This window comes from Apodemus sylvaticus, chromosome X (assembly GCF_947179515.1).
Source record: "Apodemus sylvaticus chromosome X, mApoSyl1.1, whole genome shotgun sequence".
Lineage (NCBI taxonomy): Eukaryota > Metazoa > Chordata > Mammalia > Rodentia > Muridae > Apodemus > Apodemus sylvaticus.
In genome coordinates this window covers 57,701,035-57,773,123 of record NC_067495.1, presented here as the reverse complement: position 1 = coordinate 57,773,123, position 72,089 = coordinate 57,701,035, and the positions used below count along the sequence as shown (strand labels likewise).

Genomic DNA, 72,089 nt, shown 5'->3' with positions numbered 1-72,089 from the left:
CTTCTATCAGGTTCAGGAACTCTAATTTTATGTTAATGTCTTTGATCCATGTGGAATTGAGTTTTGTGCATGGTGATAAGTATGGATATATTTTCATTCTTATTCATGCTAAAATTCAATTACACTAACACCATTTGCCAAAGATTATTTCTTTTTCCCAGTATGTCTTTTTGGGTCTCTTTATCAAAAATTATGTGGCCACAGGTGTGTGGACTTATTCCCAGGACTTCCCTTTCATTGAACTGATCAATGTATCTGTTTTATGCCAATACTATGTGGTTTTTATTACTGTAGCCTTGTAGTACAATTTGAAATCAGGGATAATGATATCTCCAGCATGTTTTTATTCTTTAAGATTATTTTAGTCATCATGGGCTTTTTGATTTGTTTTGTGTTTCTATATAAAATTGAGAATTACCCTTTTGTGTTATGTGAAGAATTCTTTTGGGATATTGATAGGAGATTGTACTGAATCTGCAGATTACTTTTGAAAGGATGGCCATTTTCACTAAGTGAATCTGACTGGTCCATGACCATGGGAGCTCTTCCTATCTTCTCATATCTTCAATTTCTTTCTTGAAAGACTTGTAGTGAACAATATTATTTTTTAATGGGCAAAATGGCTGATGCAATGGTTCAGCAGGTAATGGCACTTGGCACCAAGCCTAACAACCTGAGTTCAATCCCCAGAAACCATATGGTAGAAGGAGGGAACCAACAATTTCATATTATTAGAGAAAAATATTTTGGAATTGTTTTTCTCAAAATGCAAACACTTTTACTATGCCATTTCCTTTTATCATATTGAGAGGCTTTCTAAGGAATAATTGTATTATACAATTTATACATACATAAACATGCATATACATATATACTTCTGTAATATATGCATATATATAAAGTATATTTATTATATATAAATTGCTTAATGAGACATTTGCAATAAATCTAAGAGCAGAACACAATGGATTTATAAACCTTTTTCTACCCAAGTCATTTTTGGCAAATATTTTTAAAACAATGTCAGAGAAGCTAATGAATATATCTTAATTTTTATTCTTTTTACAATTTCATAATATATAACATACTTTTTGATCGAAGTCTCCTCCTCATTCTCAGTTATCACATTCCTCTTCTCAGAAAATCTTCTTTCCAAGTTCCTTTTCTAATTTCCTGTTTTTGTATTTATTTATTTTTTGGTATGAGTTACTTAATTTAATTAGAGTTCCTTGACTAAGCGTAGGCAGGGAGTTGTTTGTTATTTAGCTGAGCTACAGTAACATATTAGTGATTCTAACCTTTAACTGCAGTCACTTGCTTACAGCACATTGATCAGGTCTGAGTCACTGCACTGTCGCCCACTGCAAACAGAAGCTTCTCAGACCAAAGCTGAGAGCACCACCGATTCATAAGTACTAATGTAAATATATACGGGCATTTTAACATTAAGTAAATTTAGTAATAAAACATTAGCAGGTTCCTCTCTAAGGTCTATGACTTCCCAGGACTTTCACCAGGTTTACAGTACCAGGTTTGAGTTTTTCCCATAGAGTTGGTAGGTAAAATGCCTTAATGGGTCCCAGGAAAGAGAAATTTATTTCAGGTCTATTGATTAAGGACACTATCGACCTCTTCATTACTCATTGTCTTCTTTAACAGTAACCCTGAACAAAATCAAACCAGCTAAAATCTTAGCAAAAGTTGGAAAGGGCCTTATGAAATTTGCAAACAGCTGAAGGGCTGTTGTCTATTGGTGTCTGCTGGCCCAGCAAGTGTCAGTTTTTCTGACTCTTCAGGGTTGCTGCTCCTGAGAGGTTACACATGTCCCAGTAGATTGTTCCACACATATCCATATACAGGCAGAACTAAATGGTCTCACTTGCTTTATTGTTTGTTTAATTGGTTTGCTTTGTTTTTTTTTGAAAGAACACATGAAATTGGGAGATATAGTGATAAAAGGTAAGGGATACATTGGAGGGAAGAGGTAAAGGGGTTTATAAAAATGTACCATGCCTATCCATGAGATTCTCAAACTATAAAAAGCAGCATTGGAAGAATATTATGTAAAGAATTTCTTTGCTTCAATTTAACAGCTAGCATATAATCAACATATTGTTAGGCAGATTTATGGGTAAAATTTCTTGGATGGTTCTATTTAATGGCCATAAGAAGTTATCGGTGCAACCAGACGCCCCAGGGCTCCCAGGGACTAAGCCATCAACCAAGTGGTACACATGGTTCCAACAAAAGAGTGGCAGAGGAATGCCTTGTCAGGCATCATTGGGAAGAGAGGTCCTTGGGCTTGTGAAAGCTCATAGAGGCCCCAGTATGGGGAAGTGGAGTGGGGGTCATGGGAGTGGGTTGTGTGGAGGAGCATATTCTTAGAGGCAGGGGTGGAAGGATGGGTTGGGGGTTTTGGGGGAGGGGGAAGCCAGGAAGGGGTATAACCTTTTAAATGTAAATGAAGAATAAATTCAATAAACAAAAGAAGAAAAAAAAAGAAGTTATCAGTGAAGTTCATTAGGTTAGATGACATGTGACTATTGATTGTTCACTCCAGATAATACTTTCTAATCCAAGTGCAATGGCAAGAACTGAAAGCATGCCAAGCAACAGTCATTTTGCAGAATTATGCCGCATGAACACCGTCTCTAAGAGGCTTTGCTTAGACTTAAACTGTTAGCATACTAGCAGTCAACAAAGCAAAATACATTTCACAACTGAAGTAACAGAAAATAACAACAGAATTCCTACTATGTGCCAGTCATCATTGAAGACACATCATATCCAGCAGCAGTTAATATCACAGCAAAAAAAAGTGGTGGTGCATGCTTTAATCCCAGTACTTGGGAGGCAGAGGCAGGAGGATTTCTGAGTTTGAGGCCAGCCTGGTCTACAGAGTGAGTTCCAGGACAGCCAGGACTACACAGAGAAACCCTGTCTCAAAACAAAACAAAACAAAAAACAAACAAACAAAAAACCCCAACAAAACAACATAAAACAAAACAAAACAAAAAAGAGTAGGCATTGTTTTCTCTATTTCACAAGTGAGGACTAGAAACTCAAGAAGTCAAAAGAAACTCAGAAATAGGTGACTGAAACCCAATCTGAGGGTATCTGAATTAGATAAAGAATTTTTTTAAAAGATTTATTTATTTTATGTATGAGTAAACCTTTGCTCTCTTTAGACATACCAGAGGAGGGCATCAGATCCTGTTATGGATGGTTGAGAGCCACCATGCGGTTGCTGGGAATTGAACTCAGGACCTGTAGAAGAGCAGTCAGTGCTCTTAACCACTGAACCATCTCACCAGCCCAGGTAAAAATTTTTTAAATGGTGTTATTTTATTTATTTTATTTTATTTTATTTTATTTTATTTTATTGAGGAGACAATATATAGTCCCATGTTATCTCTCTTTTTTAAATACCATAAAATACCAAAAAAAGAAAGAAAAAGAAAAGTGCAAAAACCAAAACAAGATGAAGCAAAAACTCACAGTAAACAAACAAAGAGAAAACACATGGAGTTCATTTGGTGTTAACTTACTAGTTCTGAGCATGGTGCCCATCCTGCAGTGTGATTAACATACCAGGGATACTCTATTGGAGAAAAATGATTTGCCCTTTGTTAGTAGAGATCAATTACAAATAGCTTCTTGAAAAAAAGTGGGGCACTCATGTCCACTTACTTCTCTCAGTGCTTGTACTTCTTCTGGTTTGAACCTGTATAGTTTCTGTCTGTGCTGCCAACAGTCTCTGGAAATTTGCAGGTACATCATCCCTACTATGTCTGGAAGACATTGCTTCCTTGGAGTCATCCATCACCTCTGACTGTCGGGGTCTTTTGCTACCTTTTTGGCATAGATTTCTGAGCCTTGAGGGGAGTGGTTTAGTGAAGAAATCACATTTAGGATCGAGGACTTGAAAGGTTCTCATAGTCAGACCCCTGTTCAGCTGTGGGCCTCTGTGGACTAATTCCCATCTAGTGCAAGAAGAATCTTCTCTGATGAATGCTGAGCCAACCATTGATCTTATTCCCAGTCTAATGTGGCTACTGATTAGAGAGTGTTTTTATAGGTATGTGGATAATACAAAGTAATGGAAATCGGATAGAAAGAAAGGCTGAAAAGGACAGCTGAAAGGCCTTGGGGGTTTCTGGGTCTACCTGAAATGGCAGAATTCACAGAGCAGTTTTTAAGTTTTATGAGGTCATATTTGTCAATTACTGAACTTAAATCATTGTCAAATGAAATACAATTGGTACCAAACACTAAGAAGAAACATGCTGGGAAAAAGATCATGGTTACTACTCCTCACAATAGCCCCAAAAATGTGAAGAAATTATCCTAGACTAAGAAGTGAATGACCTCTACAATAAAAATTCAAATCTCTGAAGAAAGAGATGGAGGAAGATACTAAAAGATGGAAAAATCTTCCTATGTCTGGGTTATTAGAATTAACATTGTGAAAATGATCATTTTACCAAAGGTAATTTACATATTTGATTTTTTCTTATACAAAGTAATAGACCAGTACTATAGTAATAATTAAATGACCAGAGAATATTTGAATGTTCTGTGTCATGTCACATATTTTTGTCATTGAAACAATGTATATATTCACAAAATGATATTTTTTTTGGTTTCTTTTTTTTATTCGATATAATTTATTTACATTTCAAATGATTTCCCTTTTCTAGCCCCCCCACTCCCCGAAAGTCCCGTAAGTCCCCTTCTCTTCCCCTGTCCTCCCACCCACCTCTTCCCACTTCCCCGTTCTGGTTTTGCTGAATACTGTTTCACTGAGTCTTTCCAGAACCAGGGGCCACTCCTCCTTTCTTCTTGTACCTCATTTGATGTGTGGATTATGTTTTGGGTATTCCAGTTTTCTAGGTTAATATCCACTTATTAGTGAGTGCATACCATGATTCACCTTTTGAGTCTGGGTTACCTCACTTAGTATGATATTCTCTAGCTCCATCCATTTGCCTAAGAATTTCATGAATTCATTGTTTCTAATGGCTGAATAGTACTCCATTGTGTAGATATACCACATTTTTTGCATCCACTCTTCTGTTGAGGGATACCTGGGTTCTTTCCAGCATCTGGCAATAATAAATAGGGCTGCTATGAACATAGTCGAACATGTATCCTTATTACATGGTGGGGAGTCTTCTGGGTATATGCCCAGGAGTGGTATAGCAGGATCTTCTGGAAGTGAGGTGCCCAGTTTTCAGAGGAACCGCCAGACTGATTTCCAGACTGGTTGTACCAATTTGCAACCCCACCAGCAGTGGAGGAGTGTTCCTCTTTCTCCACACCCTCTCCAACACCTGCTGTCTCCTGAATTTTTAATCTTAGCCATTCTGACTGGTGTAAGATGAAATCTTAGGGTTGTTTTGATTTGCATTTCCCTAATGACTAATGAAGTTGAGCATTTTTTAAGATGCTTCTCTGCCATCCGAAGTTCTTCAGGTGAGAATTCTTTGTTTAACTCTGTACCCCATTTTTTAATAGGGTTGTTTGGTTTTCTGGAGTCTAACTTCTTGAGTTCTTTATATATATTGGATATTAGCCCTCTATCTGATGTAGGATTGGTGAAGATCTTTTCCCAATTTGTTGGTTGCCGATTTTTCCTCTTGATGGTGTCCTTTGCCTTACAGAAACTTTGTAATTTTATGAGGTCCCATTTGTCAATTCTTGCTTTTAGAGCATATGCTATTGGTGTTCTGTTCAGAAACTTTCTCCCTGTACCGATGTCCTCAAGGGTCTTCCCCAGTTTCTTTTCTATTAGCTTCAGAGTGTCTGGCTTTATGTGGAGGTCCTTGATCCATTTGGATTTGAGCTTAGTACAAGGAGACAAGGATGGATCAATTTGCATTCTTCTGCATACTGACCTCCAGTTGAACCAGCACCATTTGTTGAAAAGGCTATCTTTTTTCCATTGGATGTTTTCAGCCTCTTTGTCGAGGATCAAGTGGCCATAGGTGTGTGGGTTCATTTCTGGATCTTCAATCCTGTTCCATTGATCCTCCTGCCTGTCACTGTACCAATACCATGCAGTTTTTAACACTATTGCTCTGTAGTATTGCTTGAGGTCAGGGATACTGATTCCCCAAGATTTTCTTTTGTTGCTGAGAATAGTTTTACCTATCCTGGGTTTTTTGTTGTTCCAGATGAATTTGATAATTGCTCTTTCTAACTCTGTGAAGAATTGAGTTGGGATTTTGATGGGTATTGCATTGAATCTTTTTTTTTAAGTTGTAAATATGCACAAACTGAACAGAACCCCAAATCAAGATGTATAGCTTCCTTACTGTGACATATTTTTAATAATTTAACTATAAAACACTTCACATATACAAGAAACTACTTTAACAGATACTCTATTCAACAATTAGTGATGAGCATTATGTGCTCTGTTTTTGCTACTGGGACAGTTTCAAAAACAGGTGAGGTATAAGCCATGCTGAGATGGTTTCTTCAGCATGGCAACATTAATAACTGGAAATCATTTAACAAAAGTTAGTTTTAGGAATTATTATTACATTGATAACAGTCTTCAATATAATGGAAAGCATAGTCTAACGTGGATAGGCATTGCAGAAGTTATCAGATGTTAATAATAACAAAAACAAGTATGAGTGTTATGTTTTATAAAAATAAAGAGAGAAGGAATATGTTAGGTGAAGGTATAATCAAGTGTGGGGGAAGAGGGTGCCTCTGTGGACCCATGCTGAGGCATCCCTTCCTCCTACAGTATAGAACAGAGTTTATTCAAGGCATGGGGGGGATTGAGAGAGTAGTAGAGACAGGGAAAAGCAGAGAGAGAGAAGTAGGGGAGTAGAGGCTGGCCATGAGCACAAGAAGAGAGAGGGGGTGGGGAATGGGGAGGGGGTAAGGGAGCAAGGAGGCAAGAGAGAGCAGAGGGGGAAAGCAGTCCCTTCTATAGTGAGTCAGGCATAACTGGCCATTGGCAGGTAACTGTGGGGCAGAGCCTAGACACAATGCTAACAAGTATTATAATACATGGTGCTAATAAATGAGTTTTCCTGTTCTTGGTAATTCTCATAGAAATAGCACTATTTTAAGAGTACTACATTCAGATTCAACCCAATCTATTGGCATTAAATTGCTTGGTATATTGAATATCTAACGTCTTTCTCTATGAGCAGTCTGGCTTAGAATAATATAGAAAACAATGTAAATGAATTAAAAACTTCAGCGTGCTAAGTATATGATTTATGCTAGAATAATAATGGAACATTCCTTTAGAACATCTTATTCTGCTCTCAAATTTGCTAATATGATGTCTACTTTTTTAGGAACAACTGTAAAGTCCCCCTGAAGAATCTCTCCCTTGGCACAGAAGTGGTCATCATATAGCTGTCCTATGACCATAAATGTAACAAATGAGAGATCCCAGATGAGTTTATCTTTTAAAACAGTTCAAAATTGACAATGAAAGTAGAAGTGGTGTGCCAAGGCAATGCCATTGAGAAAAGATATATATAAACCTGGAAAAAAAGTCAATAGTATCAATTTTACAACACTGAAATCTGGCTGAGGACAAAAAACAAAAAGTTTTTTATATCATCTCATTAAAACAATCTTAAATCATCCCATGGTAAGAATTGACAAGAACCTGTGACTGAAGTGAATCCCTTCTTGCATTTTGTAGTTTGACTGTGAAAACCAGGACATTTACTTACATGAATAATAAATGTTGATGCTGGGCCTAATCGTAGATCAAGAAAACATAAAGCATTGCACGGTCAGGGTGACATTCCAGGTCAGGTAAAAAGAAGCATACCCAGAAATTTAAAAGTAGATACTAGAAATGAAATCGTGACAAAGCTGATATTATCTTTTTACATATCATTAGCTACTTTATGTTAGTATATATGTATATATACATATAAAATATACATGTGTATACATATAATATACGTATATACTATATAGTTTTACATACATTACTATATATATGTATTATGTATGCATATATATATATAGAGAGAGAGAGAGAGAGAGATTATAATACAACTACATCATTTTCTCCTTCCTCTTCTTCCTTTCAATCCCTCTCATGTACAGCCCCTTATTAGTTTTTAAATTCGAGGACCATTTTACTCGAATTCTCTCTCTCTCTCTCTCTCTCTCTCTCTCTCTCTCTGTGTGTGTGTGTGTGTGTGTGTGTATTCCTTACTTAAGTACAGCCTTCTCTGTATGTGTAATGTTAGTGTGTGTGTTTGTGTATTTGTGTGTGTGTGTGTGTGTATATATATATATATATATATGTACATATGTGTATATATATGTATACACACACACACAAATGTATATATTTAGGGCTGACCATTTGGCACTGGATAACTAGAAGGTGTACTCTTTTCTGGGAAAGACTATTTCTCCTTCTTACAACATTCTTAAGTTGCCTGTAGTCTTTTTCTAGAGGGGCCTGGTGACACCTCCTCCTTCTATGTTTTCAAATGACTCCATTTTCTATATCTGTGTTCTCTTGAGGGTGATATTGAGTAGTGGAGAGAGGTTGTGGCACTGTTTTCTCTCACCATCACTATGCATAGAATATGTAAGACACTTGTTGAAAAATGTCTTTCTTTCTTCATGCAGTTGATTGCTGCATGTTGAAGAATAAAAATTTTGTCTGGGTTTAGTAACTAGGATAGATTACAAATCTGTAGATACCTAGGAGAGATTCAGAAAATAGCTTGAATGGAAAGCGACTGTACTCACTGTCTCTGTGCTGTGAAAGACATTGCTTGGTAATAAAAGTCAAATAACATTACCTCGCCAGCTGCCAAACAAAAGTACTTTCAACACACACACACACACACACACACACACACACACACACACACTCATGGACAAATGGTGCAGGCAGGCATGGACTCATGCAGAAACTCATATGCTCACTACCAGTGGTCAGGGTGAATATAGATATTATAACCTATCTGATAAAGAGGATGCTTTATATCATTTCCCTCAAATTCTTTATTTGGTAGAGATGCCAGTCAGTTCAAAGTTGAAGTACATTTAAAGAACAAATTACCTTCTCTTCCTGCAAGAGGCCCAAGTTTATTTGGACAAGACCGAAGCAATGTATGAGATTATAAAGGCTTGGGAATGGTCATCTTTGCCCCTGTATTCCTTTGTCAAGTCTCACACAGCTGGTAGCATTATCCTCACATCCCTCAACAGAATATGTTCAGAAGTCCCTCCCTTGAAATATTTTACTGTGGCCTATCAACATACTGTAACACAAGGGAAACCAAACTAACCCCTGAGGCCAAGACAGAAAAAGCAGACAATTTAATTACTGATTCATATTGAATCGTTTATCCCTCTTTTAAGATGGCATATTCTTAGCCAGATAATGCTATTCTATAGTATTTTAGAATCTAAAACATACAACACCCTTATGTCATTCTGTAACATTTTTGTTTCTTATCTCTCTTCTTCAAATTGGAAGTTTTTGATGATATAATCCTACCTCTATTCTTGAGGTGCCCAATTAAATTCATGATTCATACCTGCAGAAGTTCATAGTGCTCTCCTTATTAAATGATTTTAGTTGTATTTTTATTGTTCTATTTTGAACAAACTTTCCTTTCTTCTCGGATACAGATAAGCTGAAATTTTTCCACATCTTTTTGTGCTAGTTCATGTCTTAAAATAACATCTTCTCCAATTAATCTCTACTATTTTGCATCTCATTATAAGCAGTCAGGAGGGCCTATCCTAGACGTTTAGCATTTCACTTAACAATTTCCTTTGCAAAATATTGAATTTCATTTCTTATAAATTCTAAAAGATATGAAAATCCATACAATTTTAAATTAAGATGAGTATTGTAAATGGAGTAATAGAGTTTGACAACTGTTAGATACATTAGAAAGGGTAGCCAATGGCATGGTGAATATCCAGAGATTCCAGTTATAAAGACGTAGAATGTACAATAAAGCAGGGGATGGGCAGATGGTTCAGTGCTTGAGGAAATTTTCTAATTTTATAGATGACCTGAGTTTAATTCTTGGCACCTGCATGTTTGGCTCACATTCATGTGTAACTTCAGTTCCAGTGAATTCAGTGGCTACCAGGATTTCACATGGTACACATACATATTTGGCAAATACCCAAATATTGAAAAATAATTTTTAGCCAGGCAGTGGTAGTATACGCCTTTAATTCTAGCACTTGGGAGGCAGAGGCAGGCAGATTTCTGAGTTCAAGGCCAGCCTGGTCTACAGGGTGAGTTCCAGGACAGCCAGGGCTACACAGAGAAACACTTTCTTGAAGAAAAAAAAAAACAGCAACCAAAAAACAAAAAAATAAAAAAAATATTTCAAAAGTATTTAATAAGAGAACTTTTAATTTTTAAAATTTGTTTTATTTTTACAATTGTAGTGTTTTAAGATTTTCCCCCTTTGAGAATTTCATATATGAGTACAGTAATTACATCAACTTCTTCATTGTCTTGCTTTTAATTCCCCCAATTTCCCTCTGTGATAGCCATTCTTGGTTGTCCACCTGACTACATCTAGAACAACACCAAAACAATTGGATACACTTGTAAGGGATTTTGAATGGATCAGTTGAAGTGGGAAGACCTTAAATCTGGGCCTTATCTTCTGGTGGCAGCTCACATAAAGAACAAGGAAGAAAAAAGCTCTTTGCTCTTTGTGTCCTTGCCCATACTCTTACTGTCAAGTTCATTTTTTAACTGGTGTTTGATCCTCCTTCTTCAGGATTCAGGGACATACTGTATATTGAAAACTAGCTGATATATTCCCTTTATACCAAACAACTATTGGATTCTTGGACTTTTCATCATTTTAAGAGACAGCCATTATTGGAAGAGTCAGACCACATCTTGTATGCTACTCTAATAAATCCAGTAATATGCCAAAAATACATACATATATACACATGCTTATCTACATATATACATATAAACATATAGACACACATTCACATGTGAATTTATGTACACACGCACATTCACATATATTTCTGTGCAGAATCCTAATATACCCTTTCATGATCCTCACATCACATCCATGATATTATATTCTTTAGTTATTAGTTTTATATATATATATATATATATATATATATATATATATATATATATGCTTTATTTATTTATCAGTAACTTGCTGAGCTCGCTTAATGTTACTAATATGTGTATGTGCTTGGGGTTGACCATTGGGATTGGATAATATAACAGTGACATGTTCCTGGAGAAGACAGATTCTTCACATATCTGAACAACACTAAATCAGCAGGTTTTCTCTGTGTGTGGGTGTGTGTGTTTACATGAATATCACAATAATATTTAAAGGAGAAGATGGCAATAGTTTGATAGTGTGTAGAGAACACAAAAAAAAGTTACAGGAATGAGAGGGATAGGTATACTCACATGTGAAATTCGTAATTCAAAATGCTTTTATTTATTCTGTGAGAATTTCATACAGAATATTTTTATTATATATTTTATCTTCCTAACCCCTACCAGATCCGATCCCTTTCTTACACACACATTTCCATGTTATTTCTCTTTTATAAAAACAAAGAAAAATCACTCCAGTTTCTATCTGTGCCACAGAGCTAACCCTGTGGCATCTCTAACTCTAGTTGGTTGCCCATGAGTGTTGTCACTCATAAGTTCACAGGTAAAATGACCACTATTGCTCCAATAACTGGCAAAAAAGGGACCTACCAGGAAACCACAGGGCACAGGAATCGCAGAGTCGCCAGTAAGAGGATCCTTTTAGATTCCATCTGTTCCCTGGAGCCAACCCTGTACCACAGCTCTCCATACCCAGATCCCACACAGAGAGAGATTGTCTCCCAGTAGTGCTGACATGCCTAAGATCCCAAGCTCACAGGAGAGACAAGCTCCAGTCAGAAACAGTAAGACCAGCTAATACTAGAGATAACCAGATGGCAAGAGTAAGATGCAGGAACCTAAGCAATGGAAACCAAGGCTACTTGGTATCATCAGAACCCAGTTTTCCCAACACAGCAAGCCCTGGATACCCCAACACACTGGAAAAGCAAGATTTTGATTTAAAATAGCATCTCATAATGATGATAGATGATTTTAAGAAGGACATAAATAACTCCCTTAAAAAAATACAAGAGAACACAGGCAAAAAGGTAGAAGCCCTTAAAGAGGAAACACATAAATCCCTTAAAGAATTACAAGAAAAACACAACTAAACAAGTGAAGGAATTGAACAAAACCATACAGGATTTAAAAATGGGAATAGAAAAAATAAAGAAATCATAAAGGGAGACAACCTTGAAGATAGAAAGCCTAGGAAAGAGATCAGAAGTCATAGATGTAAGCATTACCAACAGAATATAAGATATAAAAGAGAGAACCTCAGGTGCAGAATATACTAGAGAAAACATTTACACAACATTCAAAGAAAATGCAAAATGTAAAAGGCTCCTAACCCAAAACATCCAGGTCTTCCAGGACACAATGAGAAGACCAAACCTAAGAATAATAGGTATAGAAGAGAGAGAAGTTTCCTATCTTTAAGGGCCATCTTCAACAAAATTGAAGAAGAAAACTTCCCTAACCTAAAGAAAGAGATGCACAGAAACATACAAGAAGCCCACAGAACTACAGATAGATTGGAACAGAAAAGAAATTCCTCCTGTCACATAATAATCAAAATACCAAATGAGCAAAACAAATAAAGAATATTAAAAGCAATAAGGGGAAAAGGTCAAGTAACATATGAAGGCAGATCTCTCAGAATTATACCAGACTTCTCAACAGAGATTCTAAAAGCCAGAAGATCCTAGTCAGATCTCATACAGACCTAAGAGAACACAAATGCCAGCCCAGGCTACAATACCCACCAAAATTCTCAATTAGTATAGATTGAGAAAGCAAGATATTCCATGAAAAAACAAATTTACACAATATCTCTCCACAAATCTAACCCTACAAAAGATAATAAATGGATAATTCCAACACAAAGGGGGAAATAACAACCTAGAAAAATCAAGAAAGCAATCTTTTTTCAGCAAACCCAAAGTAAGATAGGCACACAAACATAATTCGACCTCTAACAACAAAAATATCAGGATGCAAAAACCACTATTCCTCAATTTCTCTTAACATCAATGTACTTAATTCCCTAATAAAAGACATAGACTAACAGACTGGATGCATGAACAGGACCCAGCATTTTGCTGCATACAGGAAAGGCACCTCAGTGACAAAGACAGACACTACCTCAGAATAAAAGGCTGGAAAAAAAATCCAAGCAAATGGTCCCAAAAACAAGCTGGAGTATCCATTATAATATTGAATAAAATTGACTTTCAACCAAAAGTTCAATTCTTAATAGAGTTAGAAATAGCAATTTACAAATTCATTTGGAATAACCAAAAAACCCAGAAAGAACTTCAGGTTGAATCATCATCCCTGACCTCAAGCTGTATTACAGAGAAATTGTGATAAAAAATGCATGGTATTGGTATGGAGATAGGCAGGTAGACCATTGAAACAGCATTGAAGACCCAGAAATGAACCCACACTCCTATGGTCACTTGATCTTTGACAAAGGAGCTAAAACCATGCAGTGGAGAAAGGACAGCATTTTCTTTTCTTATTTTTTAAACATTTTTTATTAGCTATTTTCTATATTTACATTTCAAATGCTGTCCCCATTCTTAAATACCCCCAAAACCCCCTATCCCATCCCCCCATTCCCCACTCTCCACCCCTACCCCCTTGACTCCCACTCACTATCCCACCCACTCCCGACTCCCTGACCTGGCATTCCCCTTCCCTGGGGCAATGAGGTCCAAGGGCCTCTCCTCTAATTGATATCTGACCAGGCCATCCTCAGCTACCCACGTGGCTGGAGCCATGGGTCCCTCCAGCCTGATATAGCTGTTTCCAAAGAGGCCTTGCCAGGGCCTAACAAATACAGAAGGGGATGTTCTTGGCCAACCATTGAACTGAACACAGGGTCCCCAGCAGAGGAGGTAGAGAAAGGACCCAAGGAGCTGAAAGGGTTTGCAGCTCCATAGGAGGAACAAAAATATGAACCAACCAGTATACCTAGAGCTCCCAGGGACTTAACCACCAACCAAAGAGCACAGCATTTTCAACAAATGGTGTTGGTTCAACTGGAGACCAGCATGTAGAAAGAACTACAATATCAACCAACTACACCCCCCCCAGAGATCTTAGGGACTAAACCAACAACCAAAGAGTACACTTGGAGAGACCCATGGCTCCAATTGCATATGTAGCAGAGGATGGCCTTATTTGGCATCAGTGTGAGGAGAGGCCCTTGGACCTGTGGCAGCCAGATGCCCCAGTGTCAGAGAATGTCAAGGCAGTGTGGTGGGAGTGGATGGGTGGGGGAAAACCTCCATCCAGGTTGTCCAGGGAGGAGGGATGAGATAGAGGATTCCAGGGGAGGAGGGATGGGATAGGGCATTGGGGGAGGGGAAACTGGGAAAGGGTATAACGTTTGAAATGTAAATAAAGAAAATATCCAATAATAAAGAAAGGAAAGACAGAAAGACAGAAAGACAGAAAGACAGAAAGACAGAAAGAAAGAAAGAAAGAAAGAAAAAAAGAAAGAAAGAAAGAAAGAAAGGAAGGAAGGAAGGAAGGAAGGAAGGAAGGAAGGAAGGAAGGAAGGAAAGTCACCCAAAACATAGAGTTTGATTTTTGTTGAGTAACAATTGCTCATGAGATCTTTTCCCTTTTCCAGTAGCTGTCATTTTTGAATAGCATCCTGGATATGGATGTGAGTTTGTGGCAACTTCTCCATTTTGTCCTAGGATTTTCGTTGATTTGAGCTGAGTGGGCCTTATGCATGTTATTACAGCCTCTGTGTGCCCTGTTGTGTCTAGAAAACTATTTTTTATTTGTAAAAGTATCCAGCACTTCTGATTTATACAATCATTCTACCCCCTTTCCACATAGACTATCCATCCTTAAGCTTAGAGGTGTGATAGACACCCCTTTAGTGGATGAGCCTTCTAAAATCTATATCTTACTACAGAGATATTTGTGCAAGCATTTTCATTGCTGCTCTAACATAATAGCCAGAAATTAAATTCAAGCAAGGCATCTACCAACTACTAAAAGGATAATGAAAATATGATGAATTTACAAAATAGAATGCTATTTAACTCTTAAGAAAAATGAATTAATTTTTTTTCTTTCCAGGTAATTGGATAGATCTATAATCAATCATCCTGAGAGAGACAACACAGAAATAAAAAAAAATCAAACCTGGCACATTTTCTCTTATATGCCAATGATAGATTTTGTGCCTTGTATTTATGTATATTTCATTTAACATAGTCAGAGTTTAGATATCCAGTAACTTAGTGAGGAAGGATTGGTTACAGTAAGAGAAGGAGTAAAGAATTTGGTGTCATAAAGGGATAAAGGAGAAATTAGATCGGGGCACTAAATTTCATGAGAAAAATCATGTTAATGGGAAAGATTCAAAGAAAAATTTTCCTTCACTTGACAACAGGCCAAAGAAACAATAAAATATGTCCTACATGTTATGTATACAACAAAATTGGTTTACCAGCTGATAATAACCCCAGGGGTACCAAAACAAATGACATCTGACAGATGAATGTTTTCCATTTTGCAGAATTTGGCAAACAAAGATATATACACCATACCATTGACATAGTCACGGTTTTAATGGGCAATTATTTTAAGTTCTGAAAAGTCTGATTGTGTAATTACACATTTATTGGAAATAATGGCAATTATGGCATTACCTGCACAAGTTAAAACTGACAATGCTCCTGCCTATATATCTGATAAGATGAAGCAATTTTTGTATAATACAATATGAAGCATGTTTCTGGCACACCACATAATCTCACAGGGCAAACAGTTATAGAAAGAGCCAATTGTACCTTAAAACAAATGCTTATTAAACAAAAAGGGAGAGTTAAAACCCCCAGGGATGGACTAAATAATGTTTTGTTACCTTAAAATTTTCTTAGTGTTAGTGAAAAAGGAACAACAGCAGCTGAGAGACATTGGGTTATCAAAAAACTTAGGACTAAGCCAACAAATATACTGTAAGGATGTATTCACATTAGAATGGAAACCTGAGATAGTTTTAAGATGGTGAGGTGGTTATGATCACATATCTACAGGGAATGGAAAAATATGGTTACCAACAAAACATAAAAATTAGATCTGACCAGGGAAAGTCTCTTAACAGCTGAGACAGAGTGTTTTCACAAAGCAAATAGTCCAGATGATTGACTCTTGCAGACTGTGTTACTGACTTCTCCAAAATATACTTGCAAATCAACTTTAAAAGGGCTAGCCTGGCCAGGCAGTGGTGGCATACACCTTTAATCCCAGCACTTTGGAGGCAGAGGCAGGCGGGGTGAGAGGCCAGCATGTTCTACAGAGTGAGCTCCAGGACAGCCAGGGCTACTCAGAGAAACCCTGTCTCGAAACAACAACAACAACAACAACAACAACAACAACAACAACAAAAAGGTGTGTGTGTGTGGGGGCTAGCCTAAATTGGTCACACAGAGACTTGACAGACAACACAGAAACTGGTCAGACAAGACAGAAACTTGACAGACTGTACAGACAACACCGAGGCTGGATAAAGCAGAAACTGGGCAAAATATATATTACAACTAGGTCCTCCTCTTGTGCCCTAAATAGGAATTTCTCAGAAGGAAATAATTATATGAGAAGACTGTTGCCCAATCCCTTAAATTGGGATAAATGGTTTTCGTTGTTTCAAGTTTTATGGTTGTTATCATTTATGGTTGTATGTTATTTTCTTTAATTATTATCTATTGGTAGAAATTTAAGGTTATTTTAGTTAATTAGTGTATTTGTTTTGCTTAATTATTGTATATTGATAAAAATTAAAGTTATTTTGTTAGACCATTATTTAACTCTCTTGTGCATAAGCTGTTTGTTTAAGGTGCTTTTGTTTAAATTCTAGTTTTGTTCTTATAATTGTTTCTGTTGTGTATAAATTAATAGAGAAAAAGGCATTTCTTAAACAGAAAGAGGGATATGAAGTGGAAATTTCTGGATTCTTTGGAGACTCAATTGTGTCATGTCATGATTGTCTGGACGCTGTCTTGTGAAAGGATGTTTTTACTGAAGCAGACTCATGGAAAGATGTTTTTCTAAGAACAGATATGTGCTTTTTTTTTCCTGAAGCAGACTGGAAAAAAGGGCATATGATGTTTTGCTAGCATGGACGCTTGAGGGAATATATAATGTTTGGGAAGGGTATAAATATAACCCAACAGTGAATGTTGCTGTGTGCTATCGGTATGCCTTATCATTTTTCCTGGTGATCCTTGGGGTTTGCTAACACTGGGCTTCACTGACAACACTGTATAGTACTTGTTCTCCTTGTCATTCTTTGCTGGTCATTGTTTGTCTTGACTTAATAGAGAGAAACTCACCAAAGAACTTCTGGTGGTATTCTGATGACTTCTTGCTACAGGGCAATTGTCAGAGCCTTATGGTTTCTTCTGAAACAAACTGCCTTTGCTGATTTGTAAATGGTGTTTCCAAGTGAATCAAGCTGCTGTCTCATATGAACTGAACTGCTGCTATCCTAATAACTCAGATTGGATTTGCTCAGAAGAACTATTTCTAAGCAGGACCACATCCTCCTTTGCCCTGTTAATGTTTCATTTTCACTACCTCTGGTGGGTGGTGGGCTAGAAGGGGGGAGTTAAAGCATTTAAGTACCCTTATTAAAAGTAGGTTTTGAAAAATCAAAGCCTCCATGATTAAGTCAATGCGCAGAATTTCTCAATGGCTTCTGCTTCAGTTTCTGCCTTAATGTTCCTGCCATGAGTCTTAGTCCTCAATTTCCTTCATGAAGGACTGTGGTTAGAATGTGTAAGCCATCTCATCCTTTCTTCTCCAAATTGTTTTGGTCACAGGGTTTTATCACAGCACTAGGAACTTAATATAGAATTCATAGAACATGGAGAAATCCAGGTGGAAGCTTTACCCTTACTAAATGTCATTCATAGTGTTAGAAGGTTCTTTATATGCTGCTGAAAGGGAAAAAAGCAGTCACTAATAATAATACACATCCTGTGAATTATAACAATGGCCTGTTTGTAAGATATGTCCACAGCAGAAATGGGTGGGTGAATATTGCAGAAAAAGGGAAGAACAATATTAGGAGCCAGAAGGGTCCAGAACACCACAGGAAAAGCCACAGAATCAACAAGCCTGGACTCATAGGAGCTCACTGAAAATGAATCGATAATCAAGGAGTCTACATAGGTCTGGCCTAATCAATCCTCTGTGTATAGGTCATAGTGGTGTACCTTGATGTTTTTATGGGAGTACAAACAGAGGGAGTTAGGGTTATTTCTGAAAGTGTTGCATATTTTGGGGACCTTTTCCTCCTACTGTCTTGCCTTGTTCTGCCTTAATATGAGGGCAAGTGCCTAGTCTTATTGCAATTTGGTATGCCATGTTTTGTTGTTATCCCTGTGAGGCCTGGCTTTTCTGATGGGAAATGAAGGAGGAATGGATGGGACAGAGAGGGGGAGGGGTTACTAGGAGAAGAGGAGGAGGGGAAACGGTGTTTGGGATGTAATATATGAGAGAATAAATTAATAAAATATTACTTCCACTAGTGCAGTAGTGACATGGCTGTTAGATAATCCAACCATGCTTAATTGGTTTTAAGGACAACTTTATGCCTTTATGAGATTGAACTTACACCTGATATTTTTAATGAGGTCAGGGACCTAAGACAAGATAAATCATTGGCCTGGGGGAATTATTATTTTTTCTGGTAAATAAATATGACAATAAAGTGACCCCCATATCCATAGATCAGGACATCACTCAACCATCAGCAGAAAAACTTTTTTTTTTTTTTTTTGATTTTGGTTTTTTCGAGACAGGGTTTCTCTGTATAGACCTGGCTGTCCTGGAACTCACTCTGTAGACCAGGCTGGCCTCGAACTCAGAAATCCACCTGCCTCTGCCTCCCAGAGTGCTGGGATTACAGGTGTGCGCCACCACCATCTGGCAAGCAGAAAAACTTTTTGAAGTAGATTGAAATTAACAGAGATCAACCACTGAACATTGTACAGAGAATTAAAAATTTCGGAGTGTCCCACATACTGGTAATCTTATAAAATGACCCTTTACTCTTACTCAGCTCTCTCAACACCATTAATTTTTCCATTATTTAACATCAAATTTCAATTTGATGGACTATTTCTCTCCTGCTCTGTTCTCAATCCTCATTTCACTTCCCATTCTGCCCCCCCTTGCTTATTTTTCTCTATTGTCTCCTTTTCTCTTCCTTATGTTATAAAACTATAGGCTGTAATGTTGTATAAGTCTTCTATATATTCACCTTCTAAGACTTAAAATGTGCACCTTTCACATTTGGCAATACTTTTGTATCACCTCCAGTTCTTATTGGTCTCCCTTTCTGCTTACTTTTCTTTATATCATGTTTTGTTCAACCAACCAAATACTAATTACTAGCTTTATTCTATTTTTTGCCTTTCTAATACTTTACAGAGTATCAATATTACATTGAAAAAATAAAAGTGACTAAAAACTATTCCCCCAACAACCTAACTTGAGATGTTCAAATTTCAGCAGGGAAGAATAAGAAACTGGAAAACCAGGAAATGTAACTTCACCAAAAATTACTTATGCCATGCTATAGTTGTTAGCATTCTGTCTAAGCTCTGCCTCACAGTTACCTGGCAACAACCAGGTAGTCCTGACCCACTATAAAAGGGGCTGCTTGCCCCCTCCTCCTTCTCTTGGTCTCTTGTCTTCTTGCTCCCACTCAATCCCCTTTCCCCTTCCCCATTCTGTTCCCCTCTCTACATGCTCTCTACATGCTCGTGGCTGGCCTCTGCTTTTCTAATCTCTCTCTCTCTCTCTCTCTCTCTCTCTCTCTCTCTCTCTCTCTCTCTCTCTCTCTCTGCCTTTCTCTGCTTCTACTATCCTCTTGACTCCCCTCCCCATGCCCTGAATAAACTATTTTATTATATACCATCATGTGGCTGGTCCCTCAGGGGGAAGGGATGCCTCCGCATGGTCTGCCTAGGCACAAGCTTCCCTCATACCTCACCACACCTCCGTAGAACCTGTCTCCTCTTTATCTTTTTATAAACACATCAATTGCCATTTATTAGTGGAAATATATAAAATTCCATGTGAAATTTTTTATCGGATATTTTACATATTTACATTTCAAATGTTATCCCTTTCCCATTTTCCCCTCTGTAACCACTGTATCCCATTCCCCTCCTCCTGCTTCTATGAGGGTGCTCCCCCTCCCACCTCATCACCCTGGCATTCCCCTACACTGGAGAAGTGAGCCTTTACAGGACCAATGGCCTCTCCTCCCATTGATGTCTAACAAGGCCATCCTCTGCTACATATGTGGCTGGAGCAATGGGTCCATGTGTACTCTCTGGTTGGTAGTTTAGTCCCTGGGAGCTCTGGGGGTACTGGGTGGTTCATATTGTTGTTCCTCCTGTGGGGGTGCAAACCTCTTCAGCTCCTTGGGTCCTTTCTTTAGCTCCTCCATTGGAGAGACCCTGCACACAGTCCAATGGTTGACTGAGAACCCCTCTGTATCTGTCACACACTGGCAGTCTCCCAGTTGACAGCTATATCAGGCTCTGGTCAGCAAGCACTTGTTGGCATCCACAATAGTGTCTAGGTTTTATAATTGTATCTGGGATGGATCACTAGGTGGGGCAGTTTCTGGATTATGTTTCCCTCAGACTCTGCTCTACACTTTGTCTCTGTATCTCCTCCTGTGAGTATTTTGTTCCCCCTTCTAAGAAGGGCCATAGTATCCATACTTTGTTCTTCCTCCTTCTGGAGCTTCACTTGATCTGTGAGTTGTATGTTGGGTATTCCAAGTTTCTGGATTAGTATCCACTTACCAGTGAGTGCATACCATGTGTGTTTTTTTGTGATTGGGTTATCTCACTAAGGATAATATTTTCCAGTTCTACCCACTTGCCTAAGAATTTCATGAATTCATTGTTTTTAATAGCTGTGTAGTATTCCATTGTGTAAATATACCATATTTTCTGTATCCATTCCTCCATTGAGGGACATCTGGGTTCTTTGTAGCTTCTGGCTATTACAAATAAGGCAGCTATGAACATAGTGGAGCATGTGTCCTTATTACATGTTGGAGCATCTGGGTATATGCTCAGGAGTGGTATAGCAGGGTCCTCTGGTGGTATTATGCCCAATTTTCTGATGAACCGCCAAACTGATTTCCAAATTGGTTGTATTAGCTTGGAGTCCTACCAGCAGTGGAGCACTGTTCCTCTTTCTCCATATGCTTGCCATCACCTGCTGTCACCTGAGTTTTTAATCTTAGTCATTCTGACTGGTGTGAGGTGAAATCTCAGGATTGTTTTGATTTGCATTTCCCTGATGACTAAGGATGTTGAACATTTTAGTTGTTTCTTGGCCATTCCATATTCCTCAGTTGAAAATTCTTTGTTTAGATCTGTACCCCATTTTTAATAGGGTTATTTGGTTCCCTGGGGTCTAACTTCTTGAGTTCTTTATATATATTGGATATTAGCCCTCTATCAGATGTAGGTTTGGTAAATATCTTTTCCCAGTCATTTGGTTGCTGTTTTGTCCTATTGACAGTGTCCTTTGCCTTACAGTAGCTTTGCAATTTTATGAGGTCCCATTTGTTGATTCTTGATCTTAGAGCATAAGCCATTGGTGTTCTGTTTAGGAAACTTCCCCTGTGCCTATGTGTTTGAGGCTCTTTCCCACATTCTCTTTGATGAGTTCCATTGTATTTGGTTTTATGTGAAGGTCCTTGGTCCACTTGAACTTGAGCTTTGTACATTGAGATAAGAATGGTTTGATTTGCATTCTTCTACATGCTGATCTCCAGTTGAACCAGCACCATTTGTTGCAAATGCTGTCCTTTTTTTTTTTTTTAAACTGGATAGTTTTAGGTCCTTTGTCAAAGATCAAGTGACCATAGGTGTGTGGGTTCATTTCTAAGTCTTCACTTCTATTCCATTGATCTATCTGCCTGTCTCTGTACCAATACCATGCAGTTTTAATCACTATTTTTCTGTAATAGAGCTTGTAGTCAGAGATGTAAGAAATCAATTATAATATGTAAAAAAAAGCACAAGTACATTCCTAAGTGAATTCTAAGAAAATAAAAACAAAGAATAAATAATGATGTCAATAAAGAATATCAACATCACATTCAATATAGAGATAGAAATATTGAAGTAAAATCCACAATCTTAAATATTGATAATTAAAAACTAGTTTAGACAAATAAAAAAATTATTTTTGTTTTGGCGATTCTTTTTTTTTATTGGACATATGCTTTATTTACATTTCAAATTTTACCCCTTTTCCCAGACCTCCCCCATAGCCCCTATCCCATCCTCCCTCCCCCTACTTCTTTTTTTTTTAATACTCTATATTCTTTGTTTACATTCCTTATGATTTTCCCTTTCCTGGTTCCCCCCTCTCCATAAATCCCATAAGGCCTCTTTCCTCCTCCTGTTCCCCAGTCAACCCCTCCCACTTTTCTGTCCTGGTAATCCCCTATAATACTGTATTAAGACTTTCGAGGATCAGGACCCTCTCCTTCCTTATTCTTGGGAATGATTTGATATGTGAGTTGTGTCTGGGTCTTCAGAGTATCTGGGCTATCAATGTATGCATTCCATGTGTGCTGAGTGCATCCAAAAAGAAACTGGAGAAAGCATACACTAGCAGGTTAACAGCACACTTGGAAGCCCTGGAACAAAAAGAAGCTAATTCACCCAGGAGGAGTAGAAGAAAAGAAATCATCAAACTCAGGGCTGAAATCAATCAAGTAGAAACAAAGAGAACCATACAAAGAGTCAACAAAACTAAAAGCTGGTTCTTTGAGAAAATCAACAAGATAGATAAACCCTTAGCCAGACTAATCAAAGGGCACAGAGACCGTATCCAGATTAACAAAATTAGAAATGAAAAGGGAGATATAACAACAGAAACTGAGGAAATTCAAAAAATCATCAGATCCTACTACAAAAGCCTATACTCAACACATCTGGAGAATCTGGAGGAAATGGACAATTTCCTAGACAGATACCAAATACCAAAATAATATCAGAACCAAATAGATCATCTAAACAGTCCCATAACCCCTAAAGAATACAAGTGGTCATAGAAAATCTTCCAACGGGAAAAAAAAAAAAAAGTACAGGAGCAGATGGTTTTAGTGCAGAATTCTATCAGAACTTCAAAAAAGACCTAGCACCAATACTCTTCAAACTTTTCCACAAAATAGAAACAGAAGAAACACTACCAAACTCGTTCTATGAAGCCACAATTATGCTGATACCAAAACCACACAAAGATCCAACAAGGAAAGAGAACTTCAGGCCAATTTCCCTTATGAATATCGATGCAAAAATATTCAATAAAATTCTTGCCAATGGAATCCAAGAACACATAAAAACGATCATTCACCATGATCAAGTAGGCTTCATCCCAGGGATGCAGGGATGGTTCAATATACAGAAATCCATCAATGCAATCCAGTACATAAAGACACTCAAAGAAAAAAAAACACATGGTCATTACATTGGATGCTGAAAAAGCATTTGACAAAATTCAGCATCTTTTCATTCTTAAAGTCTTGGAAGAAACAGGAATTCAAGGCCCATACCTAAACATAGTAAAAGCAAATACAGCAAACCGGTAGCCAGCATCAAACTAAATGGAGAGAAACTTGAAGCACTCCCACTAAAATCAGGGACTAGACAAGGCTGTCCTCTCTCTCCATATCTTTTCAATATAGTACTTGAGGTACTAGCTAGGGCAATTAGACAACATAAGGAGCTCAAAGGGATACAAATTGGAAAAGAAGATGTCAAACTATCACTATTTGCAGATGATATGATAGTATACTTAAGTGACCCAAAAAACTCCACAAGAGAACTCCTACAGCTGATAAACAACTTCAGCAAAGTGGCAGGTTATAAAATCAACTCAAGCAAATCAGTTGCCTTCCTATACTCAAAGGATAAGCAGGCTGAGAAAAAAAAAAAATCAGAGTGTGACTCTGACCAAACAAGTGAAAGATCTGTATGACAAGAACTTCAAGACTCTGAAGAAGGAAATGGAAGAAGACCTCAGAAAATGAAAAAATCTGACATGCTTGTGGATTGGCAGGATTAATATAGTTAAAATTGCCATCTTGACAAAAGCAACATACAGATTTATCGCAATCTCCATTAAAATCCCAACTCAGTTCTTCATAAAGTTAGAAAGAGCAATTCTCAAATTCATCTGGAATAACAAAAAACCCAGGATAGCTAAAACTATTCTCAACAACAAAAGAAATTCTTGGGGAATCAGTATCCCTGACCTCAAGCAATACTACAGAGCAATAGTGTTAAAAACTGCATGGTATTGGTACAGTGACCCGAAGTTGGATCAATGGAATAGGATTGAAGATCCAGAAATCAACCCACACACCTATGGCCACTTGATCCTCAACAAAGGAGCTGAAAACATCCAATGGAAAAAAGATAGCCTTTTCAACAAATGGTGCTGGTTCAACTGGAGGTCGGCATGCAGAAGAATGCAAATTATTCCATCCTTATCTCCTTGTACTAAGCTCAAATCCAAATGGATCAAGGACCTCCACATAAAGCCAGACACTCTGAAGCTAATAGAAAAGAAACTGGGGAAGAGCCTTGAGGACATCGGTACAGGGGGAAAGTTCCTGAACTGAACATCAATAGAGTATGCTCTAAGATCAAGAATAGACAAATGGGACCTCATAAAATTACAAAGTTTCTGTAAGGCAAAGGTCCCCATCAAAAGTACAAATTGGCAACCAACAAATTGGGAAAAGTTCTTCACCAACCCTACATCAGATAGAGGGCACATATTCAATATATACAAATAACTCAAGAAGTTAGACCCCAGAAAGCCAAATAACCCTATTAAAAATGGGGTACAGAGCTAAACAAAGAATTTTCACCTGAAGAACTTTGGATTGCTGAGAAGAATCTTAAAAAATGCTCAACTTCATTAGTCATTAGGGAAATGCAAATCAAAACAACCCTGAGATTTCACCTTACACCAGTCAGAATGGCTAAGATTAAAAATTCAGGAGACAGCAGGTGTTGGCGAGGATGTGGAGAAAGAGGAACATTCCTCCACTGCTGGTGGGGTTGCAAATCGGTACAACCACTTTGGAAATCAGTCTGGCAGTTCCTCAGAAAACTGGGCACCTCACTTCTGGAGGACCCTGCTATACCACTCCTGGGCACATACTCAGAGGACTCCCCAGCATGTAATAAGGACACATGCTCCACTATGTTCATAGCAATCCTATTTATAATAGGGAGAAGCTGGAAAGAACCCAGATGTCCCTCAATGGATGAATGGATATAGAAAATGTGGTATATATACACAATGGAGTACTATTCAGCCATTAGAAACAATGAATTCATGAAATTCTTAGACAAATGGCTGGAGCTGGAGAACAACATACTAAGTGAGGTAACCCAGTCTTAAAAGAACATTCATGGTATGCACTCACTGATAAAAGGATATTAGCCTAGAAACTTGGAATACCAAAGACCTTGTCCACATATCAAATGATGTCCAAGAAGAACAGAGGAGTGGCCCCTGGTTCTGGAAAGGCTCAGTACAGCAGGATAGGGCAATACTGGAACAGGGAAGTTGGAAGGGGTAGATGGGGAAACAGGAGGAGGGAAGTGGGCTTCTGGGTCTTTTGGGGAGTTGGGGAGCTAGGAAATGGGAAATCATTTGAAATGTAAATAAAAAATATGTTGAATACAAAAAGAGAAACTAGCAACCAGCTATTGGACTGGGCTTTGGGTCCCCAATGGAGGATCTGGAGGGTGGTCCTGAGGAGCTGAAGTTATTTACAGCACGATGGGATGAACAGTGACTTCAGACACCCAGACACCCCAAGAATCCCAGGGACTGAACCATCAACCAAGGGGTACACATGGTTCCAGCCAAAAATGTGGCAAAGGAATGCCTTGTTGGGCATCAGTGGGAGGAGTGGTCTTTGGTCAGTTAAAGGCTCAATAGAGGCCCCAACAAAAGGAAAAGGACTGGGGTGGGGGTTGGGGGGAGGTGGCAGTGTTGGGTAGAAGGGCATATACATGGAGGCAAGGGGTGGGAGGAGGGGTTTGGAATCTTTGGGGACTTTGGGGGGCTTTTGGGAGAGAGGAAATTGGGAAAGGTTTTACCATTTTCAATGTAAATGAAGAAGATACTCAATAAAAAAAAGAAACAGAAGGAACACTAACCAACTCATTCTATCTATGAAGCCACAATTACACTGATACCAAAACCACAAAGATCCAACAAGGAAAGAGAACTTCAGGCCAATTTCCCTTTTGAATATCAATGCAAAAATACTCAATAAAATTCTTGCCAATGGAATCCAAGAACACATAAAAATGATCATCCACCATGATCAAGTAGGCTTCATCTCAGGGAGGCAGGGATGTTTCAATATAAGGAAATCCATCAATGCAATCCACTACATAAACAAACTCAAAGAAAAAAAAACACATGGTCATTTCATTAGATGCAGAAAAATTATTTGACAAAATTCAGCATCCTTTCATGCTAAAAGTCTAGGAAAGAACAGGAATTCAAGGCCCATACCTAAACATAGTAAAAGCAATATACAGCAAAACAGTAGACAACATCAAACTAAATGGAGAGAAACTTGAAGCAATCCCACTAAAAATTTCTTAAAATGCTTCACCAACAAAATGGATCAAGGGAAATATGTAATATCATGGCATAAAGTCAATGTTAATAAATTAAAATCTCATAAAATGAGAAGGATAATTTAATACAGTCTGAACAGAACATGTGAGATATATGGAAAACTATGAAAAGACAAAATCTATGAATAATGGACATAGGAGAAGAATTTGTGCAGAGACAAATGAAACATTTTAAATAAAATCACAGAAGAAAAATTTTCCAAACTTAGTGAAAAAGATAGTCATCCATATAAACGTAGCATTTAACATACCACATAAATGATACCAGAGAAGAAAACCTCTACATCATAACATACTCAAATATTAAAAAGACAAAACAAAGTATTATTAAAAATAAGAGGAGGATACCAATGTACATATAAAGGCAAGATCATAATAATAACTGCATATTTCTCAACAGTAATATTAAAGAGCAGAAACACTCATAATAATGGATTTCTTCATCTAAAGACTCATGACATACCATACTATTGTACTTATGAAAAACTGTAAGTTTTAATTAAAGAAAAATATTAAAAATAAAAATTGCCTGACTGAATTGATGACAACTAAAATAGCCCTAGAGAGGATACTTGAAGAAATCCTTCAGATTAAGAGAAAGAAAAACAAATACATTAAACAATAACAATTAAAACAATTAAATTAAAAAACAATTAAAAACTAGACCTGCTAGAACATAGTTAAACAAATGAAGAATAACAAAACACCAAGCACTGTAAAATTTTTACAAGGCAAGAATTAGTACACACTTGGTAATAATAACTAAATGTGAGTACTTTCAGTTCCTCAATTTAAAAAAATAACAGAGTAGCAGATCACTTTAGAAATATATATATATTCTATTATATATATAAATATATATATATTTAGAATATATATTTCTAATATATGTGTGTGCTTGTATACGTATTTAAGATATATAATCTATTATATACATACATATGTATACCTTCTAAAATAATGAAAAGTGTAAAACATTAGTTACCTTGTAATTGATCAACATAACTTATCCTAAGCACCAAAGGATGATAAAAATCTAAGAACCAAGAATGATTAATTTATTTGGGGTTGTTTGTCAGTTAGTTTCCATAGGCATACAAACATTTCAGGTTATTGTCAGTGCTCTGCATTACTCTCCAGAACTTGATTGTGTCATCCTATTGCTAAATATTATACATACTTACATTGTACAATATAAAAAACTCAAACTGGCTTGGAGATTTCATTTTTACTGGCTAGCTTTCATAGTGCTGGAAGGTGTTATGTATGCTACTGAAAGAGAAAAGTAATTATCAGTTTACTGATCTGTGAACTCTACAAGTTACAATAGTGCCTGGCCTGGCAAAACATGCCCATTGGTACAATAATGGTATTGAGATAATGAAAGTAACCAAATCATTCATGGTCGCATTTAAGTCCTTTATAATATGAAACCCATACTTGGCTATTATGAAGTAAAGACCCAGTGGGTTACCAGGTCATAAATCTAACTCTAGAAATCTGTTACAGTCTTCTGTCTCCTTATACTCTGGCTCATTCTGTCCTCACCTGAATCTAGCTTGTTGTCTCTTCATCCTTTCTTTTTAAAAACTACTTCAGTTAAAACTGACTTCTCTCTCCTACTCAGTCTGCTCTCTTTAGTTGCCTCTTTTCTGTCTGTTCTTGTAAAAGATGGACTTAATCTATCTCTGACTCTATCAGTCAAATCTTTCTCTGATTCATTACTTTGTCTGCCCCTCAATTAGACATCACTTTCAAACATGGCTACATCCTTTTACAAACTTAATTCCCCTTCATTGCTAGTAATTAAGTGTATGTACTAAGGGCATATCTATATCTATATTCCAGAAGACCATACTGTAATCCAGAGCATGTCTGTATTCCATCTGGATCACATAGACCTAGGTCTTAGAATGTGATACCTTGCCAGAGTATCCATGTTACTGAATTAAAATTCCTCAGCATACAAGTATGAAAATTGATGGAATAAAACAGAGAACATAACATAGTTCCACACAATTTTAGCCATGTGATTTTGAAAAAAGTGAAAAATATAAAAACAAGATAGCCTCTTCAATACATAATGCTGTGAAACTGCATATGCCCATACAGAAGACGCAAACTACATCTCTATCTCTAATCTTTAACAAATGAATCCTCCAAATGAATCAAAGACTTTACCATGACGCCTGAAACTCTAAAACTTTGAGAAAAATGTAAGGAAAATATTCATGGTATAGACATAGGCACAGACTTTCTGAGTAGAACTCTGGTCACTAGGGAAATAGTGCCCACAATTGACAAATGAGATATCATGAAGTTACAAAGCTTCTGTGCAGCAAAGAAAACAGTTAATCAAGTGAAGAGACAGCCCACAGAATGGGATAAAGTCTTTTCTAGCTATATATGTGACAAATGATTAATATCTAGACTATACAAAGAACTCAAAAAAGCTAAGTAACAATAAATCAAACAATCTAATCAATAAATGAGCTAATGAAATGAACAGACAGTTCTCAAAAGATAAAATACAAATGACCAATAAACAGATAAAAAATGATCAATCTCACTAGCCATCATATAAATGCAAATTAAAACTACATTTAAATTCCAGTTCAACTCAGTCAGAATGGCAGTGATTAAGAAAAAAATCTAGTGAGAGTAAACTAACAAAACCATTATACACTATTAATAAAAATGTAAACTATTCCAACTACCAACGAAGGCTATTCCAACTACCAACGAAGGCTATTCCAACTACCAACAAAGGCTTCTCAAAAGTCAAAAATACATCTACCATATGACCATTCTGTATTATTTCTAAGAGCATAAGCAACCCTATGAAAGAGACACTTGCACATCAAAGTCTATCACAGCATCATTCACAGTAGATAAGTAATAAAACAATCCTGAGTGTTCCCCAAACAGAGATGGATAAAGAATGTGTAGAATTGATACACAACGGAATTTTTAGCTATAAAGGAATGAAGTAAATAGATGGAACTGGAGATAACCACAGTAAGTTAATCAAGCCAATGCCTGGAAGACAGATCTTTTAGTCTTTTCCTTGCATGCCATTTCTAGATTTTGTACAGATCTATAAAATTGTATGTGTATATAAAGCATGAATACAGATACAAACTTTATGTCCGAAAACAGATTGTAATGGGAGTGTGAGGGATCAGAAAGAGAAGGGTAGTGGGTATTGTAGTGATTATGTTTAATGTGAAATAAATCCTTTTTGGAAAATTTTCTCATTTAACAATATAACATACATATATACATATATGTGTATGTTCATGTGTGTGTATATATGATAAGACATTTTATTTTAGCTAAATCTATTCCCCATTGCACTCATCCAATTGCTCCTCTAATGTCTGCATCATGTTTCCCTCCAACTTCCAAAATTTTATTTTTTAAACTTTTTCACTTTACATCCCACTCACTATCACCTCCCGATCACCCCTCCCACAATTCTTCCCTCCATCCTCTCCCTCCCCTTCTCCTCCGAGTGTGTGGGGTTCCCTTGTGTATCCCCCCATATTAGAACATCAAGTCTCTGTGAGGCTAGACACTTTCTCTCCCACTGAGTCCAGACAAGGCAGCACATATTAGTTAGAAGAATATATCCCATGTACAAGCAACAGCTTTTGGGATAGCCCCTGCTCTAGTTGTTCAAGACCCAAATGAAGATCAAGCTGCACATCTGCTACATGTGTGGGGGAAGGCCTAGGTCCAGTCTGTGTATGCTTTTTGGTTAGTGGTTCAGTCTCTTGAGAGCCCCAAGAGTCCAGGTTAGTTGAGACTGTTGATCTTCCTGTGGAATTCCTATCACCTTTAGGGCCCACAATCCTTCCTTGTATTCTTCCACAAGAGTCCCCAAAGTTTATCCACTGTTTGGCTGTGGGCATCTGAATTCATCTGGGTCAGCTGCTGGTTGGAGTCTCTCAGAGGACAACGTGCTCCTATTTGAAAGCATAACAGCTATCACTAGTACTGTCAGGAATTACTGGTTGCTCAAGTTTCACCTCCATTTTTGCTTTGTTAAACCCACTGAATCTATTTATTTCTGCCTGTAGGTGCATAGGTGTAGAGCCATCTGGAGCATTGTAACCTCTCAGGGGCTTTATCCCTTCTTCCTCAGAAACCATTGTTGACAATAGTTTTACAGCTAGAGATGAGACTTCATGAACCCATTCATTATCCATCAATGTTGAGATTATATTTTTTGATATTAAAATGTAATTATATTATTTTCCTTTTTCTTTCCTCTCTCTAACCACTCCCATAAACATCTCCCTCCCCTGATTTCTTTCTCAAATTCCAAGTAGTCAACCCTGAAATCTTATAGATACAAGGAATGCTATTTGTAACTGAACTATGCATATGCATACACACATATGTATATGTAGGTATATATCTATGTATATATGTATGTGTATATATATATGAGGTGGGAGTATAACAAAATCTAAATAATAAAGTGCCAGAAGCTATGCTTAGATTTTGATGGCTTGACATTTTATGGGCCTTGTCTAAACAGGCACTATGAATTTATGTGTACAATGATATTGTGATATCCAGCAAATAATAAATAACAACTGATATCTTCTACTACTGGTTCTAAAAAAAAATCCCAAACAACAAAAAGAAAAGGGGTTTTTATAAAACATGGAAGAATTAGTGGAAGAGCTTGAAGGTAAATTACTATTAGATAAGAATAAAGCATATAAGATTGGTAATGTCAAGATACAAGTGGCTTCCTAGATTTTGACTAAGGGTTGGAATAGCAGGAAAGAATATTACACTTTGAAATTTCATACATAATATACTGTATATATTAACTAACAAATGGATGTTTTTTTTTACTTTCAATGCCATTTCCTTACAAATATTTAAGTTAAATTAATTTTTTGCATATTTTTCTTCAGTTTTGATTTTATTGGTTATTTTATTTACATTCCAAATGTTATTCTCCTTCCCGGTTTCCCCTCCACAAATCCCCTATCCCATCCCCCCTTCCCCTGCTTCTATGAGGGTGTTCCCCCACCCACTCCCGCCTCACCACCCTAGCATACCTTTATGCTCGGGCATCTAGTCTTTACAGGGCCAAGGGCCTCTCCTCCCATTGATGCCTAATAAGACAATCATCTGCTACATATGAGGCTGGAGCCATGGGTCCCTCCATGTGTTCTCTTTGGTTGGTGGTTTAGTCCTTGTGAACTCTGGGGATTCTGGTTGGTTGATATTGTTCTTCCTATGGGGTTGCAAACCTCTTCATCTCCTCCAGGAGGCAGCTATATCAGGATCCTGTCAGTAATCACTTCTTAGCATCAGCAATAGTGTCTGGGTTTGGCGTCTGCAGATGAGATGGATGCCCAGGTGGGGCAGTCTCTGGATGGCCTTTTCTTTAGTCTCTGTTCCAATCTTTTTCCCTGCTTTTCCTTTAGACAGAAGCAATTCTGGGTTAAAGTTTTGAGATGGGTGGGTGCCCATCCCTCAACCAGGGGCCATGTCTAACCTCTGGATATGGTCTCTACAGGTTCTCTCCCCATTGTTGTGTATTTCAGCTAATGTCATCCCAGTTAGGTCCTGTGAGCCTCTTGCTTTCCTGTCACCTGGGTCTTTCTGGTGGCTACCCCCAGTTCCCATCTTCACTGCTACACACTTCTCAGGAAATTCAATTTTGATTTTAAAGATAAGTTTGTACTTTAATGTTTTCGTTCTGTGTTGAACAATTATCGGATCAATAACATGGTGATATATAAAATATTCTTACTTTATTTAACTAGTATATATCTGGTTGAATGATATGCAAATGTACCCTGAAACCAAAAAAATGAGTTCAGAGCTAATGTTCTATTAAGACCAAATCAATCAAGAATGTTGATGATATGATATAATTTATATGGCCCAGGTTTTTCTTTCTAGAAAAGGAAATGATTAAACTTGAATCTTGAAAATTAAAACCAAAGATATAAAAACAACTTTAGCTCTCACCAATTGATGAGTAAAGGAACTATACTATAGCCATACAACAGAACATAATAAATTATATTTTAAAATAAAGTGATGATTCAGGTTAAATGTATGGATGAATGTTTAAAACATTGTGGTAATTGAAAGAAGGGAAACAAAAAGAGACATAGTAACTAAGTGTATGGCTATCATTGAGGGCAGTGAGGAATATATAGTAACATATAATGGGTCCCAGATTTATTTTCATAGTATTATGAGTGACTGCCCTTTGTGCTGAGTAATGGCCATCTTGGGATGTACTTGTCGAAGGTTCATACAACCTGGGTTTTTTGACTGTTCACACCCCTTAATAGAGGCATCAAGTCAAAACTAGACTTCACCTGAAGGACTCCCTACCACCTGGTTGTAGTAACTCTAGCTCTATTTTATGTGGTCACAGTGATGGGGTAGAATATATGAGCATGGGAATAGTAGGGTATGAAGATTTAATAAATCAATCAGCACAGTAAGCCCTTGTTCTCAGTGAGTGAAAGCTTCCCAACAATAATGTGTTAGAGTCTGGGGAGGGTCCCTCTCATCCTTATAAATGAATCCTTACCTATTCTCTGGAAGGAAGCATGATAAAATCATTGGTTCCCCAGAATAATATTTAGTAAAATCATGTCTTGATTCATCATGGTCACTTTAGGAGAAGGCGTACAACTTTTTTATATTTCCCATAGGTAGGCCTTTTAGCAACATTTAGTGAAGGAAGTTTTTACAAGATATAGATTGGTAATGGTTACAAAACCTTGGATTGGACTGTTGGATTGAGTACTCCTGAAAGGTACATTTTATCTTAATAAATTACATATCAATAAAAACAATTAACACCTTAATTTTGGGCATGGAAACATGCCCATGCCACACTGCGTAAAAAGGTCTGTAGAGAATGCTTATGTCAGTGGGTTTCTGTTTTCTCTTCATGTCCTACCTTAAACTTATAAAATAATGCTCCTCACATTCTTTTCCACTTAGAAAATACTCCCTGCTAACACCCTCACAAATAGACCCAAAGAGATTTTTGCTACTTCCTTAGGCATATCTCAAACCATTGAAGTTAACGATCAAGACTAAACACTGGAGTCAGTACTGGGACATTAAAGATGGAAGCTCACTTTAAAAAATACATCACACAAAGAAAAGACAAAACAGCTAAAATAGACTGAGAAGGAATTTACCAAAAGATAGAAAAGTAATAAAAAGCAAGTCATTTCTTGTGAATCTGAGAAAATTAAATAAAGATGTGATTAATAATAAAATTTGAGAAAGGTCAAATTAGATGGAAAACTTTTCAAACTCCATTTGATTTAGTAATTAGAATAACACAATTGATAACCTTTATCAAGACAAAAAATGAATAAGGAAGTTATATTACAGGGAACTGAAGAAGGGATGTAAAATACTAAGGACAGAATACTAGTTCATAAACCTTAGTTTTGGATGAAAGGCATAGTGTGTGTGTGTGTGTGTGTGTGTGTGTGTGTGTGTAGTGGGTAAGCACCACTTTGGTTTTGTTACTAATTCACACGTTGAGTTACAAAATTGCTAAGATGACAATATTTACATTGGAAGGGGGCTATAGAAAATGAAAAATTAAAGTATAGAAAATTTAAAATAGAAAAATGTAGCATCTATATGATTAAATGGTATTCAGAAAACATAGAAAAGATAATCTTTGTACCTGAGAAATTGATATGTCATTTAAATGTTGAGGGAGAGAGATAAGATGGGCAGAGCATGTTTCCATCACTGATATATTGCTGTTGTCTGGATTCCTCAGTTACAAACACTATTGTTTAATAGACAATTTTCTATGGGGATAGAGCTATAGTCATCATTCCTATGAGGTGCCGTAACAGCAGAATACTTGCTATTTACTCTAATCACCAGGAAAGAGAACTAATTCTGTTACAATGGGCCTGCATTTTTTTTGATAATTAAACTCTTACTTCATTTTGGATTTTATAAAATGAGGAAAAAGACTACAGTAAAGGTCTCTAAAGTCTGTGTTGAATGGAAATGGCATAATGATTTGAATTTATTGAGAGCATCTCTGTGATATAGAATTTCTGCTGGACTGAAATTTTTTGTTGTGTCCTATTTGCCCATGGGTATCCATGGTTTCAAGGCTGAGTACAAAGGGTATTATCAATGTCAAATAGAATTTAAAAGTTAGGATTCATTTGCCGGGAATCTGTTCTGCTTCTGCTCAGAACCAGATTTTATGGCCTTGGTGGCATTACAGAAATCTTGATTTTATAAATAAAATCTAAAGGCTCTCTCACATCTAAAAGCCTGTATGTGTATATGTGTGTATCTGAAAGTTGTTTTCTTTGCTTTTGTAATGTCAATATCATAAGCATTTGCACAGTGAGTACAACCAAACATTTACATATTGGGTAAAGAGACTAGAAATAGAACATTTCCAGACATTTGTTTTAATACATTGCTTCAAAAATATAAACAATAAACACTGAAGTTACATAGGCGACATTAAATTGGGATATTATTCAAAACTATGAATATGTTGAAATTGGATTATAGAACTTGTATCTATTATATTATTATATTTTTGCGTATAATACATCTGAAATGTTTAAAGTTACCAAAGGGAAAATAATGACAGGCTACATGTAGATTTTTATCTTTATGATACTTGGCTTTGCTTTGTGCAGATTCACACCATTAACCTTGAACTGGCTGAGAATGCTGACTGACCAAAATCAGTGATGTTTTTCATTAAAAAATATAAGTAACACTACCTCTTGTGTGTTCCCAAAATTTTCACATGTTCGAGGCTTGTTCTCTATTTGGAGAGTTGGTAAATTCCTTAAGAATAAAGACCTGGTGTTGGGTTTTCAAGTAACTAGAAAGCATTCTATGTAAGTTGATTTTAAGACCTCAGTCTTTCCCTTTTCCCTTCAGTCCCAGCCATGATATAAACAGCTTTTCTAGGCAAAGTGAATTTCACCGCAATGTGCTCTTTGCACATAGAATCAAAAGCAGCAGGGCTGTATTAGCTTCTTTTCTTGCTGCTGTGATAAAATACTTAGTAAAAGAGACTTAAGGAAGGGTTTATTTTGACTCACAGTTTGAGACAAGATATAATCTAGAATTGTGTGGAAGGCATGGCAGCAGGAGTGTGATGTACCTGGTCATATTTCATCTAGAGTCTGGAAGCAGAGGAAAATGAAAGCTGGTGCTCACCTAGCTTTCTTTTCTTATTCTGTCTGGGACTGGTCCATGGAATGATGCGCTTCACATCCAGGGTGGGTTTTTCCTTTTCATTTATACCTCATTGGAAATAGCCTTCTAGAGGCACACACAGAGGTGCATTTCTATGTTGATTCTAAATAATAAAGTGTACAAGTTTAACCATTGTAAGAGCCAACTGACTATGGACTGAAACATCTGAACCTGGGAGCCTACTCTAATTTCATAAGCTTTCATTGCTGGATTACAATGGAGTCATTCTACCTTAATTTGCAAAAATATATTTAAAAAATAACTTAAATATTTCTTTAAAATTAAAATACAAAGTATTGTGTTTCATTAGGGCATTTTTTAAACATAATTTGCCCTTTTTAAACATAATTTGTTGATCCTCTTTCCACCATAATTTCTCATTCCTCTGCCCCTTTTATACCTTTCTACCATGAATAGAATCTGTTTTTTTAGCCCTCTATCTGATGTAGGATTGGTGAAGATCTTTTCCCAATTTGTTGGTTGCCGATCTGTCCTCTTGATGGTGTCCTTTGCCTTACAGAAACTCTGTAACCTTATGAGGTCCCATTTGTCAATTCTTGCTCTTAGAGCATACGCTATTGGTGTTCTGTTCAGAAACTTTCTCCCTGTACCGATGTCCTCAAGGGTCTTCCCCAGTTTCTTTTCTATTAGCTTCAGAGTGTCTGGCTTTATGTGGAGGTCCTTGATCCATTTGGAGTTGAGCTTAGTACAAGGAGACAAGGATGGATCAATTCGCATTCTTCTGCATGCTGACCTCCAGTTGAACCAGCACCATTTGTTGAAAAGGCTATCTTTTTTCCATTGGATGTTTTCAGCCTCTTTGTCGAGGATCAAGTGGCCATAGGTGTGTGGGTTCATTTCTGGATCTTCAATCCTGTTCCATTGATCCTCCTGTCTGTCACTGTACCAATACCATGCAGTTTTTAACACTATTGCTCTGTAGTATTGCTTGAGGTCAGGGATACTGATTCCCCCAGATTTTCTTTTGTTGCTGAGAATAGTTTAAGCTATCCTGGGTTTTTTGTTGTTCCAGATGAATTTGATAATTGCTCTTTCTAACTCTGTGAAGAATTGAGTTGGGATTTTGATGGGTATTGCATTGAATCTGTATAGTACTTTAGGCAAAATGGCCATTTTAACTATATTGATTCTACCGATCCATGAGCATGGGAGGTTTTCCCATTTTTTGAGGTCTTCTTCCATTTCCTTCTTCAGAGTCTTGAAGTTCTTGTCATACAGATCTTTCACATGTTTGGTAAGAGTCACCCCAAGATACTTTATACTGTTTGAGGCTATTGTGAAGGGGGTCATTTCCCTAATTTCTTTCTCAGCCTGCTTATCCTTTGAGTATAGGAAGGCCACTGATTTGCTTGAGTTGATTTTATAACCTGCCACTTTGCTGAAGTTGTTTATCAGCTGTAGGAGCTCTCTAGTGGAGTTCTTTGGGTCACTTAGGTAGACGATCATGTCGTCTGCAAATAATGATAGTTTGACATCTTCCTTTCCAATTTGTATCCCTTTGACCTCCTTATGTTGTCGAATTGCCCGAGCTAGTACCTCAAGTACAATATTGAAAAGATAAGGAGAAAGGGGGCAGCCTTGTCTGGTCCCTGATTTCAGTGGGATTGCTTCAAGTTTCTCTCCATTTAGTTTGATGCTGGCTACCGGTTTGCTGTATATTGCTTTTACTATGTTTAGGTATGGGCCTTGAATTCCTGTTCTCTCCAAGACTTTAAGCATGAAGGGATGCTGAATTTTGTCAAATGCTTTTTCAGCATCCAATGAAATGACCATGTGGTTTTGTTCTTTGAGTTTGTTTATGTAGTGGATTGTATTGATGGATTTCCGTATATTGAACCAACCCTGCATTCCCGGGATAAAGCCTACTTGATCATGGTGGATGATCATTTTGATGTGTTCTTGGATTCGGTTGGCAAGAATTTTATTGAGTATTTTTGCACCGATGTTCATAAGGGAAATTGGTCTGAAGTTCTCTTTCTTTGTTGGATCTTTGTGTGGCTTTGGTATCAGCGTAATTGTGGCTTCATAGAAGGAATTGGGTAGTGTTCCTTCTGTTTCTATTTTGTGGAATAGTTTGAAGAGTATTGGTGTTAACTCTTCTTTGAAGGTCTGGTAGAATTCTGCACTGAAGCCATCTGGTCCTGTGCTTTTTTTGGTTGGAAGACTTTCTATGACTCCTTCTATTTCTTTAGGCATTATGGGACTGTTTAGATGGTCTAGTTGGTCCTGATTTAATTTTGGTATCTGGTATCTGTCAAGGAAATTGTCCATTTCCTCCAGATTCTCCAGTTGTGTTGAGTACAGGCTCTTGTAGTAGGATCTGATGATTTTTTGGATTTCCTCAGTTTCCGTTGAAACAACCCTATTAAAAAATGGGGTACAGAGTTAAACAAAGAATTCTCACCTGAAGAACTTCGGATGGCGGAGAAGCATCTTAAAAAATGCTCAACTTCATTAGTCATTAGGGAAATGCAAATCAAAACAACACTAAGATTTCATCTTACACCAGTCAGAATGGCTAAGATTAAAAATTTAGGAGACAGCAGGTGTTGGAGAGGGTGTGGAGAAAGAGGAACACTCCTCCACTGCTGGTGGGGTTGCAAATTGGTACAACCACTTTGGAAATCAGTCTGGCGGTTCCTCCGAAAACTGGGCACCTCACTTCCAGAAGATCCTGCTATACCACTCCTGGGCATATACCCAGAAGACTCCCCACCATGTAATAAGGATACATGTTCTACTATGTTCATAGCAGCCCTATTTGTAATTGCCAGATGTTGGAAAGAACCCAGGTATCCCTCAACAGAAGAGTGGATGCAAAAAATGTGGTATATCTACACAATGGAGTACTATTCAGCCATTAGAAACAACGAATTCATGAAATTCTTAGGCAAATGGATGGAGCTAGAGAATATCATACTCAGTGAGGTAACCCAGACTCAAAAGGTGAATCATGGTATGCACTCACTAATAAGTGGATATTAACCTAGAAAACTGGAATACCCAAAACATAATCCACACATCAAATGAGGTACAAGAAGAAAGGAGGAGTGGCCCCTGGTTCTGGAAAGACTCAGTGAAACAGTATTCAGCAAAACCAGAACGGGGAAGTGGGAAGGGGTGGGTGGGAGGACAGGGGAAGAGAAGGGGGCTTACGGGACTTTCGGGGAGTGGGGGGGCTAGAAAAGGGGAAATCATTTGAAATGTAAATAAATTATATCGAATAAAAAAAAATTAAAAAAAAATTTTTTAATACACAAGAGTAGACTCTTATATAAGGTATATATGGCAAAGATATTAGGAGAGTGTACCTAAAATGGATATGACCAAATAAAAAAATTTATATGTTTGAAAAAAAAAAAGAATCTGTTTTTTTTTTCTTTTTTATGCCACGTGAGTGTTCTACAACCTACACCTTTCTTTAGCACTTATATATTCTTTTGCATGGTTCCCTTTCTAGTTTCATGACATATACTCAACTCCATGTCCACATATATATATACCATGAAATGCTTTAGATATATTGTGTATAAAATATTGATTGTGTATAATATATATGAATGATAACAGTATATATGTATTAAAATCTATACTCTTGATAAGAGACCACATGTTATATTGTTTTCTGTGTGACAAATAGTGGTGTATATTTATATAATAACAACTTACTAGGCTTTTTTTTTTCCTTGTAAATCTCCTGGTACAATTTTTTTAACTGTTTTTTCTATATTCTTTGTTTACATTCCAAATGATTTTTCATTGCCCAGTTCCCCCCTCCCCATAAGTCCCATAAGCCCTCTTCCCTCCACCTATTCACTGATCAACACCCTCCCACTTCTCTGTCCTGGTAATCCTCTACAATGCTGCATCAAGCCTTTCTAGGACCAGGGCCCTCTTTTTCCTTATTCTTGGAAATGATGTGATATGTGAGTTGTGTCTTGGGTATTCAGAACTTCTGGGCTGATATGCACTTATCAGTGACTGCATTCCATATATGTTCTTTTTGTGAGTGTGTTACCTCACTTAGGATGATATTTTCCAGTCCCAACCATTTGCCTAAGAATTTCATGTATTCATTGTTTTTAAATACTTAGTAGTATTTCATTGTGTAAATATACCACATTTTCTGTAGCCATTCCCCCATTGAGGAACACTGTGTTCTTTCCAGCTTCTGCTTATTATAAATAAGGCTTCTATGAACGTAGTGTCATATGTGTCCTTATTGCATGCCAGGGAATCCTCTGGGTATATAGCAGGGTCCTCCGGAAGTGTCATGCCCAGTTTTTTGATGAACCGCCAGACTGATTTCCAGAGTGATTGTACCATCTTGCAATCCCACCAGCAGTAGAGGAGTGTACCTCTTTCTCCACATCCTCGCCAATACCTGCTGTCTCCTGAGTTTTTAATCTTAGCCATTCTGACTGGTGTGAGGAGAAATCTCAGGGTTGTTTTGATTTGCATTTCCCTAATTACTAATGATGTTGAATATTTCTTAAGGTGCTTCTCAGCCATTCGAAGTTCTTCAGGTGAAAATTCTTTGTTTAGATCTGTACCCCATTTTTAATAGGGTTATTTAGTTCCCTGGAGTCTAACTTTTTGAGTTCTTTGTATATATTGGATATTAGCCCTCTGTCAGATGTAGGTTTGGTGAAGATCTTTTCCCAATTTGTTGGTTGCTGTTTTGTCCTTTTGACAGTGTCCTTTCCCTTACAGAAACTTTGTAATTTTATGATGTCCCATTTGTCAATTCTTGATCTTAGAGCATAAGCTATTGGTGTTTTGTTGAGGAACTTTCCCCCTGTACCAATGTCCTCAATGTTCTTCCCCAATTTCTTTTCTATTAGTTTCAGTGTGTCTGGTTTTATGTGGACTTAATGGGCTTTTCTATAAGTAGTTATAATATGAAACACAACATCTGGAGATAGAGTACTAGTGAGGGAAATCCTATGGTTACTATATTTTATGTAGAGCTCCTTTGTTATTGAGGTCGTCCACAGGAATATGAAAATACCCTGAAAACATTTGAAGGTGTGAAACACACATTGCAATCCTTGATGACAAGATAGTTGTGACAAGATTTTTTTTTGGAAACACCACTGTAATAGTTATTTGTCCAGTGCTATGGATAATAAGACAACTACTGAGGCTAAGGTGTCTGGCAAATAGAAGTTATCCTGTCTAGATGTAGAATTACAATGAAAAAGGAACATGCTACTATTTTCTCCACATTAGCTTTTGATGTTTTTTGATAACATTGATGAAAGGAACGATTAGAAGTTTAGCTTGCCACTTCTTAAATCTGGTGGTCCAAAAATATAGCATAAAGTAGATCCATGCTAAAGATTAAACACTAGGATCCAAAATATTGAAACCAATGGGAATAGTTAGATACAGAAAAAGGAGTAACAATGTAAGAATGTTAGAAGATGCCCCTTAGGTCTAGCCATTAGTATAGAGCACAGGAAAAAATTGTGACTAGCTATATAGATTGTTGTTTTAATAATGATGTGGTGTATCAAACCATTAAAGTCAGGGACTACTCTGCCTCAGAAGTCCTTGAGTTGAGACTCAAGAAGCAATTATACTTTCATGGCTTGTTTTGTGAGTCTATGAGACAGAATCAGTCCGAGTGCTCTAAGACAAAGAAACAGCATCTTATAAGCATACATTCCTCCTTGAAACAAAGGTTCCGAAACCTGAAGCAATTTGAGGTAAATAAGTCCCTGATGTACTGATACACATGATCCAACACATGGGCTTGCCACAGTGTGGGGTCTCAATAAATTTTAGGGACAAGAAGACAACAGAGAAGGTACAGGCACTACTGCAATAATTTGACACTAAGTTCATTGGGTCCAATAAGACTGTTTATGAGAGAGTTAAGAAACTAAATTGTTTCAGTTGGAATATTAGAAATGGAATGGGGCTATATTTGCTGAGACTCATGGTAGAGCATAAGTTTTTTATGCAGTAGGAGAGCCTTTGGTTTAAAGGACTTAGACTGATATGTTAATCAGGCCTGCTATGTGAATAAAAGCCATGAAATGCTAAAGAAGTCTAGAGACAGGCAAAGCAGACAAATGGACCTGTGCTGTGTAAGTCACTCAAAAGAATGTGTAGGAAGATATATATTGAGCTAGAATTTGTGAGGGGGGGAAGCCAAATGTGCTAGTGAGATTTTGAGAGGTTTTGCCTTAAGAGTTGATAGAAGGCAACTCTATCAAAAATGATAAAATGATGAAAACAAAAAAAAAGACCACACTTGTCCTAGGGACAAGCAACTATCCACAAAATAAACTGTGTGCACTTCTTTCCTGCAAAATAAATATGTCAGGGTTGAGATTGTTCATCCTACCTAGGGCCCTCTGAGCAGCCACATGTAGCTTATGGTGGAATAACAATGGCAACTGTACCCATAGTGCCATCCTAGAGTTTATCACACCCACAGAATCATTCTGAATGCAGGTCACAACAGGCCCAAGCATGGTCCAACTCCCTCTTGGCTCTGACCTTAGTAGAACAGATTGAACTAGTTCCTTAAGGCTCATTTGAAAATGGAGAAATTCCTGATGTTCTGTTGTAGTACTTCAGGATGAAGAGAAGTAGCACACTGATTGATCATAGATTCAGAAACCTAATTAAGATAGTGCCTTGCATCCATACCATAGTATCTAACATTACTCTTTTGAGGAAAAAATGATATAAAAAATGTCCTCTTTTGTATTAGAATTTGTTGGCATTCTTCTTTAATACATCCTCAGCTACTGACTCCTAAGATCAAATGACACTTTGAATGGTTGGTGGTAAGCCTTCAGAGATTTTGTTCATTTTCTGTAAAAAAGGTTTTTACACAGATAAAATTATTATAACCTCTGAAAATTTTATTGATTGTTCAAGCTTGTTTATTGTTGATTTAGTACAACTTAGAATTATCTGAGAATACGGAAACACAGTTGAGAAATTTCTCCATAAAATTTAACTATAGCCAAGCCTTTAGGGGCATTTTCCTAATTAATGATTGTTGTGTGAGGTTCTCACTCATTGCTGGTGATGCCAAATCTGGGTAGGTAGTCCTGGGGTATGGAGAGCAAGCTAGTACACATATTCCCCCATGATGTCTGTATAAGTATCTGCCTCCAGGTTACTGCTTTGAGTTTCTGCCCCAAAGTTTTTCAATGATAGACTGTGATATAGAACTCTAAGCTGAAATAGCCTTTTCCTTCCTTGGATGCTTTAGGCCATGGTGTTTTAGCACAGCAGTAGAAACCCAAAATAAGAAACAGATCTAGGGAAAATTCTAGAAAAAGACCACAGGAGATTAAAATTGTGGATGAGCTATCCTATATGGGTACCTTTTTTGGCATTCCCAGAAATCCCAATATTCAAATGAAGAATCTAGTGCCAGAAGTGGACTGCCTTCCTATGGGTTGTTGGCCAGACAACCCAGAGAGGAACTCAAAATGATAAAAGTTATTGTCATCACTGTTGGTTGTACACTAAAACTAGATCAAAAGACACTGTTGCTAACTATGGCACATACTTTGGTTTCAGAACATCAGACTAGGAATAAGCTCTATGCTGCCTAGCTACTGGCTGACTATAATTGTACCAGAAGGGCCCATGAAGGTTGCTGAAGGAAGACTGTCACTAACAATCCTACTTCGCTCTAGCCTCTGCATGCTATGCTACTGGATGAAATATTCCCCATGACAAGGTATGCTAGATGGTGCAACAATGTCATTATATGTTATGAGTATAACCTGCAAGTAACTGTTTAAAGGTAAGGCCCATTCTTCAAGACAAAATTCACATTTAATACTATCAGCCAGGATAGAAACTTATAGATGGGAAGGTTGCAAGCCCCTGTAGGGAAGTAACATCTATCTGTTGCTTTATTTAAAGGATAGAATATCCCTGTCAATTGTCTTTTGTACATCTATGTTTATGCTCATAGAGTACTGTGAAGGTCTATCTTTGTGTGGACCTTCTTATAGTGGGTGGTATTTGGAATTAGAATGAATGATAACTAGTTAAACTATTGAAAATATGTGCCTGTTGAAGGGGCATGACTTCCCAGTGCTCAACAAAGTATCATTGGCATGTCCCATATTCAAGGCTCAGGAAACACTGAAGCTTGAGGACTGGAATCCAGTGTTGAAATATGGCCATGCCCTTTTAGACATAATGTGATGCCATCTTAGAGTAGACAATATCTTGGCCAGTTATCTATGCAAGCAGTTGAGCAGTACAATAGAGAGCTGGGTTTATGATCAGAGTAGTAGAGGTACTTATGCCCTCCAGTAGATGAAAGAGAGGATATGGGATCTTCATGGGGGTTGAGTCCAAACTTCTGCCAGCACTACCCTAGCTACTAGTAATCTTAGGGGACACTAAGGTATATAGAAAGTTGAAAAGGGGGACTTCATGCCATATCTTCTATAAGGTTGTCATCAGTGGGGCTGGGACTGTGTGATAATGCAGCTGCTTGGGGTCATACACACTAAAGTAAGTACTGTAAACCCTTGCTTATGTCACCAAATCTAGTAAAGTCATTGATTTGGCAAACTAGATTTTGATAAAACCATTATTTTGGCTCTGTATTGATGCCCTGTCCACATTTTATATAGTTACATCTGCCTGGTTGTAGTGATCAGGCATACTCCCCACATTTGCTTTTAAGAGCCTTATTACCCTTTTCTCTGAGGCTCTTTCAGTATCAGAAACAATACTGATCAGTGGGATGGCTGTAATGGTGGCAGCTGAGACAGTGGAAGTATAGACAGTAGTGTTGCTCACCAGGGAGCTCATTCATGGGAGAAGCTAACTGGCAGTGCCTGTCCTGTGGGCAGTTCACTAGCCTAATTAGTAGAGTAGGTGATAGAGCTCCAACAGTTGCAGCACAACAGCAATGGGTACCCAGGTCCATTTGTGAGAGTTCACTATTGTGCAGAGCAAATGATGGTTAGCCCCAGTCCTCCTTTCTTTAACTATATTCTGTCACTCAGACACAGCTTCAAACCTGCCAATTTACCCGGACTTCTTCTATTATACTACCTGACTCTATCCTGGTGGCCTTTCAATTTCCCTCACATTTCCCTTTCATTGTGGTCACTTCTCAACAAGGATTAACAGTGTTATTTTTAGAAAGGTACATAAGTATACTCATTATCTGTAACTGCTGTGTCACTTGCCCCTGACCATTTCCTTTATACTCTTTATTCTTCTTCTCCACCTTTTGGGAGCTTACCCTTTACTGAGTCCGATGCTTGAAAAAACTACAACCCCCAGAGCACTTTTAATTCCACAGGTTTGTTTCTGCAGCAACGATCTGACCATGCCAGGAAGCGGTTTCATTTAATCAAGTTTAATTCACAGGCTGTTGCTTCTAAAGTCAATATGTCCTTTTTGAGGCTACTTGTTACTGAGTTGCTTTTTGGGAGCTTAAGATAATACAGGGTATCTGCATTAATGAAAGAAATAGCTTTCATTTGCTTTATTTAGCTTTATTAAGTTTTAATTGAGCACATACATAGTCACAAAGGATTCACAAAGATCTGTAGTTTTAAACACTTGAAAAATTATTCCAGTCAAAATATACTTAAGTACAAAACCCAGCTGGCACAAAATAATCTCAGAGTCAGCCACCTATAAATCCTTAATTTGAACCCTTCCCACATTTAAACAGATCATCTAAGCAGAGCTTCAGAGTAGAACTTGGAGCTCCAGAACATCATAATTCACCCTTGCTGTTTGTCAAGCAGAACAGTTCCCTCAACCATAACCTGTTCCAAAGTCCAACATCAAAAATCACACTTCCGGGAGAATTTTCAGTGTTCCATATAAACAAGCACACATAAATAAAACAGTATTTTTTTTTTGTTGTTTTTTGTTTTTTGCAGTTAGCGAACTATTTGGGCAGAGAAATGGTTAAATGTAACACCATCAAACACTTTAAGCACACTTTAGAAGAGCACCGTAAATGAGTACTATTACACTTAACATATTACCGTGATATCTAAAACATTAAGAAATATAAATATGTAATACAATTTTTGAGAATTACATTGAGTCATAAATAGAGGGGATTCTTAGAAAAGAGATGACAAGTCCAAATAGAAACCCTGTGTCATTTCTGTTCTTTGTAAACACTTTACATCTCTCAAGTTTTCTCCTTTGATTTTTTTTCTCTGTCAGCCTTCTCAGAGCAGAAATGCTAAAATACTGAAAAACCTGCTTGAGAAACAAACTCAAAATTCTTCATTTGCCTATTACTTGGCTTGTGCTTCTTTTGTTTCACTCCCCTAGAATTCTGCTAGTGTCCCTGCCTCTGCTCTGGGAAGCTCTTTCCTCTCAGCAGTGTTCTGTCCAACCTCATTTCAAGTAGTCGAAACAGGCAGTAGAAGCTTCTCTGTTTCCCCATTAAGATACATCAAGTAATCTTTTCTAAAATATCTTTATAGCCTTCTTGTGTACTGGTCTGCACTTCAAGGGGAGCACAGCAACATCAATTTAACAATATTTAACAATAACAGTAGTAACATTAGAATTAGAGTAATATTAACAGCAATAATCACAAGGTGGGTAACGAGAAAATGAACCTATTAACAATAATAATAATACCTGTTATCACAGATAACTCTGGCAATAGCCCTATAAGGTAGTAGGTATTATTATCCACCTTTTATAGACAAGGAAACTGGGGCACACTAAGGCCACATGACTTTCCTAAGGTCACACAAATGGTTGACTCAAGAACAAAAAAAAACCTTTTCCCATTATTCTGAGTCCTGGGATTTTTTCCACTATAGGGAATTCTTGTCTTACATCAAAATCAAAGCACAAAGTGCTTTTTACTTGTACAGATGCCGTTCCTATCATTCAAATCGAATACATGCTAGAGTTCTTTCAGTAACAGGTTTCTTAGAGCCATTACTCTCTGCTAAAATAAATCAATTAGATCACAAAAGGTCCCATACCTAAGGAAAAGTTTGTGGCCATGAATAAATTTGTCTTCTACAGAAAGTTAGCTTAAATTAGTTCACAATGTTATAGCTCTTAAATTTATAAGCAGATACTAAAACCTACATTTATAATCAGATATTAAATTATAACTATTCACAAAGAAAATATAAGCAAACAATTCATCTAGAAGGAACAATCTCATCAAGGAATGCTGAGATCTCAAGGAAACTGTTACACTCTTCTCAATATCCTAGCACATGGTGCCCTCTGATGGATTTTCTAAGATAACATAACACACACAAACAAAAATGTTTACTCTCCTAGGAAGGAAGGAAATCTCTGTGACAAAAGATAAAAGTATATGAAACTGGAGGGAGATCTGTGTACTGGGAAAACTGGAAAAGGAATAATGAATTAATATTAGACTGAGCGCAACACCAAGGAGATGGAGGAGTGAAGGAAGAAGAGAACAAGAGACAAGGACAGGGAGAGGGAAGGGAGATGGGGACTGGGAGGGAGAAGGAGATGCAAAGTAGGGAAAGCAAACAGAGAAAGATAGAGGCTAGGGTGGAACAAAGCACCGGAAATGAGGAGGCTTCAATTACTGAAGAGATGATGAGCCTCAGCACAGGAAGTTGTGAACCTCTGGTTAAGGCAGCAACCAAAAAATCCAAGTTTAATAGCCCAGAACAATGAAATATGGAAAAGTGAGCACCTGGGTGAAATGCTGGAAGGAGAAACAGTGTTGTAATCTACAGGGATATGTTTAAATGAGAATATATACCATACCCAGCATGTGAAACTAATATAATTTATAAAAGAATAGAATGTGAAATAAAGTGAATTGAGTTGAAATGCTGCATATGAGAAGGAGAAATAAAACTAGAGCCTTTAGGGACAATGTAGTTAGGGGAAAGCATAGAAACAGCAAAGGAATGGAATTAGCACAGAAGAGCACAATTGAGATTATGAATCTGTACAACTTTCACAGGGAGATAAACAACATAAAAAAAACATAAAATAAAATCAAAGGAAAAAGTGAAGCACCAACTGTAAAGAAATGCTGATTCTAGAGGCAAAAGTTGCCACAATCTCAGAGCCTGCAAGACTTCACTTTAAGGCATGAAATCTTGTCTAGGCTCAGTTAGCATGGAAATTACAGGTAGAAAAAAGTGAGAGCACCAGGCAGGTGGATAGCATGAGAGGTAACAAGGAGCAATATATACATGCTTATATCTGTGTTAACATAAAACTGTATGCTTGTATGTACATGTAAGCACTTGATTATGTCATGTTCCAATTTAGGATGCAAAAAAATATAGCTGACAGGGAGCAGTTTAGGGGTTGAAAATGCTAATCCAGTTGTCATTGGAAATATTAGGGGAGAGATATGACCACAAATCAGTGGATAGTCAATTCAGATGGGCAGTTCTGATAGGAAATGTCAATAAATTCATCAGAGACCACATATGCCAGTATACACTAGTTAAATTAGCTAGTACAAATATCAAATAGTTCCTCCAGATAAAGTCTACAGTTTGTACACAAAATGAGATATCTGAAGCTGGGGAAATCAGTCTAAAGTCAAAGATCTGTACAAAGACTGAATTTTACAGTCACATTTACAAAGATGGGGTAATAGAAGTTCAGAGTCATTCACCAGTATCACTTGTTCCTTAACATGAGTGTTAGCCTCAGACTATGTTGATGCAGAAAATAATATAACAGCACCAAGTCGGTGCATAGGGGCAGTGAAGCAAAGGAAGGTGTATCTAGTGGCAGAGAGGAGCTACCACGTAATCTTCCTAGTAATTCTTTTACACTGATATCTTTCAACCACAGTTCCTCCATTATATTATCTCTACTAGTAAGAATCACAAGTCAAAACTGGAGGCAACAAAATAATCTTATTCAGGAAATCTAGTTCTCATAAATGCATCTGCAAAGTAAGTAAAGGTAGGTAAGCCAACAAATTCTTTCAGGGTTTGGCACAGTCAGTTTTCTCGAATATGGCACAGCAGACTAATCAATTAGAGTTCTGCTGCCAGAACTATGAATCAAAACCATACATGGATTTGTGAGGCTGCACATGATGTTAAAACACGGTCCTCAGCATCTAAGTTAAAGGTTATTCTATCTCTGAATTATCTGTGCCAAGGTACTCATTAAATAAGATTCCACTGGATCAGGTGGTTGTCCAACTTAGTGACTGCTAGTCTGCACGTGGATGCAAAAGTAAGTATCCTTGGTTGAGGGCCCTGGTTCTTCATCTAGAGAGGGATCTGGATCTTCCCACTCCCCTTGGACAGAGACCTGGGAATTATCCCCTGTAGCCAAACTGGGATCCTCTAAAACCTGGGGTTCTGGAACAGCCAGGGGAACTCGTAGCAGTGAAGATGTCTGCAGCTCCCTAAGCTCATGACTCTCCCGTGGTTGTATTTGCTGAACCTGGGAGTTACTACACACAAACAGTGTTTGCATCCTCATAGATGATATGGATCTTAGTTTGGCACGGAAGCTCCTGTTGAGCCAACAGTAGATGAAAGGATTGTAGCAGGTGCTGCTCATTGCAAACCAATGAAAGGCATAGAAAAGCACACTGTCGTTTTCTACACCTGCACTGGAAATAAGAACCACATAGAAGTTAAGTGGAAACCAACAAACAGCAAAGACCAATACAATAAGTATCAGCATCCTGATGCTCTTCTTGCGCTTCTGGTAGTGTGCCATAAGTTGACGAGCAGATGCATCACCAATAGCATTTTGAATCCACAACCTCTTTCCTAGGTGAGAATAGGTTACAACAATCACCAGAAGTGGCAGGATATACAACAAGACAAATGTCCCAAGGTCGACATACTTCGAAACCAGTACGCTGGGTCCAGGAAAGGAAGGGAGGCAGTAGCTCCTAGTATCACCATCCCTGGAGGAAAGCAGAATACAAAATAAGATAATACTAACCGAATGAACACCTGAATACTTCTAATAGCTACTTTATAGAACATGTCAATAAAAAAATCCCAGACTCTTGAAACTTTAGACCTTAATTTCTTTAATTGTAAAACTAAGGAGGCTAACTAAAATGTTATCTCTTGCAGGTCTAGTCTAGGTATAGATTAAACTGAAGACAACCAGATTCTTCATTGCTAGTTATCTTGATTGCCCATCCCCTTGGTTCTACTAACAGATTGGAATTAGAAAATGGCACCATATCTTCTATTCAGGAAAATGGGGAAGTGATGAAAGAGAAGTTAAGAACATTACAAATGTGAACTTCCTGGGAGTCTCTAGAAATAAAAAGGTGAAATTATCCATTATGTCTTACTTACATGTTGACGAGAGTGACCACATTTTGGTAAATTGCATGCGGCAGAGCAAGGAACACTGCAATACTCCAGATCACGCCAACAACAATTAGGCTTTGGGTGTGAGTCAGCCTTGGTTTCATTGGGTGCAGAATTACCTACAAAAGGGAAGCAACAGCCTTCCTGAATCAGCCCAGGTCAGTGAGGTTTACATAATCAGGCACAGGTTAATACGTTTCTGCTTGGATATCAGAATTTACTTGGACTATTAATTTATCTTATTCCAATATAAACACAATGGATTGAAGGTAGTTTAGGGGGGAAAGAGAGAAGGCATAAAACACACATATATAATCTCAAATCTCTGAAAATCTAAATGGTCTCCAGCTGTAAGAATATGGATGACAATGGGAAAATGTGTCTGAAAATATTCTATTCTCAAAGATCTTTCCACCCTGTAGATTCCTGTAAGATGTCTAAAATTCCTGGCTGTTTCTCACTCCCTGCACTTTTATTCAGGAGTGTCCTCAAGTTGTCTTACCCGGTGCCGGTCCATAGCAACTGCCATCAGTGTAAGAGTTGAGACATGCAGGGAGCAGTACTGAGCAAACCGACTGACATGGCACATGATCCTACCAAAAACCCACTGTCCACTCAGGAAACGAGCCTAGGGTAAGAAAACAAGAAAAGGAGGAAGGAGAATAGGTTAATTATTAAAATGTTGCCCTTAAGCATTACAGAGAAGTGAGAATCTAGAATGAAGGCCCCAGGCACCCATACTCCTGTTTGTTTTCTACGTTCCATCACCCACTCCTAAAATGGAGCAGCTTCATTCTGAAGTGCTGAAAGCAATTCTATAAATCACTTACCAGAGCAAACGGACTGTTGAGCAGGATTATCAAAATGTCAGATATTGCCAGATTGAAGATGAGAAGGCCTGTTGATTTCTTGATTTCCTTGTGCTTGACAAAAACTTGGCATACCAGGGAGTTGCCAAAGAGAGATATCACTATGATGACAGCATATGCAAATGTCAGCACGATCTTTGCCATGATGTGGGGATTGCCTCCTATCCATTTACTCACAGTTCCTTTCGGCCCTCCCGATTCTGTACTGGAGATATTGGTTCCATTCTGGGTTGTGTAATTGCAGCTTTGATCCTCGATTGATGGAACCCAAGTGACATTTTCTCCAAGCCAATCAATGGCACTTTCCATTTCTGACAGGAAGGGAGATACTCCCTTGAAGGAAGTATTCATTTTTGTTTGGGGAGAATTAAGCAGGTCTCAAGGGACCATAAAGGATATAGAATCTGAACTCCTTTTCCAAATCGTTGCAAACAGAAACTTCTGGTTCCACCTAAAATGAGAAGGATCAAACACATTAGCATTGTATAGAACAGTGGGTCTAACAAAGAAGCCAGGAGCCAGGTCTTCACTTCTTTTTTTAAATAGAAGCTAGCAGGCTTGCTAGTCAGCCCACTTTCACGGATATGAAAGAATCCTGTGAAGCAAATTAGATTACACATATAGAATGATAAATATACCAGCATGTATTCTTACCATAATATTATATAAATATTGCGTAGAACAGTCACTGCCTTCTAATACATATTCCATTAATTAATTGTTTAGTAATTAATGCCTAATCAATTTGGGTTATTGAGGTCTAGCAGGACAGGTATACTGGATTATTTCCATAGAGTTGTAGGATTATGGAAGTCTTACCTTTCTACCTTGCTTTGTGAAGAATTTTGTGTAAATAAAATGATCAAGCAAGAATAAATGGGCTTCTAAGTAGATGGTTAGTCTCTAACTGCAGCAGTTGTCACCTATTTAATAAAGGACATGGGAAGTAATGTGTGTGTTTGCATACATGTAAAAGGGTAAGATGTCAGAGACTGTAAACTTAAAAGCAAGACTTTTGTTTTCATTTCCACATTATCCTGTCACTAAGTAGCAGCATGACTGTGCAAATAACTGACTGACAAATTTAATTACATAGTTCTAAATTTAAAATAAAAACCCTCAAAAATGTTTTCAACATAAAGAAAAGATAAATTTGTGAGATGAAATCTATGCCAATACCATATAGTCCAATAATTTTGCACTGCATACATTTGTGAAAATGTAATAATATACACCACAAATATGCATAATCATTGTGTCAACCAAAAATAAAACTACATACTTAAAAGTTATTTTTCCTTTGTTTCTCTAATTATCTAATGGAGATACTATATGCTTCATAAGCTGGTACAGAAGATTAAATCTGTATGCGTGAATGGGCATGTATACTATTCAAACAACTTCTTCATGATAGAAAATTCTCCATGTTTCCTTCTGTTTGAATCCATTTTCTCAATGGTTGTTTTTAAGCACCTAAATTGTTAAAAGGGAGAAAATGACATTTCTCCCGTGTGTGTGTGTGTGTGTGTGTGCACGTGCATGCGTGCCTGCGTGTGTGTGTGTGTGTGTGTGTGTGTGTGTGTGTTTGTGGGGGGGTGGGGGGTGGTTTTGTTGTTAGTTCATGTCCATGGGGTTGTGCATGAACATTTCTGTATATCTGTTTTGTGTGACTGACTTAATTTAGTGTTCTGTTGTTTATGTAAACTCATATGTAGCATGATTATATTGCCGTGATGCAGACTTTTATAGTGTGCATTTTCTAAACAAGACCTGAGTGTGTGTTAAGTGCTTGCATGCTATGTAATTTTGTGTTAAGTTTCTCTGCTGTACATGCACTTGCATAGTATGTTTTTTTCAGTGTGTCTGATATATGTTTGTGTAGAACAAATAATGTAGTGCTGTTTGTGGTATTGGTTATACTGGGGAGGAGTCACAGATTTTCCTTGTTTTTCTCTCTTCTTCTTACCTCTTTCTGACTCCTTTACCACAACATGTACTATGGAAAATTTTGGATGTAGCTGAGTGACACTTAGGATGCTTGAAAAAACTGAGTTGTACATTAAACACTCCACAATTACATGACAAATATTTTAATCAGGGTGCCCCCACTTGTTTTTCCAGAACCAGTAATGCTAAAGCAGAAGGACCCCAAATTTGAAGACAGCCTGGGCTGTAATAACCCAGTTCTAAGTGGAGATGTATAGTGTTAGCCTGTCTCAAGAATGTTTGTGGTATGGAGAAAACAAGGAGAATCCTTATGCTAATGTTTGGGGTCCCTTTTGATTGCGTACAGTTCCTAAATTTCTCTTCTGATTGGGGGCAGTCAGGCTGTGGTGTGGGGCTGAGCAAGGGGTGCCCCAACATAGCTTCAAAATAAGCCAGGTTTTGAGCCTTAAGGTTTGAGCTTCTGCCCCTCCCTTTGTTGCAAAGGAATATGAGGGGCGGGGGAGGGAGCTCCAAGCCGTTTCTGGAATTTTCTAAACCATCAAGTGGGGAAAGGATTAAAAACTCTGAACTACTTCTCTCAAGCAAGATTTCCCTTTAGTCAGAAGGGGGCAGTGGAGAGGAATATGTAATTTCATTCATAGCCCCTTCCCCAAATTTCAAGAGGGCGGTGCTTTAAGGAACCACGTCATCTTGAGACCTCGGCCTCGCGAGGGTGGTTGCTATTGGTGACCACCCCTCAACCTCCAGCAACTCCCTGGAGACTGAGATCCTAGAGTTCTAATTAGAGAGATTTGTTCTTTACTGTCTTGCTGGTAAAAGGGCTGACGAACACTGATTCCTCTCTACCCCAGTTGGGGCCCCCTCCCCAGTTCTCAAGCAAATGATTCCAGCAGGGAAGGGTTACTGTGGGAGGAGACATAGCCCTGCTGCCAGCCCTTTGCAGCCCACCTTCTCCCTAGAGAACAAAATAGGGAGGAGGGTCAGGGGTCTGGGAAGGGAATGTCTACCCTGCATCTCTAAAACTGGCAGCTGGCTTTCCAAGTCATGAGGTCAAGCTTACAGTTTGTGCGTACTTTGATGCGCAAGAAATCACCACTTCCATCACCCCCTCCACCACCACCACCCTAGTATCAACAACAACAACAACAACAAAAACAGCGTTTTCTCATTGTGGAAGTGCGACGGTGCGGGGGCGAAAGCATCCAGAAGCCTGAGAATGGGATGGGATGTAGTAAATACAAAGGAGCGCTTTCTAACAGCCTTTAGAGCAGATATCCTCACTTTTCAGGAGTGCCAGGATCCCTGATGATAGGAACAGACAAAACAGGAGGGAATTTCTAGGGACTCACCCAGAGCTCTTAAGAATTCGGTATTTAGCGCTTCCAGATAACCTGTGGAAGAAATGAATCCTGAAAAAAAAAAATACAGCCTGGTTGACTTGGGGCTGCTATGTCCCCAAATCTTTCTATTTCATAGGCAGTCTGACTTGATCTGCCCGTTTCCCTGTTTACCTGTTGTCAGTCGCAGAGACAGCAGCTCACCCCCACATATCTCCAGTCTTTCCTGTGAATATTGAGAGACTCACCTTAGAATCCAGAGACGGACAGGAAAGCTAGAAGTCTACCAGCCTCAGTCTGCTGGTCAGGCAGAGGAGAGATGAAGATGAACTAGCGGACTAGCCGCCTGTCCATCCAGGTCCGTTCCCACTTCTGAGCCAGAGGTGCCTCTGGCTCTGCGCACCACAGCCAACTGCCGCAGGCAGAGTCGTGCGCACTCCCCCGCGTCAGTGGGACTGGGAAGTGACCCTAAGCAATAGGGGGCGGGGCCCCGCGAGGGCTGACAGCTTTGCGCGAGACTTTGCCTGTACCACGAGATGCTGTCTGGGTCCGCAACACACAGGGTGGGGGAGCTGGGGGGGGCACAGGTGGCCTCCGCAGCTAAATCTGAGCCAGTTAATTTTTTCCACACTCTCACTGTGTAACTGAGGCTCTAGTCTTCCCTATTAAGACATGGACACTTTGGGGGCTAGACCAGATGGTGCATCTGAATTTGGGGGTTTGGTTGCTGCGGATGGGGTACATTACTCTTTTTTTAAACCTCACTCATCTATCTAAATACTCCCATTTCAGTTCATCAACCAGAATGTAATTAACAAACACCTCTCTGCTCAAGTTCTTTCATCCCAAATTTCCTGCTACCCACCTCCCCAAGGTAACTTGGTCGTCAGATTTTTTTTAAAAATCTGCATGGAGCCATAACCAAGCAGACAGGACGGAGCCTTCCGGAACCGCAGAGCCTGGGAATCTGGAGGCGGAAGGTGGCAGGTGAATGGGAGAAATAAACAGTTAGGGAAAAGACGTCTTTAGAAAGCTGCCTTAGAGTGTACCTACGGTCGTGCCAAACAACGTATGTGATATAAAAACTATGCATGAGCTTTTGCAAAACCAGAGTGGCGAGTATTTTCCACGGTTCCATTTTTCCCCCTTAGGAGAAGGAAAGTAGAGGGGAAAATACAAGGAAGATGAGAAGACAGAAACAGGAGTTTCCTGGCGTAAAATTCACAAGAGTCACTTTAAAAAACATTATTCGAACCACTTGTGGTTCAGCTAATTTATTTCTAGAAAATTCTTTTCTGCCCTCATTTTGGGCTTCGTGTGTGTGTGTGTGTGTGTGTGTGTGTGTGTGTGTGTGTGTGTGTGTGCGCTCGCGCATGCTTGCTTGTATTGTGTTCAGGTAGAAAAAATAACCTCACACTGTACTTCTAATTCACAGATTGGGTTCCTCATTTCCTCCATGATCTCTCTTCCGAATTCTCTCCAAGGAATATATAAGCAATCAGAGAGCTCTTAGATGCAATGACTCACTGAGTATCTCTGTGTAGAACAGAGGTGCCCTTAATCTTTTCACATCTGATTTTCTGCTCAGTAATATGCAAATTCTCCAGATTTTTTGTAATTCTTTTACAACATATTTCTCACCAAAGAGTTGAGGACTAACTCCATCTGTCAAAATCACTAAATATTTTCCCTCAAAGATAAAGATTTTCTTAAATCTTTCTCGAGTATACTTGATTTCCTTTAGAGAAGTCAGGAGAGCCCCACTCCTCATCGTTCTATGAGTTTGTGTGATAGACTCCTCTCCCAGTTACTTCTGGCTTTTAATAAAATGAAATATTTCAGAATAGAAACACCTCATATTTTTTCCTCACCCTAAATTTTACCAGGAGATATTAAAAATGTTTGCATTTGTATATAAATATATTCAAAAAATGTTTACCCAAAGCATGGTCAAAGCAAGCTCATCTTTGCAGCATCCAGAGGTTCCTTCTGTGACCAGTCTAGAAACACTGTGCTGTTTTCTGCACAGGGTCAATTCACTAAATGCAGAAGCAGGAGAAATTCTGTTTATAAAATTGGACACCAAATTTATTTAACAAGCCAAAGAGTATGCTCTTACATCTCTCCTACAGCTAAAATTTGCTCCTAGACAATATTGAAAGATTCCTTATCTTCTCACACCTTTATCAAAGCTCTCTTAACCATAAATCAGCCAGCATCTTCATTTAACTCAGCATTTCCTCTTTAAAGGGGTCTATACAATCTGTTCCACACTGAAAGAGAGGTCAAGCACTCTAGAAACATTACCAACTATTCTTCCATTTTGCTAAACGTCAATGTCAAATCCATAGTCGACTTCTGACAGTCATTGATCAGACCTCTATAGGCCCACAATGCCTTTAGACTTCATGAGCCCCTCAACCAACAATGGGATAACCTCAAAAAAGCACAAGGGTGAACAGTGAATTCCAGACCAAGAAGGCAGCCATTTGGATAAGATCATCTAACTTGCTTTTATCCTACAGTGACTTTGAAGTAATTATTCTGCTGACTGCATATCACACAATTCATTCTTCCTTTCCTACTCCTTGTTCTTCTCTTAGGTAGGCAAAAGTATCATTAACCTTGCAGAAATCGTCTTCTTTATCCTGCCAGGCTTTGATACAGCCAAGACACAGCTCTCTCTTCCATTAAGTGTTTGGGATTTGAGTTGGATTTGCAGCTTGCTTCTAAAGCTGCACTTCTTGGTATTCCGAAATCTTCTAGCTAAGGAATGCAGCGCCTGCACGTGTGGCTCACGGAGAGTTAGCTCAAGCCAGCCAATCAAGGGTTGAAGAAAGAGAGCACAAGCTCCGGAGCTGTCAAGCTTGTCCCACAGATCAAAGCCCTCCTGGTAACAGATTTATAGGATTCCACCCGGAAGGAGGAGTGGGCGGAGCTTCAGACTATTGGTCCAGAGAAGGGGCGCGCAGGGGGGAGGAGAGAGAGGCTGAGGGTTCCGTGGCTTCTTTTGCTGCCCACGGAGTGCTAGTTTTGAATGCTCTAATATGGCAGGCAGTTTTCCAAGCCACTGTTTCCCAGAATTTATATTCAAACACAGGCAAATTTCTGCATTTATCTTCCACTCCACCACAACCTAAGCATTTCTCTAAGGCACAGCCCTCCCCAACAAAAGGATGAGGGTTTTCTTTGTTGAACACAAGGGCACACTTGGTACCTAATCTTACACAATGGTGTTGATTTTAAAAGCTTTAAACCAAAATTAGTATGTTTTTTAAAAAATACACACACACACACACACACACACACACACACGTATACTTTTCTTTTTCGAAAACAAACCAAAAGGCAAATAACGTGCTTCAGGTGGAAATATTAGTGGGAAAGTCAAGCAGTCCCCTATACCTTATGATTCCCCACATTCTCATGATGCCTCGAGATAAGTTCTCTGAAGTGACAAATAATGTTAAACATGCCTGTTTCCTTTATGGATTTGATTGCCATACGTTGTGCATTTAGAAGTTCTGGTGTATTGGGTTTATGTGAGATTGTTCTGTAACTTATGGACTTTTCTGTCAGAAAGTAAATGTAGCTTGCCGCAGAGAGAAAACAGCAAGCCAACCTATACATTTCCTTTAGTTGTTTATTGACCTGGGAATATTTGTACCCCCATCAAATTACCTAACCTTGTCTATGATTCCTGCCACAAAACAGTCTTTCTCTATATTTATCCTAACATCTTACTAAACTCTTCTTAATATTTTTAGGAGGCTACTTCCTAACTCATCCATCTGACCTCCCTCCTCTCTGCACCACTGGACAGCAATAGCTATGGCTCAACCAAGTCAGATTAATCTAAATAGCACTTTTATAATATCATGCTTACTGAATATGAAGCAGAAATAGCTGTCTTGTTACTGAAATTCTGTCTGTACATAAACTTCACAATCAAGTGATTATGTAATACACACAGACTTATACAACCATCACTGAAATACGTTCTAGAACCTTTTCAGGATCACAAAAAGAAACGTGGTACTTATTTCTTTTTATTGTACCTAAACTAAGCAGTATTCTTCAACCTTAAAAAAATAACTCATGTACTTTTTGCATATAGATATTTTACATATGAGTTATTTTATATAAATACAATTATAGATGAGTTTATGGTCTTGTTTAATATAGTAGTTTCCTTTATGAAAATATTATTTTATACATATATGTATATGTATATGTATATGTGTTGTGCTTGTATATATGTATGTGCACCATATGTATATGTGGTGCCCTTGTAAGACTGAAGATGACATTGGATCCCCTGGAACTGGAAGTTATACAATCAGTTAAGCAATCATGTGCATCCAGGAAACCAAACCCAGGTTCTCTGGGAAAAGGTCAGAACTCTCAGTGAGTGGGCTGTCTCTCCAGCCACGCACTGCTTTCCTTTTAAAGTTTTTTTTTTCTTATTCTTTTTTATTTTTTAAATTTATTTATATTTCAAGTGTTATCTCCTTACTCTGGTTTTTCCCCCTCTCCTGGAAACCCTCCTCCTATCCTCCCTCCCCCCTGCTTCTGTTCCTTCGCCCACTCACCCACTCCCACCTCTCCACCCTCTATTCCCCTACACTGGGGAATCTATTGAGCCTTCTTAGGACCAAGACCTTGCCTCCCATTGATGCCTAACAAGGCAATCCTCTGCTACACATGCAGCTGGAGCCATGTGTACTCTTTGGTTGGTGGCTTTGTTCCTGGGAGCTTTGGGGGGAAGAGGTCTGGTTGGTTGACATTGTTGTTCCTCCCGTGGTATTGCAAACCCCTTCAGCTCCTTCAGTCCTTTCTCCAACTCCTCCATCCGGGACCCCCACATTCAGTGCAATGGTTGGCTGAGAGCATCCACCTCTGTATTTGTACGGTTCTGGCAGGGTGAATGATTTTGATTGTGATATTTTCATATGTAATGAACATTGCTCATGCTTTCTCTTACCCTTTCTTCCCCTCTTTTTTCTCTCTTCCTACATGCCTAATAGTTTTCACCCCACAACCTTACTATCATGTTGTTTTTATTCCTCTAAATTCCATATGAGATAAAATATACACCACTTGATATCTTATCTCATGAAATTTAGATTTTTCAAGGATATATTAATATTGATTTTCAATATGAAGGAATCTAGAACCACTAGAATCTAGACACGAATTTATGGGTATGACCACAAAGGATTGTTTACATTGTGATAACTGAAATGTGATGATGACCCACATAAAATATGAGGGGTACCATTCCATGGGCAATGGTCCAGGACTGAATAAGAAGGGAAAGATAATATAGATAAGCATACATATTCATTTTCTATGCTTCTTGAGTATGGATACAATATAAGCAGCTCCTTCATGCTTCTTTCACTGTGATTTCCTCACTATAAAAGACTGTATAGTAAACTGTGAGACCTATGAACGAAAGCAAACCCTTTATCTATTAAGTTACTTTTCCAGGTATGTTAACAAGACAATACTAATAATATACTTGTTTTCCTGAGTCTGGATTATTTCACTTTACAGATTGGTCTCCATTTCTTTTGAATTTCCTACAAATGACAAAATTTCATTCTTTTTTATGGCTGAATAGAATTCCATTATAAATATATACTACATTTCATATTTTTCAAGGATATATATTTGTGTGTGTGTGTGTGTCTGTGTGTGTACAGGAATGCCGGTTCTTCTAAAATCCAGAATCCCTAGAGATGGAGTTATGGCTAGCTAATGTGGGTGCAAAGAAGAGAATTCCAGTACTCTAGAAAAAAAAATGAAGTGCTCTTAACTGCTGAATTATCTCTCCATTACTTATCCATTCATCTGTGTAGGGGCACAGAAGTTAATCCCATAACTTAGATATTGTAAACAGTGCTGTAATAAACATGTGTGTTACATTTTTGCATTGACTTAAATGCTTTGGGTATACACCAAGATATCATACAGTTAGATTACATTATAGTTCTGTTTTTTTTTTTTTTTTTTTTTTTTTTTTTTTTTTTTTTTTTTTACTGTTTTGAGGAACCACCATACTGTATAGTGACTGCAATAATTCACATTCTTACCAGAATTTTACAGCTTTTTAAAAAACACTTCACATCCTCATCAACATTTAACATTATCTATTTTTTTAATTCTGACACCATTCTGACTAGTGTAAAATATACATGTAGTTTGTTTTGAGATAAAGTCTTGTTAAATTGTGCAGGCTGTCCTTCAACTCATGACCCTATTGTCTCACTCAGCCTGTACTAGGATTGCAGGCCAGTAGAACCCCAACTCATTCTCAGTGTAGTGTTGATTTATACATGTCTGATAGTTAAAGGCCTTGAACATTGTTTATTTAGATTTTGACCATTTGTTCTCTTGTGTTTGAAGAAGGATGTTCCGTTCATTTACTCATTTGCCAATTAAGGTATTTGTTTCTTAGTGCTTGTTCACGTTTTAAATTCTACTTTTATATTCCAGATACTAAATCTTCACCAAATCCTTGGTATTTAATTTTCTTCTTGAGATGTGAGAATAGGATTCTTTCACAATAAGTTCATTTTCTCCATTTTTGCATTTCTTCCTATAAATAAATATATGATATAGCCTTATAGCTATCATAGTGGGTATGAATTAAGATCTCATTTTGGTATTTATTTGCAGTTCTGCAGCCGCAAATATTGTTCAGTATCTCTTCATGTCAACAATTTGCATATTTTTGTTGGAGAAGTTTCTATTCAAATATTTTGCTCATTGGAATTTTTTATTTTAAATTATTGAATTTTTTGTCTTATTTATGTGATGTGAGTCCACATCATTTACTGTGTATATGATTTATGAATAGTTTCTCTTCTGAGTTTTTCTCTCTACCTTCTTGATAATTTGAAACACAAGATACTTTACTTTGTATTATATCACATGTATTTATTTTCCTTTTACTTCTAAAGTGTTTTAGTGCTTCATCTAAGAATCCATCATTTAATACAAGGTCACGAAGATTATTCCTATCTTTTTAAAATAAAAACTTCAGTTTTAGAAATTTGATATATTGTTCATTTATAAGTGAATTGCTGAATATGTTATCAAATATGGGTCATACTTTTTTTTCTGCAAGTGATTTATCCAGTGAGCCCAAAATCATTTGATGAAAATATTAGTTCTTCCTCCATTGCATGCTCTTAGAATAGTTTTTGAAAATCAGTTTATTGTAAACATAAAACATAATTTCTCAACCCTCACTTTTGTTCTACTGATATCTATATTTATATAGCATTATCTCACCATCATGATTGCTGAAGCTTCGTAGTAAACTGAAATAGTCATTTCTGGGTCAGATATTTTCATTGTCCAATGATTATTTTGATCATATGGATTCCTCAGGTTTTCATGTAAAATCTGGGTTCAGTTTGTCACTTGGGGCAAAATAGCCTGCCTGATGTTTGATAAGAACTTCATTCAATATGTAGTAATTGTGAAGAACATTAACTTCTTCATATTAACTTGTTGCCTTTGAATTTATGAAAGTGATATTCACAAAAAGCTTTCATTTTATTTACATTTTACTTAATTTTTCAAGAATGGTTTGTAGTTTTCAAGGTAAAACTTTTGTATTCATTTTGTTAAATTTCTTTATTATTTTTTACTAAAGATCTGCTAGCAATCAATTGCTGTAGTATATCTTTATACAGAGTATAAATCAGACCTTTAGCAGATAGTTGTGTGTTTTTAATATTTTAGTCATATTCATTTAAATATATTGTATAGAAAAATATTGTATAGAGATACATAAGATTCTTAGTTAATAAATTATAACAGTTTAATATACTGTCCCTCTACTTTCTGGACTTTATTTCTGATTTAGATTTTTTCATTTTTTTAATTGGATATTTTCTTTATTTACATTTCAAATGTTTTCCCCTTTCCAGGTCTCCCCTTTGGAAACCCTCACGCCGTTGCCCCTCCCCCTGCCGCTATGAGGGTGCTCCCTCACCCACCCTCCATTCTTCCCACCCTGGCATTCCCCTACACTGGGGCATCAAACACCCTCAGGACGAAGAGCCTCTCCTCCTACTGATGAAAAACAAGGCCATTCTCTGCCACATAGATGGCCGGAACCATGGGTCCCTCTATATGTACTTTTTAGTTGGTGGTCCAGTCCCTGGGAGCTCCAGGGGGTCTGGCCTGTTGATGCTGTTGCTCTCTCCATAGGGCTGCAAACTCTTTCAACTCCTTCAGTCCCTTCTTCAACTCCTCCATCTGGGACCCCGAGCTCAGTCCAATCATTGGCTGCAAACATCTGCCTCTATATCTGTCATGCTCTGTCAGAAACACTCAGGAGACAGCCATATCAGGCTCCTGTAAGCAAGCACTTCCAAGCATCTACAATTGCATCCAGGTTTGTTAAGTGTATATGAGACGGCTAATATCCACTTATCAGTGAGTGCATACCATATATGTTCTTTTGTGACTGAGTTACCTCACTCAGGATGATATTTTCAAGCTCCATCCATTCGTTTAAAAATTTCATGAATTTATTTTTTTAATAGGTGAGTAATACTCCATTGTGTAAATGTATCACATTTTCTGTATCCATTTCTCTGTTGAGGGACATCTGGGTTCTTTCCAGCTTCTGGCTATTATAAATAGGACTGCTATGAACATAGTGGTGCATGTGTTCTTATTTCATGTTGTAGCATCTTCTGGATATATGCCCAGGAGTGGTATAGGTGGGTCTTCAGGTAGTGCTATGTCCAATTTTCTGAGAAACCTCCAGCCAAACTGATTTTCAGTGGTTTTACCAGCTTGCAACCCCACCAGCAGTGGAGGAGTGTTCCTCTTTCTCCACTTCCTTTCCAACATCTGCTGTCTCCTGAGTTTTTCATCTTAGCCATTCTGACTGATGTGAGGCAGAATCTCAGGATTGTTTTGATTTGCATTTCCCTAATGACTAAGGATATTAAACATTACTCCTTTAGGTGCTTATCAGCCATTGAGGTTTCCTCAGTTGAGAATTCTCTGTTTAGTTCTGTTCCCAAATTTTTAATATAGTTATTTGTTTCTCTGAAGTCTACCTTCTTGAGTTCTTTGTATATTTTGGTTAGTAACCCTCTATTGGATGTGGTATTGGTAAAGATCTTTTCTCAATCTGTTGGTTGCCATTTTGTCCTTTGCCTAACAGAAACTTTGCAATTTTATGAGGTCCCATTTGTTGATTCTTGATCTTAGAGCATAAGTCACTGGTGTTCTGTTCAGGAAAATTTCCCCTGTGCCCATGTGTTCAAGGCTTTGTTACACTTTCTTGGCTCCATACCCAAATACCACCAGGAGAAAGCTGGTCTCCCAGGAGTGGGGACACACCTGTGAGCACAGGTAAGACCACCATTTCTGTTCAGAGGGACCAACCTAGAACACTCAGGACACAGAAACCAAGGAGCAGTCTGGGACAGGATTCTTCCGGTTTCCATCTGCACCTGCAGCTGATCCTGTGCCCCAGTACATGGAGCTGATTTAGATATCGTACAGCAGGTTTGTTAGTGATTTGGAAGCTGTCTTTGTTGTGTAGCTTTGAATCAGCAATGTCCTTTTATCTGTCTCCTACTACCTCTATCCCTCTCTCTTTTCATTTAATAGTTAGATTATGATACATTTAGTTATAATTCTGTTCATTTAGCATCATTATTTTTCTTTCTGATAGAAGTTGTATAACTTCCATTGACTTGTCTTCAAGTTAGTTCTTTGGTGCAAATTTATTTCTTGGTTCATGGTACTTTTACTGTAGAACTTACACTTTATTATTTCTGTTTTATTGCTATGTCATACTTTGAAACACTGTAATTAAACCTTTTTAACTTAATTATGTTTTCTTTGGTTTCTCTGATGTACTTAAAATAACTGATTCAAACTTGCTAACTCTTAAATTCAAGTGCAAACATCCTACTTCTCAAAAGGAAGTTTCCATTGCCTGTATTTTCCCCTGTGGATGTTTGTATATCTCATGTGTAGTGGATATTTTTATTGAATGTTTTCAATAATCTGTTGTGTAAAATTTGTAACTAAAAGTAAAACTTATTATTTGATTATTTGTTTGTTGACTAAATTATTTCAATGAAGTAAATTTCCACTACAACAAACAGCCTCTGATGTTTCTTTTCAGTGAGTTCAGGCTTCGATACTGCACAGTCATTCTGGATGACAGTGGCTTTAGCAAGAATATTTTTGTCTCGTTTCCTGATCTCTTTCTTTCATCTGTCTGCACTGATGGTATCATAGCCAGGTATTAACTTTCAGTGATTGCCAGATGATTGCAATATTGTTTTCAACAATGCTCTGGAAAATAAATTGCTCTACCGTGATGCAATTAAATGTGGCCTTCTTTGCAGGGTTGGTATTTTATGCCAGACTCTGGGACCCTCTCTAAAACCCAGTTTGAAGATTGTGTTTAGCCATGCAATTTCCTGGATCTTGCTGTTAATCTAACTAATCTCTAAGGCTTAGGCTATTTTTCTTATTGGGCTACCAGATTTATTTCCACTGCTTATTACCTAACTCCTTATTTTCAAAGAAAGTTATATTTGAGGGTGTTGTTTAACTACTAGTCTTGTATATTGCCTTTCTCTCAATATATAAAATCTTGTATCACTGTTCCAGATAGAAACTAAGGAAGTGTCTTTATCCTGGAGAGACACTTGCTTTATAAGCAGAATGCTAAGCAAGGTGATAACCATTAATCATGTATGCCTACCTCTTCTGCCTTGGAATTTCTTTCTTAGAAACGTACTTGTAATGAAGATCAGGACTTAGTGTTTGTCCCTTGCCCTTGACTGGGATATATCATGTAGTATTTGTGCAGGTTTGAGTGGTTGTAAATCTCACAACTCTAATCCATATTACACTTTCTGAAACACAAATGCTAAATGGGTCAGAAACACAGCATTCTTATTTCATCTGAGAAGATGTTATGTTTGTACATTGGAGTCTTGGATAAAAGAGACATTTATTTTGGCATCTGCTGTCCAGTACATAACTTTGATCATACTAAGCTGGGGACAGGAGAAAGGAACAAGTCATAACTCAAATCCAACATTTTCTTTTTTTAAAATGGAAAATAATTTTGTAATTATATTTATGTACAGAAAACTTAGAGTCCATTTAACCCAACTTGGTAGTGAGTTCTTTAGCCTTTGCCTTTTCCAGCTTGTGTTGCCTCCCCAGTGGCAGAGGATCTCAGCATATCTGTCATTATAATTGTTCCTAATAGCTTCCACCAGCTTAGCCAGAGCGCCCTTGTCTTCCAAGTTAACCTGTGTGAAGGCAACAGTGATGTATGTCCACCTTTGTACCAGGCGCCCCAGCCTGGCCTTTCCTTTGATGATGCAGAAGGGCACCCCCATCTTTTGACACAGCCAGGCAGGGAAACCACAAGCTCAATGGGTTCTATAGCATAGGCAATAAGCACCAGCTGAGCCTTATTCTTCTCCACCAAGTTGGTGACTGTGTTGACTCCTGCTCAGAGCACAGGTGGTCTCTTAGTTGGTTCGTCCCCTTTGCAGGCAGCTTTGTTCTCTGCACAGGCCAGTAGCCTTTGCTTCTTCTCCTGCTTTGTCTCTGGCCTGTACTTGTGGGCAAGCTTAAGCAGCTGAGTAGCTGTTTGCCTGGCCAGGGCCTGGGTGAACTGGTTAATGGCAGGAGGGACTTTGAGCCACTTATAGAGGATGGCTCTTTGCTGCTGCAGCCTGATGTAGCGGGGCAATTTGAAGAAGCATGTTAGATCTTTGTTGGACTGGATGTTCTGTTCAAGGCCAAAGTTCATGGGACTTTCCATAAAGGATCTGTTTGCCTCCTAAAGAAGGGGGCTGGGACCACCTTCTTCCCCTTGGCTTTCTTTCCTTTGGGCATCTTGCTCGGCTGGTGGAATCCAACATTTTCATTGTAACCAAGAATTAATGAATTTGTTGCTTATCTTTAGGACAATTTGTAGAAATTTTAATAGGCTATTTGATTGTTTCTAACTTTTACTAGAGTAGTAGATTACATAGAGTAAATGAATTAGGCTTTTTGTCATTAGGGCAAAATATCCTTCATAAACAACTTAAAGGGTGAAAATTTTATTTTGACTTATAGTTACAGGTGTTTCAATAAATTGTTGACTAGGTCCAGTATTTCTGGGCTGTGATGAAGATAAAAATTTTGGAAAAATGATGTGAAGGAACTTATTAGCTTATCTCACAGCAGACTGGAAGCAGAGAAAGTGCTTCTGATTTTCTCTCTTTTAGTCTGTCACTACTCACTCCTTACTGAATGGAACTATGCATACTCATGGTGAGTGTTCCCCCTTAATTAATGCACTCTGGAAATGTTCTATCCTAGAGATGCTCCATATTAATCTTCTTGGTCGTTATCAATACAAACAATAAGCAATAGCTACAGAACATCACAGTAAATATACAGGATCCTCCACACATGACCACTCCATATAGAATTCTCTCTTTCTTGAAATCTTAAATCACGTACAACAGAATGTATTAAGTTAATATATATGTGCATGTGTACATATATAAACTTTATGCTAGCTCTTTACTACCTTTCTTTCAATTTTCTCTCTTCATTAAACAGATGAACTAGATATCCCCCACAGCTTGTTCATACATCATTCTAATGTTATCACTGTTGGCTTATTGTCTACTCTGTGCTGTGTTTAAGATTAAAAGTAAACAGGAAGATGCAATGCTTAGTTAGACATGGTCCCTACCCTATTATTACAAAAGACAGAGAAATAGGTATAATTAAAACAAGGTAAATTATGATCCTTTATATAGAGAAGCATTAAAAGTGCTTTTTTTTCTTACAGAAACTTTGTAATTTTATGAGGTCCCATTTGCCAATTCTTGCTCTTAGAGCATACGCTATTGGTGTTCTGTTCAGAAACTTTCTCCCTGTACCGATGTCCTCAAGGGTCTTCCCCAGTTTCTTTTCTATTAGCTTCAGAGTGTCTGGCTTTATGTGGAGGTCCTTGATCCATTTGGATTTGAGCTTAGTACAAGGAGACAAGGATGGATCAATTTGCATTCTTCTGCATGCTGCCCTCCAGTTGTACCAGCAGCATTTGTTGAAAAGGCTATCTTTTTTCCATTGGATGTTTTCAGCCTCTTTGTCGAGGATCAAATGGCCATAGGTGTGTGGGTTCATTTCTGGATCTTCAATCCTGTTCCATTGATCCTCCTGCCTGTCACTGTACCAATACCATGCAGTTTTTAACACTATAGCTCTGGACACCATCAAGAGGACAAATCGGCAACCAACAAATTGGGAAAAGATCTTCACCAATCCTACATCAGATAGAGGGCTAATATCCAATATATATAAAGAACTCAAGAAGTTAGACTCCAGAAAACCAAACAACCCTATTAAAAAATGGGGTACAGAGTTAAACAAAGAATTCTCACCTGAAGAACTTCGGATGGTGGAGAAGCATCTTAAAAAATGCTCAACTTCATTAGTCATTAGGGAAATGCAAATCAAAACAACCCTGAGATTTCACCTTACACCAGTCAGAATGGCTAAGATTAAAAATTCAGGAGACAGCAGGTGTTGGAGAGGGTGTGGAGAAAGAGGAACACTCCTCCACTGCTGGTGGGGTTGCAAATTGGTACAACCAGTCTGGAAATCAGTCTGGCGGTTCCTCTGAAAACTGGGCACCTCACTTCCAGAAGATCCTGCTATACCACTCCTGGGTATATACCCAGAGGATTCCCCACCATGTAATAAGGATACATGCTCTACTATGTTCATAGCAGCTCTATTCATAATTGCCAGATGCTGGAAAGAACCCAGGTATCCCTCAACAGAAGAGTGGATGCAAAAAATGTGGTATATCTACACAATGGAGTACTATTCAGCCATTAGAAACAATGAATTCATGAAATTCTTAGGCAAATGGATGGAGCTAGAGAACATCATACTAAGTGAGGTAACCCTGACTCAAAAGGTGGATATTAACCTAGAAAACTGGCAAACCCAAAACATAATCCACACAGCAAATGAGGTACAAGAAGAAAGGAAGAATGGCCCCTTGTTCTGGAAAGACTCAGTGAATCAGTATTCGGCAAAACCAGAACGGGGAAGTGGGAAGGGGTGGGTGGGAGGACAGGGGGAGAGAAGGGGGCTTGCAGGACTTTCAGGGAGTGGGGGGCTAGAAAAGGGGAAATCATTTGAAATGTAAATAAAAAATATATCAAATAAAAAAAAGAGAAAAAACGTGCTTTTTTTCTTCCCCTGTTCTTTGGATGGGAGGTCTCTGTGTTGTTTAATACTTTCTAATTCTAGGAGGTGACATTTAATTTAGATCTTCATTAATGGATAGTACTTCATTAATGGAACAGTCTCTAACTGATGGAGATGGTAAAGGGAACATTATAATGTCAAAATTGCCAAGTCACAAACATATCACAGCAAAATATATGCTAGGACGTGAACTAAGAAGGCTAGACAAGTTGAACTGGCCAAATTATAAAAGCTCTTGAAAACCATGCTTTGTAGTTGATTTTCATTCTGTAGATCATGCATTATTATAACATTTTAATATAAAAATAGCATGATTCATTGAGGAAGATAAGGTGTGTGATGGCAAGAACAATTGGTATTTCAGCAATAATGAGGAGCAAAGATACCAAGGGAGAAGGAAACTATGGCCAGTTTCTACAGTAAAATGAGAAGGATATAATTTCCAGCTGGAACCAATGAATGAATGTGTGAGAACAGTGAAGAACCTATGTGATCTTTTAAAATTTAAAGTACAATTTTCTGAGTCTGGTTTCATGACTATGAACTAGAAATCGAGGTTAAAAGTTCAAGTGATTCTGAATACTGTGAACATACCCATATGTTAAAATGATTAAGACCTGATTAATTTTGGAATGCAAACTTAAACACCACTTGATTTTCTGTATCCTCTGAATCCTTGATAGGAGTTTTCCAAGACTACAGGGGTGATATCAAGTCATTAGGCCCTTGTGCAATGGAAAGGACACTGGGTAAAATGTATTCCATGCTTCTAAGAAACTTAATTTGGACATATTTTTGCACACAACTTGTATACTATTTTAATATTGAATTCTATTATTGGGTAATTTCTAAACGATCTGAAGGTTAGCTAAAGGAACTCCATATAACTCAGTACTATAGAATGCACAATTAACTAAATGGTTTTTAGCTACTCTATGATAATAATACCTCTTGTTATTTAAAATTGAAATAAAATACACTAATCTCTCTTGTTAAAAACTTATACATGAATTTAAAAAAAATGCAATATAGTTATTTACTCCAGTGTTTAACAGAGAAACTTTTGTATACAATTACCTCACAAAGTATATATGAATTAAATATAACCAGGTATTACTCTATAATGTTGAGTGCAGGAAGACTTAACAAGTCAGACAAAATTTCTCTGGATGAAATAAGGGAAAATGGAACAGGTTTGGAAATGCTCATATTGGAAGGGATTAACAAAAGGAAGGACTAATTTAAGTGTATAAATCCAGAGACATGGTATGTCTGGACTGGAGTATATATTGACTTGGGGTTAGAGTGTATACTGATTCAAAACACAGAATTAGCTACTTGTCAACATTCCACAGAGTATCACATTAATTTATTCATTGAACATATTTTGTAATTTACACCTAGTGTATAGTATGCATTGTATTAGATGTGAATAAGATGACCTATACACGAAGAGCTCCAATAAAAATACAACAAAAAGCACCAACGGTAGACCATGATAAGCTGAAAGGAGATAGATAGTGAAAAGGATGCTTTGTCATGAGAGTCATTAACTTAAATTTAGAGTCCCCCTATTGTTTATTTTCTACTTGGATTCAGACTAGTGTAAATCGACGTACCTCTTCTTGTCTCAGAAATCCCTTATTGAAGTGAGGGCACATGAAGCCACTTCAGAGCCATTCCCTATATGTGCTGATTAAACACTTCAAAACTCTAGATAGACTGTGACAAGGGAAAACAATGTTCATGATAAAAACCTGGGTAGTTGCAATATGAATTTTGAACTACTGGTTACATTCAAGTATATTCTGTTCATTCATGTCCTGTAAAGAACCAACAGTGGACTTGATGACAAGGGAAGTTATCAGAAACATAAGCCTAATAGATTCTCCATCTCTTTATAGGGATCTGAAGACCTATACTATTGGAGGAACAATTGTCAGTAATAGGAAGCAAATCACCAGGAACTAGATGAGTAGTATATATAGTTAATACTATGGATATTCAGAGAAAAGACAGAGAAGTACCATATTTGGAAGCATACAATAAAAATCTAAACATGGGACTTATAAGCCCTTGAAGGCTAGGCAAGGATTAGAGATTGGTAGCAATAAATATAGAATAGGGCAGGCTGAGCAAAGCACTGTTGTTAAGACAGCCAGTTAAGAAAGAGAATTGGAATTATTATGATAGTATGGTGAAATATGTCAGATATCAGTACAAATGAGGCAGGAAGAGAACTGGTTTAAATTTCAGAGAAGCCTTGAATACAAACTTTAAAAAATTAGGTTTTTACTGACCTGGACATTACTTTGATTACTGTCTGACTGTTGTGTGTCAGGCACAGTGCTATTCTGGCTATGACTTAGGTAGTCTTACTATTCTCTATGCTACAACTAGCCTTTATTTCCAGAGAATTTCAGAGTCTTATGCTGGCTAGCTGTATATCAACTTGACACAAATGAGGGTAATTTTGGAAGAAAGAATCTCATTGTAGAAACTTTCTCAACCAAATTGTCCTTGCAGGCAAGCCTGTGGTGAATTTCCTCGATTGATGATTGATGTAGGAGGCCCCAGTTCACTGTGGGGATTTCTTCTCCTGGGCTGGTTTATCAGAAGAAGGCAGAATGAACAAGTCATGAGGAGAAACCCAGTAAGCAGAGCCCCTCCTTGTCGTCTGTATCAGTTCCTGCCTCTAGATTCCTGATGTGAATTCCTGACTGCTTTCTCTCCATGATCAAGTATGAGGTTTAAGCTGTAATAAACTATGTTCTCCTCATTTTGCTTTTGGGCATGCTACGTTATCACAATAGAAACTCTAAGAGAAGTCTAGAGTCTTCCCTACTTTGTATTCACAAACATCTTGGGCTGTGACATATTCATTGCTAAAATTTGGGGAAACTCAGGAAAAAAGAAAAAAACTCCAAAGTGGTCATGTTGATACTCTGTTTCTCTATTATCTTATTTTTTCTTTTTCTTTTCTTGCTTCTTTCTATGCTCTACCTGCATCCCAAATACATTCTTTCCATGATCCTCAAATGCACAATCCTTTTTTTCTGTATGTGCCAATGTCCATATGTGCAGCTCCACAACAATGTTAACATTTGTTATATATAAAACATTATTTTTGTTTGTTTTTATTAAATATA

General features: G+C 37.8%; 1 protein-coding gene and 1 pseudogene across 1 annotated transcript; both read right to left on the bottom strand.

Annotated features, from left to right (window-relative positions):
- Positions 1-49,344: 49,344 nt before the first annotated feature.
- On the bottom strand, positions 49,345-51,706 carry LOC127674384 (G-protein coupled receptor 83-like). The gene is made up of 4 exons (XM_052170181.1): positions 51,317-51,706; positions 50,989-51,114; positions 50,472-50,605; positions 49,345-50,065 (listed from the first exon to the last, which is right to left on the bottom strand). Exons 1-4 carry the CDS (start codon positions 51,704-51,706, stop codon positions 49,345-49,347), a joined length of 1,371 nt encoding a protein of 456 aa, XP_052026141.1.
- A 27-nt stretch (positions 51,707-51,733) lies between these two features.
- LOC127674498 (60S ribosomal protein L7a-like) lies at positions 51,734-66,469 on the bottom strand (annotated as a pseudogene).
- Positions 66,470-72,089: the final 5,620 nt, after the last annotated feature.

What these genes read in the sequence shown, in the direction of transcription:
- LOC127674384 (XM_052170181.1), bottom strand. Translation starts at nt 51,706, where the DNA reads ATGAATACTTCCTTCAAGGGAGTATCTCCCTTCCTGTCAGAAATGGAA. An exon ending in TTGCTATGGACCGGCACCGG is followed by an intron (nt 50,606 to 50,988) that starts GTAAGACAACTT and finishes TCCCTTTTGTAG; the next exon opens with GTAATTCTGCACCCAATGAA. An exon ending in GTGGTCACTCTCGTCAACAT is followed by an intron (nt 50,066 to 50,471) that starts GTAAGTAAGACA and finishes GCTTTCCTCCAG; the next exon opens with GGATGGTGATACTAGGAGCT.